Consider the following 72,089-nt stretch of genomic DNA (forward strand, 5'->3'; position numbering starts at 1 on the left):
CAGTTGGGTTTGCCAGACAATCTGGTCCAGGATCTTAAATAGGATAAACTTAGAGAAACAGAACTTTCAGGAACAGACGGGCCACATGACCTGTTGTATCTTGGGATGTACAATTAGATTTGGATAAGTCATTTTTTGGTGTCAGTATCACTTTAATAAACTGGACACAGTACAGAGACGTGCAACTACACTTGGAATGGGGATGGGACAGTGAAACTATGAGGAAAGACTGTCAAGGTTGGGGTTGTTTCTCTGGAGAAGTGACACTTGTGAAGGACATGATGAGACGTAAGTACATTAGAGGATAATATAGACGGGATCTTTTATCCCATAGAGAAGAACAAAGACCTACATGTGTTTATGGTGAATAGATAGTTCTCTATAGGTATTTCTGTACGAGGGCTCGTATGAAGGGGTTGCATTTCATGGACTTTCCTCTTTTTTTCAACCCAAATGAATTAAAACCAGGCAGGTCAGAAATATCACAGGCAAACTGGACAATAAGCACTTCATGAACCCCAGCTGTGCCAGGAATGGGTTAGGAGTACATTAACCCCAGCCATGCCACTGGATTCACTGCAGAAAATGTATTATTAGCACATTAACCCCAGCTACACCAGAAAGATAACTGGCAAAATTGGCATTAACCCCTATGTGTGCCAGTAAGATCACTGCAAGAAATGGATTGTAAACACATTAACCCGTGACATGCCAGTAGAAACAATTCAGAAAATGGATAGATTAAAAGTGTTACCCCTTGTCCAATCAGAGGGTTTTGTGAGTGGAGAGCCGGTGGCTGGAGGGAGAGTTCGCTGCCCAGTAAAACAGAAGAGAAGAAACATAAATCCCACTCGCCCAAGAGACACTAAAAGCCGGTGGAGAGCGGGAGAGACTCAAAGTTTCTTTGAATATTTATTACAGGAATCTCATACCGTTCAAACTATTGTTTTTAACTCTTTGGGGGTAGAACCCTTGTTGTATTGCTCATCTGATTCACATCTGCGCAGGGTGTAAGTTTATTTTAAGTTCTCAGAGGAACTACTTTATGTTCTCGTCCGACTGACAGACTAGAGAATATCAATAACACAGTTGGGCCAATACAGTAGGGAAGATAAATGCTTTATAGTCTCTGTATATCCAATAATCCTCCCCGTGTTAATTAAATCCAATCCCTCTGCTGAGTAAGTTCAATACCCCAAGGAGTTGCCAAGGTGCAAAGCTCTGTTTTATGTTCTTGTTCTTCTTACTGTTCCTGAGATACTTTGTTTCCCATGGTTGGTCAGACAAGAACAGGGTCGGACTGGCCTGCCGGGGTCCCGGGAAAAAACCCGGTGGTCCGCAGCCTTGGTGGCCCCTATGCCCTTTACTTAGTGTAACGACCTGCGACAGCACAAGATCTTCTCTTCACATGAGTTCCCCAGGCTCAGGCATCATCAGCTTCACATTGACACTCCCTGTCCTATCTGACCACTGGCACTGGCACATTATACCTACCTAACCGGCTTCACCGGCTTCACTGATTCTGAAACCTCCAATTGTGACCCCCTTGTTGCATTATCACAGCCGGTGGCACAGGTACTGACTTTTAGTCTAACTAAACAAAAATTTTAAAAAAATAATAATAATTCTACAAATGTTCTTTGTGTCACTGTTACTAGGGTGGGAATGAGCCAACAAACAGTTGCAAGGGGATGTTATGCCTTTAAATTAAATTTTATTACATAATAGAATGGACAATTCTTAGCAAAGTTTCAATTGGTCTTCATTTTTTATTTCGTATAGTTTTCAAATGATTTGTCTTCTGACTCACATTAATGCCTGGTTGCTAAGGTAATTCGGACCCTAGCAACCAGATCAGTGCTGAAATTCCAAACTTGAGAGCTGAACATGCTAAGAAATTTAAAAAAACCACAAATAATTAAAAATGAAGACCAATTGCAAATTGTCTTAGAATATCCCTCTCTGAGTCATACTAACATTTGAATGGGATTCTGTCATGATTTTTATGATGTTGTTTTTATTTCTAAATGACACAGTTTACACTGCAAATAATTGACTGTACAATATAAAATATCATTCCTGAAGCAGCAAGTGTATTTAGTTGTAATATTGGTGTGTAGGTGCATCTCAGCTCATTTTGCCTGGTCATGTGATTTCAGAAAGAGTCAGCACTTTAGGATGGAACTGCTTTCTGGCAGGCTGTTGTTTCTCCTACTCAATGTAACTGAATGTGTCTCAGTGGGACCTGGATTTTACTATTGAGTGTTGTTCTTAGATCTACCAGGCAGCTGTTATCTTGTGTTAGGGAGCTGCTATCTGGTTACCTTCCCATTGTTCTGTTGTTAGGCTGCTGGGGGGAAAAAGGGAGGGGGGGGGTGATATCACTCTAACTTGCAGTACAGCAGTAAAGAGTGACTGAAGTTTATAAAAGCACAAGTCACATGACTGGGGCAGCTGGGAAACTGACAATATGTCTAGCCCCATGTCTGATTTCAAAATGAAATCAGTCAAGTCTCAGTAAAGATCAGTTTGATCTTTTATAAAATGAATTTCAGTGCAGAATTCTGCTGGAGCAATTATATTAACATACAGTTATGCACCAATCACGAATTGCTTTAGGCTGTGCATGTGACTGTCAGAGAGGCCTTGCACCCCATGTTGTAATGGCCCCCCATAGTGTAATTTCAGTAAGAATCATGTGATTATATCTTTTCAGTATTGAAGAATAGGTTGATTTAACACATTTCCTTGATTTTACACTGTCCCAGATTTTACTCAATTTTTTCCTGGTCCCCCGAAAGACATGGCAGGCTGTTGTTTCTCCTACTCAATGTAACTGAATGTGTCTCAGTGGGACCTGGATTTTACTATTGAGTGTTGTTCTTAGATCTACCAGGCAGCTGTTATCTTGTGTTAGGGAGCTGCTATCTGGTTACCTTCCCATTGTTCTGTTGTAAGGCTGCTGGGGGGGAAGGGAGGGGTGATATCAGTCCAACTTGCAGTACAGCAGTAAAGAGAGACTGAAGTAGTTTACTGTATGGTGACATAACTAATAACTTTGCCAAGTCTTCTACACTGTTGCACAAACTTCTTATTTAAGAGTGATGGTTCTGTGCACTTATCAATCTGCGAAATCAATGCAAAATAATGTTTTGTGTTTTGTTGCTTAGAGTTTATTTTGCTATAATTTATTTATGAACAAAATTTGATAAAAGGTTGACTTGTTTATACAGGATTCTGTTATGCTTTTGTATTTTAGACAAATCATTTAATATCCTTTAATATTGTTACGACATTCCAGTTTTTTTTAAATAAAAATGTTAATTTTGATATTTTTGAGCAATAATTTGTACAGGGGGGGATGGGCCCGGGGGGTGCGGGCCCTTGAGTTAAGGTTTGTAGGTGGGCCCCAGGCACCCCAGTCTGACACTGGACAGGAACGTTCTGGTGGGTGAATCCAATCTCCCCTAGTTCTGGTCTGATCCGCTGTCCTTCCTGCTCATTGGCTGTTTCTTCCCCAAGGTGGGAGTTGCAGTTTGGTCCTGATCAGGAAACTAAGTTAAGTTTTCCTACTGAATTATCATTTATTGTTGTAATGTAAATAGTGAAACTAATGTGCAGAGGTGCTAAGTCCATGTGTGAGTCTATAGAAGACTGTGTAGGCTCCTCTTTGGCCTGTAACACGAAGAAGCAGGAGGAGACTGAAGTGGCCAGAGCGTTGGGAAGGTTGCTGCTGGGAGGGCTAGCGAGTGGATAGTGATGACCAGTAAAAGATAGAGAGGGCTAGTGAGCACAGACAGGAGTAATAGTGCGGCTTAGAGCCCCGAGGTGATTGTGCACCAGAGAGAGGGAAGGGAGGGTTGAGGAGTAGGTGAGAGAAGGGCCTATGTGAGAAGCTTGGGCCGTGTATGTGAGTAACTGATTTTGTATGAGGACGAGCCCTGTGGGCAACCAGAGCCTCAGTCTATACTGTAAGTTAAACCCTGAACAATCTGCGACACAACTTGTTTGAGTTCATCAGTTGTGCAGGAATGGGACCATATATAATCACTATAATAACTCTTAGTAGGATGTGTCAGATTTATGCTCCTATAGTCCTCCAGGGATATAAGATTCTCAGCCACGATGAGTAAGTCCCTCTTGGATTTAAATAAATACTCAAATCGAGCCTGGCCCCGAAGTTCCCCCTGGGCCTGACTTGAACCAATCAGGAAAATTAACCAGACAGCTTTATTTAAGGTATACGTTAATACAGAATATTACAATACAGAGTATTAAATAATAGCTCACACGTCCTGAAAGCTCATGAGGACGTTGGGGGACAATTAGCAATACAACAGATGACTATTTAACCATTTCTTCTTCCATGGGCTGATCCAGAGGCATCCAATCATCAGTCTTGTTTTAGCAGAACTGTGTCACTATTTCCATCTTAGGGACAGACTCACAGTCTCAGTACAAAAGCCAAATAAGGTGCAACTACTGTGTCAGCTCAGTGTCCAGAATGGGATCTATTCTGTCGTTTCTGACACTATATGTGTCTTACTTGGCCTTGCACTATACTTGTGACATGAGACAACAGATGGATTCCTTGTTCTGTGCAAACATTCTACATTCTAATAACAGAATGGCCTTTAACCTTGAGCTTCTTCTACAACAACAGCAATTCTGTACTAGTGTTGTGTTCTATAATCTTTGTTCTTTGATAATAACCACTTATGGCTTAAATCTAAAATCCTGATATCTACAGGATGTACAGAGGGATATTCTGAGACAATTTGCAATTGGTTTTCATTTTTTATTATTTGTGGTTTTTGACTTATTTTGCTTTTTATTCAGCAGCTCTCCAGTTTTTTTATTTTAGCAGTCTAGTTGCTAGGGTCCAAATTCCCCTAGCAACCATGCACTGATTTGGATAAGAGACTGGAATATGAATAGGAGAGGCCTGAATAGAAGTCTTGTAGTAATAACAATAAATGTGTGACCTTACAGAGCATTTGTTTTGTAGACGGATCAGTGACCCCTTTTTTGACAGAGTCAGAAGGCAAATAATTCCAACTATAATGAAGAAAAAAATAGACCAATTGAAATGTTGCATAGGATTAGCTACTCTCTATAGTCTGATAATTCCGGAAAGGTGAGGTTTGTGGCAACAGTAACAATATTGCTGCACATAATGATACAATTGTATCCCAGTCACATCCCTCAGCCAACAGGGAATTCAAGGAAAAGTCTTAAAGTGATACCGACACCAGAAATCAAACCTTTTATTACATCTATCCTAACATTGAATCAGTATCACTTTAATATCCTGGAACCACCTCATTCTAATAAACTGACTGTGGCTTATGTTTTGTATCTGCCCCCCCCAAACCAACCCCATAGTCAGTAGCTGTGAGTCCTGGCAGTTTATCTGCAGCTCCACCTCGTGCTCCATCTTCACTGGGTTCTACAAGTGTCTCCTCCTGATCTTCTGCTCACACTTATCTGTCACTTTATTTACATACAGGAATCTCATTCGAATCACAAATAAAAACCCTCCATTCTCTGCAGGCGACATACACTGAAGGGACTGGTCAGATACTCAGCTCTGTGACCCCATCACTGCTGGATAATAATAATTAACCTTAATGGCTGGATGGGAGGAGAACAATACAAATTGTATTTTACACCACTTCCTATACAGACATGTGACTTTGCTGCAGTTTCACTTTGGGGAGGATCAAGGGGTACAGTTGGGGGGCACATTCCTTCTATGTATTATTTGTCCAGCTCAGAGGTGAATATCCAAACAATCCTCCTTGATTTTTTTTTTCTTTCAAATTTTCTTTTTTTACATCACATAACATAGGTGTTCTCTAGTGGTAGATGAGCCCCATTTAATTACTGACAATTACTGAGCAACACAGCGTGGAAAGGATTTCCTGGGAAATATCAATGTAAATACCTTTGTAAATACAACAGACTTGTTCCCTCTATACTGAATAGTGTGAAGTAAGACTTGTCTGCTGCTCCACTTACTTTAGTGTCAGTGTGAGGCCAGATATGTGTCTGCTCCGCTATACAAGACCTTTATCAATGTCTGGGGTGTTTCACATGACCGGCGGTTACTCCTCCTGCGCCTCAAGGTCCCCAGTTATTCTGCATTAACCAGTGATACCAGGTAAGTATTTAGTCCTTCCGCCAGTTCTACGGGTCACTTCTCCTCTGCACCTTGTGCCTAATCCCCCGCGTGTCTCCAGGCCCGGATTTGCGGCAAGGCCGCATAGGCCCGGGCCTAGGGCAGCAAAGAAATAGGGGCGGCATATCGTCCAGCCGCCGTTCAACTGCACCAGCTGCGCGCTGGGAAGGCGGGCGATAGGACCGCGCAGCCGCCTGGTCGGACCGCGCAGCCTAGGGGCGCGCAAAAGTTAAATCCGGCGCTGCGTGTCTCTCATCACTACTACAAGTCGCACAGGAGAATTGTCACTTACATGACATCTGGGGAAATACACACACGGCTACACAACTTTGTGCATCTTTATACACTTTAATACCTACTACTCATTACATAAAATGACAGAGCCCAGTAAACTGGCAGATCTTATTGAGGATCTTTCTGAACAGTCTGCAATGACTTCAAAAAAAAAGTCTAGAGGCTTAAGAATGAAGAAACTGGAGGCTGCTCTATCCCCTTCTCCTCCTCACTTGACAAAAATGATGAAATGACAGTAGTTCCACTTGGGGTGACTTCCAAAATACGACAATGGATCTGTGGGACAGATTAGCCAAGAGAGGAAACAGCACCAAAACCCTAAAAAAGGCTTATGAACGAGTCGCCCGTAATGACCGTAACCTTCTGCTGAGGGAGAGGGTTAGAGATAAACGCGATAGAATAAATTAACACAGGAGATCTAATACAACTGATAGAGAAAAAGTTTATTTTGTGACTAATTACAGTAACGAGGCATCAGACATAAAACGGATAATTATGAAATATTGGCATGTTGTTTGCTCAGATCCATTATTAAAAATCAATAAACCATGGTTTACGTATAGGAAAAGCAAATCTATTGCCATATAATATTATAATTATTATAATTATGCTACCCAAAAAACGAGAACAGAGAAGACCCAATTGGTTATCTCATGTAGGTAATTATAAATGTGGAGGGTCTGTAAGGCTTGTAATTATATTCATGTATCAAAAGGCTTTAGGAGGTGGAGAATATGAGTGTAAATCCTATATAAAGTGTAAAACTGATAAAGTGATTTATTTGGCAACATGTGACTGTCAATATGTAGGTAGAACAATGCGGAGAATGAAGGACAGAATGTTGGAGCAAATAGAATGTATAGGGAGAAAGGATGTTTCATAAACTGAACTTATTGTAAATGTACATAATGGTAATTATAGGTGTATATACTCCCAACGCAGAGAACATGTCAGATTAGATAGGAGAAAAGGGGATTGGGAGAAACGAATTAATAAAAGAGAAACAGGGTGGATGTTTAATTTAGAAACAGAGAAACCAATTGGTTTAAATAAAGATTGGGGGAATCAAATATTATATTGAATAGAGAAATGTATGATTCTTATAATAAAAGAAATGTAATAATAATAAACATCTGGTTACAGCTTTATATAAATACCCATAATGTGTAATCCATTAATCCCCAAAAGAGAAATAAGATTTTTGTGATGGTTTTAATAACCTTAATAGATTTAGGTAGGAAGACAACATGAGAAGAGATATCTTTTTATGTGTGTAATATACCTTTAAGAATCACATAGTGGGCTTTGTCTGTAATTAAGGTTTACTATAAAACCTGTAACACTCTGAGGAGGTGCATTAGGGCACGAAACGCGTCAGGGGTGAGCAACATGCACTGGACCTAAACTGACAAATTTAAATGGATTAAATAAAGTTTCATATTTTATATTTTGGAAATCGTGTCAGAGAAATCCGTATTTATGATGTAGGAAGTAGTTCCACTGTCAGAAACCCGCATTACAGGACACGTGACGTCTGGAACCAATCAGAGATCCCCCCACACTGATGTCAATCTTGTTCCAAGTTACAGCCGCTCTTTGATTCATATACTGATATAGTACAACCCAGAATTCCTTAACTACAGCATTAGTTCATGTTATACAAGAGACATCACAGTTACATAGTTACACAGTTACATAGTTACATAGTTATATAGTTACATAGTTACATAGTTAAATTGGGTTGATAAAAGCCAAAGTCCATCAAGTCCAACCCCTCCAAAGTAAAACCCAGCCCCATACACACACCCCTCCCTACTGTCACATAAATGATATATCCCCATATCTATACTAACTATAGAGTTTAGTATCACAATAGCCTTTGTATTATGTCTGTCCAAGAAATCATCCAAGTCCCTCTTATAGTCATTAACTGAATCATCACCCGGCAGTGCATTCCCCAACCTCACTGTCCTGACTGTGATGAACCCCCTACTCTGTTCCTTTAAATGAAACTTCTTTTCCTCTAGTCTGAAGGGGAGGCCTCTGGTACGTGATTCTCTTTATGGGTAAAAAGGTCCCCTGCTATTTGTCTATAATGTCCTCTAATGTACTTGTAAAGTCTAATCATGTCCCCTCACAAGCGCCTTTTTTCCCCCAGAGAAAACAACCCCAACCTTGTCAGTCTCCCCTCATAATTTAACTCTTCCCTCCCTCTAACCAGTTTAGTTGCACTTAGTCTCTGCACTCTCTCCAGCTCATTTATATCCCTCTTAAGGACTGGAGTCCAAAACTGCCCCCATACTCCAGATGAGGCCTCACCAGGGACCTATAAAGAGACACAATTATGTTGTCCACTAATGTTTGTTGCCCTGTTCCCTCCCTTTTATTTGTGCAAATTTTCATAATCAGGACTGGAGCAATGGGGATTGGCACACAGCAATAAAAAAAACTGTTGTATCCCCTGCGTGTCCCCAGTGTATCTGAACCAATGTGCGAGTGATTGGGTAACATGCCACCCCCTAAAATCCTACTGACCTAGGCCTGGGCCAAAGTGGCCTCTCCACAAATGTGGGCCTGTCAGGTCGTACAAGCCCTGCAGCAGTTTCCCCTCCATCACATCAGCCAGAGGTAAAAGTGTCAGGTTCTTCTGTCCCTACGGACACTGTGTAATCAGCAGTTCTCACAATTCCTGGGTTGGTTACAGTCTCATGTCAATATTGATAAGGACTTGCTGTACAGCCACAAATTACCACTCAATCCAAAGCCAGAACTAAGGTCTCAGCTAAGTCACAGTTCAGCACATTCATTGATATTTATGGTTATTATATCAATTCCAAGCCATGCCATTCAGTTTGACCTCAGCACCAAAAGTTTTCACAAAGGTCCTGGGGCACTGATAGCCAAGATCTGCCATCTTGGGGTACGCATTTTCCCTACTTAGATGACATACTGATCTTTTTGGAGACAGCAGATACTGCCTGCCAGGCCACCCAGCTCTGCATTCACCATCTAACGAGGCAAGGCTGGATCATCAACTACCAAAAGAACATTCTGTCCCCCAGCCAGATCCTTCCCTTTTTAGACATGTTAGTAGACTCCAAACTATAGTGTCTTTTCCTTCCACCAGAAAAGGTCATCAAAATTCAGACTCTAATCCTGACCTTTCTGTCCAGCACAGCGACGGCATTTACCATCCCACAACTGTTGGGACTAATGGCATCTATAATCGATGCAGTCCCATTCACAAAATTCCACATGATATACAAAGGGAATTCCTACACCAATCGAAAAGGGACCACCAGGATCTCTCTCAACCAATATCCCTTCACAGTTCAGTATGCAACAGCCTGCACTGGTGGTCTCTCTACACCAGCCTCTCCAAGGGCAAACTGTAGCAACTGCCACCCCCACTAGTTATCTCCATGGACACAAATCTGAAAAGGTGGGGGCAGCTTGGCAACATCACAGTTGCCAGGGTCTGTGGAACTCACTGAAGCAGAAGCTCCATAACAATATTATGGAAATAAGGGCCATTCTCAATGCCTTGCTGTACTGGACTCATCCTATCACTCAGCCCATGTTCAGATTCAATTGGACAACAGTACCACAGTTGCCTATTTGAACAAGCAAGGGGGCACAAGAAGCACAGCGGCGATGTCAGAGATATCCAAGATAATCCACTGGGCTGAAGAGAACTTGGTTCACTTTACAGCAATTCACATTCCAGGATTGCAAAATTGGCAGGTGGACTATATCCGGGAGAGTGGAAGCTGAAGGACACAATATTTCAGAAGGTGACAATTCTGGTAGGACCAGCATGGCCAGCGAGGACGTGGTTTGCAGACATAATATCGATGCTAGCAGATCAACAATTCAGTTACCCGACCAACCAGATCTCCTAACTCAAGTTCCCTCCTGGTACCCAGATGTTCACAAGCTGCATTTGATGGCATTTTTTTTAATCCCGTATCAGAGAACAAAAAGGCTTCCCAGCACAGGTAATCTCTACACTTCTATCAGCAAAATGACCATCCACCGCCACAACCTACCATAGGGTTTGGCAAGTCTTCCTTGCACGGTGTGAAGCAGTAGCATGGCCGTTCACCATAGATCCTACATTTTTTACAAGCTGGATTTGACATGCAGCTCAGCATCACATTGCTTAAGGTTCAAGCATCATTACTTCCAGAAATAAGACTTTTTTTTCCAAGGTCTGTACAGAATCAGACCACCAACCAAAATGCCTGTTCCAGGATGGGACCTCAATTTAGTTTTGAATTCCTTACAAAGTTCACCATTTGAGCCTTTAGAATCTGCAGATTTAAAATTCTTGACACTGAAGAGAGTTTTCCTATTGACTATAGCCTCAGCAAGGAGGGTCTCAGAGATGGCCTCTCTCTCATGTAAGTCTCCTTGGCTAAAAATCCATCCGGACAAAGCAGTTCTTTGCATCATTCCAAATTTTCTACCTATAATGGTCTCTAATTTCCACATCAATCAGGACATTGTAATTCCTGTCCTACATTCTCAAGAATTCGACCAACCAGGGGAGACCACATCAGTTCTGGACCCGGACAGAACTTTAAAGACTTATATTGGAAAGACAAAATCCCTTAGACAGACAGATACCCTTTTTGTCCTGTTCGGGGGTAACAGAGTGGGATTCCCCACTTCCAAGCATTTATATTGCCAGATGGATTGTCAATACAATTTCAGAAACCTGCACCGGAGCTGGAAAGCTTCTGCTGATTAATGCTCATTCCAAGGAAGCTCAGCACCTCTTGGGCTTTTTAACAAGACACTTCCTTGGTCTTTCCCACACACTTTTTCAAAATTCTATAAGTTTGATCTTTTCCATTCCAGTCAATCAGATTTTGGCAGGAAGGTGCTACACACAGCAGTAGCGCATAGTTAGTTTCCTCAGATGTTTTGTTACCAAGCTATTTCTTACCTTCCAGTTCTAGTTAATCCATTTTTCTCCCTACCCTTTTTTTGGATGACTTTGGGACATCCCCATACGTCCTGCACTGACAGGTAGGGCCGTACGCATATAAGGAGATTTTCTAACCGGGTAAATGTATTTTGCATAGGCCTATACTGTCAGTGTAGCATTCCGCTCTTGGGAGTGGGTGCCGGTTGCTGCTGTGCCTGAGACAGATAGGGAGTTATTTTCTCGATGTGTCTCCATTCACAGACTTTGTAAATAACGGAGGATAGAGGAGACACAAGAAGAGCAGGAGCCTTCAAAAATCAGATAATGTTTGTCCTGCCTCCAGAGAGGGAACTTAACCCCAGACATCCTGCACTGACATTACTGGCCTATGTAAAAGAGTTTTACCAGGTAAGCAAATCTCTTTATGTTGCACTCCTGGTCAGTATATTGGTACAATCCAAATTATTCTTCCTGTCAGGAGTTTAACCTCTTGCAGATCAGAGATTTTTGGCGAATATTCATATATTTAACTGTGTTACGCGTATAACCCTAATTTGGTTACTGTCTCTTATAAATAGCATTTAACCCTTGGCAATCCAGGGCCCTGAGTCCATTTTGCGTATGAAAAGTACTGAGAACTGGGATTTACAGCGCATTGCCTCTGCCTAGGGAACAATGAGGAGCTGATAATTTATTTTTTATATGAACACATTTATATGAGAACAGCCTATTCCAATGACGGACAAATGGTTATGTGTCAGAGTGTAAGAATAATAAAGTCTAATAACAAATGTCCCTATCTGATCATAAAAACCAAATGCCCAAGGCAGGAAAGGTGAAGGGAGGGGTGATGTTCCCCATTTATTATTTCTCTTATTAATGACACCCAGTGATGAGAGTCCACTTTGTAAGTTACTGACAGAATTCAGAGTGTCAGCAGATACGAGATGAGGCCCCTTTGTACTGAAGTGTTTTCTTCATTTACTGATTCCTCCCTGTGTCTGATTTTAACAGATAAAGAACTGCTGAGGGACAGTTGTAAGCGGGAAACTATTTCTGTAATAATATCTGTAGTTAAGAACATCCACTAATCTTTCAACATTTTGGGAGGGTTCAAGTTATATAACGTATGTATGTGTAGTACTCCCATTTCAATCTATAAAAGCTTGTGAAAAGGGGAGTGTCTTTGGCAAAACGCTCCTGGGACACTTTGGTGTAACATGATCATTTTCCCAAGGTAAAACCATTAAAAATTCTTTGTTAAACTCAATCATTCCATTTGAAATAGCCTTATCTCGATGTTTTGCCTTCCATATAACGAGGTCATAGCAATAAAATTATGAACATATTTGGTGACCCCGACGTGATAATTTTCTGGATGCCCAAAATTTTCCAGTCGCATTTCTTCGATGAGAGATCCAGTTATCTACAGGATAAACTGATGGTAGAGAACCAGCGGTCTATCGTTGAGGTATGAAGTTAATCCCGTAGCGGAAGACTCATTGAGTGAGTACATGTTTTTTCAACCTGTTCTATTTTGCTCATTGTTTTGTTAAGTGTTTTGTCAATTAGTTCAAATGCCACTCATGATAGGAATACGCTTTTTCCTTACTATTTTTGTCATGTATGTCGTTCCTTATCATGAAGCATTAGACTAATCTGTCATAGAAACTACACATGCATGTTGGTTGATGAATGAAAAAGAATCCCTTTGTCTTGAGCTGGATGAATGAGGTTGAGACTGGATACAATAACCGGCATCAGCCTAGTGCGTGAATAAGATTTAGCATAACTATAATCTGTATGAAAGTGTCCATGAGGGAATTCACGGCTCTTTCACAGAGTCTGTTTGTGTTCTAGGATTTTCCCTACGTTTCCTGTTTAGGAGGCGACTCCACAGACTAGGGAATGGAAATCTAGGATCTTCCAGAGGGAATTCTTGTAGTGTATGAAGTGTCCATCACTTTCCTGTCTGTTTGAATCGGCAGATGACAAACGAGAGCCCTAGAAACATCTAGGTGTCCACCATCTGCAACTTCAAATAAGTTCTCTTCCCTTACACTCAGTTGTAAGTTCCACACAGTAAATACCCACTACAGACACACTTCCCACTATCTATACTAGGAAGCTTTGTCATTCTTCAAATTAGTAGTGCTGAAGAATCTGAAAGCTACAGCTGTAACTATCTTCTGCCTTACTTCTCTAGGAGGTTTCATTTTGGGTGTCTATTATCTGATATTAATTATTCCCAATTTTAAAATCCCAAACCCTTCTTAATTACAGAGAAAAGTATAACATCATTTTTACCTGCAGGCGACTCGAGGAGTTTATATGTCTGTTTGTCTCCACTGTTTGTTTTTATAAACAAAACAAATGTTAATAACTCGCTGCTCAGCTTTTTTGCTTCCTTACATTGTTATATAGGTGTCTTTCTACAGGTCTGTTAGAGCATATATTGAATGTAATACTTGTGTGTATGTTAGAAAGAAAAGGACTTGACTTGACTTGACGGAAATATGAATTTGATGTGTGTGTAATGAATACATTTGCTATATTGTTTTTTGGTTCTCTTTAATGTTTATATGTTTTAATAGGTACCTCTTGTAATATAATATTTGTTCTATGTGTCTGTCACTGTTATACTAATATTGTCATTTTGTCTTTGACTATCATGTCACTATTCTTATCTTATCCTAACATTGTCTTCTTTGTTATTTAGTTCTCTTGTGTATTTCTGTTTATGAATGGGTTACTCATGAATAAGGTTAATACACTCCAATTGTCTTTATAGTGTTAACAGAAATATTAGTGTTGTCTCTTTAAATATTAGTTTTTGTCTCAAACTAACTTTACTTCTATTTTTTTATCTTTATGGGTCAGATTGATAACTCTTTTTAAGTGTATTATGTTTTACTTGTGATCTGAAACAAAACCACTTTCCATATCTAACAATCCTCCTAGATATACTAGTTGAGTGCCCAAAACATTTACGTTTCAAAGCCTTTGTTAAGTGTCACAGTGGAGGGGACAAGACTGCGTTTTCCTGGCCAGAATGTGATTGTTTTCTCTTCTCTCACAACTTGAAAGTGACAGATAAAGGATTTTATCTGCCGTAAGCGTAAACTACATTTCCCACAATTCTTGGTTGCACAATATTTCAGATGCTTAACTTCTCTCACTGACTCAGGATCTTTTAACTACAGTTAGTATTTTCTGGATCTGGATCTTTTCACCAACATGAAGGTAATATCTCATATATTATTATTGTACTGCATTTGCAGTACAAGAGGGGAGTATAATTGGTGTTAGTATTTTTTCTAATTAAATAACCTTCAGTTCATAAAAATGCAGCTTATGTGCTTGTGCCGCTGCTACAGAGAAAAATTCTCCCGTAATAATCGCACTTGTGTATCTTGTATCACACGTCTGCAAGTGTAAGAAAATGCAGAAGTGACTTAATGGATTTATTGTTCATTTCATCTGATAACCAGTAATTTCACTACCAAATGTGTAGAAATAAATGATGCTACTAAAATGGGTCTATGTCATTCTCATTTGGCCTAAATATATAAAAATGTTATCAAATGTTTTTCCTAGTTATGATTAATAAAAAAAAATGTTTTGTTATAAGAAGGAAACAGTACAGGTTGTATTTGACAGTTTACACAATTAGATTTTCAATTCTGTTAGAAATGTGCAAATGACAGTGATATTAAGTGGAGTTGTGTCTTTGTATCATCCCACTTCCAACAACACAATTAGTGGCAGCATTTGGTTGGATTTACTCCCAGCTGTCCTGTCAATTCTCTGTAACAATCCTATCAGCTGTTGTGGACTTTCTCCATTTGAATTAACCACAAGAAAACAAACGTCCTTCACTCATATCATAAATGTACAACCACTTCTCATTACTGACAGTTCATACAGTAGTTTCATTAGAGTTCTTTAGCTAGTACACTAGATAAGTCAGTATTACCAGAACACCAGATATTGTCACATTATCTCTGTTTCCAGGTGATCTGAGCAAAATTCCATCAGTAGATGTTGAGATTATTCACTATATTCCAATCCATTCCAAATAGAACAGCTATCATTGATCCCACCACTCATTGAAGGAAACTCTACATACATACAAAGAGCCATTCATATCTGTGATCTGATCTAATATCAGATCTATGGACTGATTATGAACTCTTAAGAACTGTACAGAGACTGCTGCATTAACTGAATACAAGTGAATATTTCTTCATATGTCTATCCACAGCCATGATGTCTCTCTGATTGGACTTTCCTCTATAACGAACTGATGGACTGATATTGAAATGGGTTAATTTTAAGTTTTAGATTCATACAGTATTGAATGTGATATAGTTAAATTGTGTGACATTGACAAGAAAAATGGGAATGTGATAATGTAACATTTTCTCTGTATGTTTAGTTATAGATTAGTTATGAAAACAACAAGGGTACAATTATATTTTTTTAAAAAAGGTTTTATAAGGAAAGTTTCCTGTAATTACTTAATTGTATTATTGCCCCAGGTCCTCAGCTCTATATGTATCTGGTTGTGTGTAAACGGCACTGACATAAACAAAATGATAGACCCCATAATAATAGAACTTTGTCATGTGCTAATATTAGTATTGAATAGAGTCGAGATGCCAAGACTAGTCCCACCCATAATATTAATATCTATAAATCTATCACTGTCATAAACATAGAGGTTGTCCAAATAAATAGAGTAACTGACCAACAGAGTGTGACTTTAGATTAGTATGTGTTCTGATAGGAGAAAGAAGGTTGTACTCATATTGTTTCTGAAATGTTTGTTGAATGTCATATAGTCAAAGTTTTAGAGCTGCAACAATAAGTGTAATTTTTATAGAACAGTTCAGTTATTCCAAATGATTAGGTAAAATTTTATAGCTGGTTAAAACAATTCCATTGGAAGTTTCATTAAAGGGATCCTGTCATCGGAAAACATGATTTTTCAAAACACATCAGTTAATAGTGCTGCTCCAGCAGAATTCTGCACTGAAATCCATTTCTCAAAAGAGCAAACAGATTTTTTTATATTCAATTTTGAAATCTGACATGGGACTAGACATTTTGTCAATTTCCCAGCTGCCCCTGGTCATGTGACGTGTGCCTGCACTTTAGGAGATAAAATGCTTTCTGGCAGGCTGTTGTTTTTCCTTCTCAATGTAACTGAATGTGTCTCAGTGGGACATGGGTTTTTACTATTGAGTGTTGTTCTTAGATCTACCAGGCAGCTGTTATCTTGTGTTAGGGAACTGTTATCTGGTTACCTTCCCATTGTTCTGTTGTTTGGCTGCTGGGGGGAAAGGGAGGGGTTTGATATCACTCCAACTTGCAGTACAGCAGCAAAGAGTGATTGAAGTTTATCAGAGCACAAGTCACATGACTTGGGGCAGCTGGGAAATTGACAAAATGTCTAGCCCCATGTCAGATTTCAAAATAGAATATAAAAAAATCTGTTTGATCTTTTGAGAAATGGATTTCAGTGCAGAATTCTGCTGGAGCAGCACTATTAACCGATTCATTTTGAAAAATGTTTTTTTTCCCCATGACAGTATCCCTTTAAGTCTATCCACGTCATCTTAGCATTAATACTTGGTCTATATTTCTCTGTTAGAATTCTGCTTTGTGCTATAATTATGGGGAGGTTTGAAGAAAAAAAAGAATAATTTTTGCTTTAAAGATGCAATATGCTCAGTATTATTCAATTCATTTTTGCTTAGCTATGTTTTTATCCATATGCAATGTTTTCTTTCAAATGTATAATATGTTTTTGCATATATATATATATATTTTCTTTAAGCCTTATATAACATGATAGCATATAGATATCCACATTCAAATATTTTTGTGAGGTTTCCTGTTGCCAACTATATCTCAGCCAAGTTATTTCCTCAAAACAGGATTTACTTTTAGACCCTTTAGCCTCCTGTTTTTCTTCTCTGATCTCAGTTTGAAGTTTTCACTTCTGTGACTGGTGCTGCCATGATGTTTAACTGTAACTCACAAGACCTCTGTTTTCATTATGACAAACCCTCCCTTGTTCTCAGGGTCCCTCTCAGTAACCCTTTAAATGCTAATGATAGGGTAATATGAAACGCATTTTTGCGTTTCAAGAGAGGATATGATCATTTATTTTTTATATGAGCACATTTATATGAGAAAAGCCTATTCCAATGATGGACAAATGGTTATGTGTCAGAGTGTAAGAATAATAAAGTCTAATAACAAATGCCCCTATCATTCTGACTCAGCAATAACCAAATGCCCAAGGCAGGAAAGGTGAAGGGAGGGGTGATGTCCCCCCATTTATTATTTCTCTTATTAATGACACCCAGTGATGAGAGTCCACTTTGTAAGTTACTGACAGAATTCAGAGTGTCAGCAGATACGAGATGAGGCCCCTTTGTACACAAGTGTTTTCTTAATTGCTGAGTTCCTTCATGTTTCTGCTTTTAACAGATAAAGAACTGCAAGGCTGAGGGACTGTTGTAAGCAGGAAAACTCAATAAACCTCATTCCATTTGAAATAGCCTTATCTCGATGTTTTGCCTTCCATATAATGAGGTCATAGCAATAAAATTATCAACAGAGCACAACTCAGGAGGGTTTCCACTAGGAAAAATAAAACACAGTTTGCAGTGAAACAAATATAAACTTTATGTAAAACTGTATTTAGTAACTGTAAATGCCTCTCTCAATGCCATGTCCCATACTCTACGCTGGGTGGATAAATGCAGAATCCCTCCGGTCAGTTCAATGTCCCCTCCCCAAGAGCTCTTATGTCCACAGGTAGCCCTACCTACCCCAAGGTACCTTTCCCTTTGAAAGTAGTAGCCGCTCTCACGTGGCAGGTACACGAGCAAGACCTGTCCTCACCCTGGGGAACACACAGTGGCCAAAGTATCCACAGACAGGAGATAGAAACTGGCTCTCCCTGATGCTCAAAATGCTTTTTCAACGCAGAGCAAAATGCAGCCTTTCCTTTTTCTTCTTTCTGGAAAATCCTTTCAAGCAGCACTGTCACTCTCCACAGACCTGGATCTCTCTGGCTGCTTCAGTAGGGATCCCTTGTCTCTGTCAGAAACCCTGTATATTTGGCTCCAAAAAGATCTGTGGTTACCTGTTCCCTCAGGTAATATGTTCTGGGGTTTGTGTGAACTATATGTAACAACTCAGAACAGCCTGCGAGGAACATTTGTCAGATATGTACAGTCATTTTGTGGAAAGGGGTAACCAAAGCAAATGTATATATATGTGAGTAACATACAGGAACAGTCCAATAGACAAAAAGTGTGAGACATTAATGGTAACAAATGATCACAACATGGTTCAGTCCAGGTTCCCAGGAGGGACACAACACTGAAGTATTATAAAAAGTGATAGTATTTTGTTTTTTGGTCATCTCAATATGTAAAAAATGAATTGTCTCATTGTCCATAAATAGTGTAAATCAGACAGTAGAATCCAAGGTTTCTAACTGTTTAACATGAAATGTAAAGATTCCAGATTAAAAACACATCATTGATATAATGTAAATATCTCACCAGATTGTCTCCTCACTGTGACATAAGAAAAGTCTGCTCATAACATGTAGTAATTCACATAAACCGGGGCCATTTTCATCTCAATGTTCTGAAGATAAAATTGACTCAAATAAAAAATACTTACGTTACACATATTTCCAAAAATTCCAATAAAATGTCCTCCTGGTGTGGGGGGGGATTATTCTCTTTATCACAAGAGAGAGAGAGGTGAATATTACTGCTGGACCCCAATCCACTGGTGTTGGTTCTTCAGCGCAGGTCAGTGTCTGTGCAGTCCCATAAGGGAACAGTATGTGGGGCCCAAAGTGCCCTCTGTCCAATAGCATGCATGGGGGAAGGGCTAATGGGAATATTCCAGTCATGGGGGTGATTTAGTTATGGAACCAGCAATACAGAAAGGACCAAAGAGAACACTGGAAAATCTAATCAGATTTTATTATGAATCACAATAAAGACATGCAAACACTTTATTTTATGGATTAAAACAATATTTAAAGCTTTTGCAGGAAATACAAGCCCCTGTCACAGTCACAAGATAAATGAAAAGTCACCCAATTAAAAAAGCCAAGTTATTTATCTACACACATAGTGGTGAGATGGGCTGAACCCCCCATTCACAGTTATAAAGTTGGGGTTCGGTAAATCTTTCCTTTTAACAGCTTGGATTTCCCCTGTTGTCTATAAACTGAATCTGGGAGCAGGGAAGGGTTTATTTGTCCAATGTTAGAGGTTGGAGACTGTTCAGCTCCCTGAGCAATAACCCATTATCTGAGTGTCTGATACATCTTGTATGCAGTACAGGTCTAGCAAGAGGCAGCTCCATCTGTTATATCTCACCTCAAACATAACCACAACATGAGGCTGATAAGCTTGGCCATCTTGTCCCCTCACAGAGATGGTTAGTAAGGGATAGTACCCCAGTACCCCACCAGGTATGGAAGCATCAAGGACCACAGGTTTATAATATCCCTATATATTGTTTATAGAATGTGCTCCAGTGCAGTACTGATGTAAGATCAGGAGACAGGGAAAATACACTAAACAGCGTTTATTCAGTATTTCTGTGTATCATGAATAGTGGTAATTCTATCATAGGGTTTAATAGGGTTAATTCACTGTTAACAGGGGGGCCACAACATATTGGTACTGGGCAGGGATTTATTTAAGAATTCTCACCCAGGCACCACCATGATTAAGACAGAATGCAGCATGGAGGGGCTCAGTGAATGTGGCAGTGAAGGTGTGTAAGTGTCTGATTGGCTCACTCAGCGCATAAAAGGACAGACGTCCGGCCTCATAGTCCAGTGAGATCCTGATTCTTCTGCAGGGAGGGATGTGGGGAAAATGTGTCCAGTTACTGTCATGTATCACTGAATAGGTATCATCATCCCATCTGTACAAACACCAGGACTTGTTATTATTCCCAATACAGGTTCGGGCCCCTCTCCTCTCTATACTGGGATAGGCCACCCCTACCTTCCACTCCCCTGATTCACTGACCTCCACTTCCCAGTAATGTCGCCCTGAGGGGAAACTCCTGCTGCTTAAAGTCTGAGGCACCAACTGAAATCTCTCTGGGGTTTTTGGATAACGCTGGGCTGTGAGTGAGAAAAAAGCAGATTTCCTGTCCTCCGATACAGATACATAATTCCCAGCCGTGTTTATATCCAGTAACAGGTCTGTAGCCTCCTGCCCATAGATCCTTCCCTTTACTCCAGTCACAATGGCAGCTAAGCCTGTGAGTAATGTCTCTGAGATCAGATCCACATCCAGATCCCCTATAGCAGGGACCTTTATATCATGTCTCTTTCTGCCCCCCTCATTATCTGCAGCTCCATGTGATTCCCGTTCCTGTAGGACAGTGAGTGGATCTGCCATGTTGCACAGCTCCTCAATGTGACGGATCTTCCTGGACAGCTCGTCCTTCTTTATTTCCATCTGGTGGATCAGATCAGTGAGTGTGAGTGAGAGCTTCTCTTTCTGGCTGGAGATGTCACTCAGGAGTCGCTTCTCTAGGGTTTCCAGCTGTTCCCTGATGTCTCTAAACAGGGCAGTGACTCTCTCTGTCTCACCGGCTGCTTTTTCTGCCACTTCTCTCCTGCGCTCCTGCAGTCTCTGGGCTTCTCTCTCAGTCTCCTCTCTCTCTGGCCTCAGTTTCTCCAGGACTTTCCTCAGTGTCTCTTTCTTCTTCTCAGAGGCCTCACTCAGCAGCTCCACCCTGTGGCCCCTGTGCTCTCCGACCAGACAGCAGGACACACAGACACAGACAGACTCCTCCCAGCAGTAATATTTCAGGGGTTCATCGTGGACTAAGCACTTCTTGTCCACCAGGTGCATTGTGGGTTCTATTAGGACGTGTTTTGATGACTTTCTATGCATCCTCAGGTGCTTATTACACAGAGAAGCTTCACAGTGCAGACAAGTTTTAACAGCAGGTACATGGGAGTCACAGTAGGTGCAGGGAATCCCAGTCTCCCCCGGCTCCGGCTGAGCAGAAAGGAATGGCTCTGCTATGTTCCCCAGAGTTCTGTTCCTGGGCAGGGCAGGGCGCTCCTTAAACTCCTGTCTGCATTCAGGGCAGGAATAAGCCCCAGATCCCTCCTGGGTGCCCAGCACCCTCCCAATACAGCCCCGGCAAAAGTTATGGTCACACGGCAGGGATACAGGATCAGTATAAATGCTCAGGCAGATGGAGCAGCTCAGCTCTTCTCTTAGATCAGCAGCCGACGCCATTACTGAGAGCAGGAACAGCAACTGAACAAGAAAGGAAGGAACTAAATCAATACATTTTATCTGTACAAACTGTGACAGTATAAGGGGCATATCTGCAACATATTAACTGGGAAAGGATTTTCACAGGATTAAACACAGAACAAAAATTGTTTGTCTTTATAATAAATCTACATGCCAGTATATTCCCTTTGTAAGCAAAACCTTTGTGGTTCAATAGAAGTGTTGGTGTTGAGGTTGGTAAGAAAAGACCTGCTTTTAGGGCTTTAAAGTTAGCTGGGAGACCTGAAACATTTATCAGGTACAAGGAGGCAGTGGCATAACTACTCACCAGTGTGCCCTGGTACAGCATGGGCACCTGGGCCCTCCTGTTAGGCCCTCTCCCTATGAATCGTGCAAGCTGTAAAATCTCCCCCTGCCCAGCCTCCGGCGATAACCGTTATTGCGGCTCCAGTGGGTCCCAAGGGGGTGTGGACCAGGGTGCGATTGCACCTTCTGCACCCCTGGTAGTTACGCCACTGCAAGGAGGCCAAAAAAAGCTATAATAAAATAGAGATGGAAAGGAGTAAAATTCATCCAAAATCATTTTTCATAGTAAAAAATTCAGCAAGAAGTAGTGAGACCTTTAGTATCAGAGGGAGATAAAAATTGAGATTTTGACCTAGAAATTGTTTGTCTATCTACACAATTGAGGAAGCAACTAATAAAGGTTTCTATTTTAAGAGATCATATTCTAATAATATAACTATTGATGAGGTGTAATTCAGGAGGAAATTCAAAAGAGACTACAACATGTTTTGCTGAGGATAGTAAATTGTAAATTGCAGAACTATAAGTATACATATTGTGGGGGTTCACTCGCTGGTAGGCTGCAAAAGAGGCGACTTCACACACCAGGAACGGTTTAAGGGCTTCCTGCCCGCGTTTATTTTCCAGCGGCTGCAGAAGTTTCCCCTCGCAGGGGGAAGGTAACCGAAACACAGCAGTTTAACAGAAATGTCCAGCCTCCTGGCTAACACAAAATAAATGCTTTGTTTTCTCTCCTGAAGCTGAGCAATACCAGCAGTTTGTCTCACACACATTCAGCACTGCTGCTCAGCATCAGGTGTACTAAATAGGCCTAGGGCCTCTTGAAAACCTGGCCTACGGATTTGGGAATCCGCCCCACCCTACTCTTGCGGGTTCCCAGTAAGACCAGTCCCGGATCAACAATTACAAAAAAACCTTGCAGAGAGACATAGTGTTTCTCTGCTAAGAGCACTACTGGTCTCACCTCAGTAACAATATCTGAGAATCCGTGGCCCAACATACATACCATCAATCACTTTTCCCCAGGAAACTGGGGACCTTTTTGTCACCATACCACATATCCCCCCCCTCTGCTCAGGCCCGTAGGGCTGAGCAAAGTATGCCACTAATGCATGTACCCTGGAGAGAGCATCTGCATTCCCTTGCATCTTTCCAGGTCTATGTTCTACTGAGAATTTGAAATTTTGAAGGGACAAGAACCATCTGGTGACCCTGGCGTTCTTTTCCCTATTTTGGGCCATCCATTTAAGTGGGGCATGGTCAGTGACAAGTTTGAACTGCCTCCCTAACAGATAGTATCTCAAGCTCTCCAGTGCCCACTTGATGGCCAGGCACTCTCTCTCTACAATGGCATACCTGCATTCAGCGGGGGTTAGCTTCCTGCTTAGGTATGCTACTGGGTGTTCTTCCCCATTCACTACTTGTGACAGAACAGCCCCTAACCCAACTTCAGAAGCATCAGTCTGTACAAGAAACTCTTTCTTGAAGTCAGGAGCTATCAGCACAGGGTATCTGCACAGGGATGCCTTCAAGTTTAGAAAGGCTTCCTCTGCCTCTGGGGTCCATGTAACTGTTCCAGCTTTACTCCCTTTTGTGAGGTCAGTAAGCGGGGCTGCTAGGGTGGCAAAATTGGGGACAAACCTCCTGTAATATCCCACTATCCCAAGAAAGGCCCTCACTTGCTTCTTGGATTTGGGCCGGGGCCACTCCTGAATTCCCTCAATTTTGGACACCTGTGGCTTGACTACCCCTCTTCCAATAACATACCCCAAATAGCGGGCCTCTTCTAACCCCATTGCACACTTTTTGGGATTTGCGGTCAGACCCGCCTTCCAGATAGAGTCAAGGACCGCTTGTACCCGGGGCAAATGACTTTCCCAGTCTGGGCTAAAGATAACCACATCGTCCAGGTAAGCTGAAGCATAACCTTGATGTGGTTTGAGAATGCGGTCCATCATTCTCTGGAACGTTGCTGGGGCCCCATGTAAGCCAAACGGTAGGCGTTTATATTGCCACTGCCCCTCAGGAGTGGAAAACGCAGTCTTCTCTTTGGCCCCTTCAGTGAGGGGTACCTGCCAATACCCCTTGGTAAGATCTAGGGTGGTAATGTAGCGGGCCTGCCCTAGCCTTTCTATCAGTTCGTCGACCCGGGGCATTGGATATGCATCAAACTTGCTGACCTCATTTAACTTTCTGAAGTCATTGCAAAATCGGATGCTACCATCCGGTTTTGGGACAAGGACAATGGGGCTGGACCATTCACTATGGGACTCCTCAATAACATCCAGCTCCAACATCCTTCTAATCTCCTCTGTCACTGCCTGGCGTCGTGCCTCGGGTATCCTGTAAGGTTTAACATTGACTTTAACCCCAGGTCCAGTTATAATGTCATGTTTAATAATATCAGTAAGCCCAGGCTGGTCTGAGAATATTTGTCTATTCCGGATCAGAAACTCTTTCATCTCCTGCTTCTGACTGTTAGTGAGGGTCTCAGCCACTTTTACCTCAGGCACCTGTGGGATCTTTACCTCTACAACTGCAGGACAGGCGGACAGCGATTCCCTATCCTTCCAGGGCTTAATTAAGTTAACATGGTAGAGCTGCTCTTTTTTCCGCTTGTTTGGTTGGGACACCTTATAATTAACGTCCCCTACGCGTTCTATAATCTCGTAGGGGCCTTGCCATTTGGCCAGGAACTTACTTTCCACCGTAGGAACCAGGACTAACACCCTGTCCCCAGGATGGAAAGTTCGGACACGAGCCGATCTATTATATATGCGGCTTTGAGCTTGCTGGGCCTGAAGCATATGTTCTCTCACAAGGGGCATTACTTTTGCAAGACGGTCCTGCATGTCTGCAACATGCTCTATGACACTTTTGTGTGGGGTGGCTTCAGACTCCCATGTCTCCTTTGCCACGTCCAACAGCCCTCGTGGGTGGCGGCCATACAACAACTCAAAGGGTGAAAACCCTGTAGAGGCCTGTGGGACTTCTCTAATGGCAAACATGAGATATGGAAGTAAACAATCCCAATTCCTCCCATCTTTATCCACCACTTTTTTTAACATCCCCTTAAGGGTCTTGTTGAACCTTTCCACCAACCCGTCAGTTTGGGGATGATAGACAGATGTGCGTAACTGTTTGATTTGGAGAAACCTGCACAATTCCTTCATCACCCTAGACATGAAGGGAGTCCCCTGATCTGTAAGGATCTCTTTTGGAATTCCTGTGCGGGTGAACATGTGGAACAGCTCTCGAGCTATGGTCTTTGAAGAGGTGTTCCTTAAGGGGACAGCCTCTGGATACCGAGTGGCGTAGTCCATGACTACCAAAATATACTGATGCCCCCTAGCAGATTTTATTAGTGGCCCTACCAAGTCCATGGCAATACGATCAAATGGAATTTCGATTACGGGTAAGGGAACTAATGGGCTGCGAAAATGGGGCATTGGGGCCGATTTCTGACACTCGGGGCATGATTCACAATAGTTCTTTACATCTGCATGTACCCCCGGCCAAAAGAACCTCTGTAGCATTCGGTCTTTGGTTTTCTCATACGCTAGGTGGCCACCTAGTGGATGAGAATGGGCCAGATTGAGAACTGTTCTCCTATATGGCTGTGGGACCACTAGCTGTTCCACAATCTCTCCCCGAACCTTATCCACATGGTAAAGCAAGTCATTTTGTACAGCAAGGTGGGGAAATACACATTCTACCCCAGGATTTTCGGGGTTCCCATTTTTAACCTTGACATTTTCCCAAGCTTTAGTGAGTGTCGGGTCCCTTAGCTGGGCAGTTCCAAAGTTATCCCGGGAGACCTCTAGCTCAGGCATGCTAGGTTCCTCAATGGTCTCCGCAGTTACCTCAGATTCACCAGCTAATACAGCTAAGGGAAACAACTCACTATCTTCCAACCCATCCTCGGTACCACTTACAATAACACCTGACATGGGTGGTTCTGTTTTCTCTCCCCCAGATACTCTATTGTCCTTAACAGTTTCTATAGAAGTATCCAGTTCAATAGGGTGGGGTCTCACCTCACCATGCTCAAAACTTTTCTCAGTCTCTGGAGCTTGCTCCTGGCACAGTTCACGAAATAAGGGAAAGTCTCTGCCCAAAATTACACTGTGCAAGAGTATGGGAGACACTGCCACTTCATGGCACACAGTGCCTGCGGGGGTCACAAAAGTCACTAAGGCTGTGGGGTATTTCTTACAGTCCCCATGTACACACACCACTCCTACTTGACGCTGTGTTAAAGGACAGTCCTTCAGGAGCTGTGTGTTTACCAGTGTGACTAAGCTACCTGTGTCTAATAGTGCATTCACAGTGCGCTTACCAATCTGGACGACACAAGTTGGTACATCAGGATCCGCAACGAGACCTGGTCGAGCGAACAGAGACAACTTCCCCTCCGTTCCACACTCCATGGGTTCTGGATCAGCTGGGCAGTTGGCGGCAATATGTCCCCACTCTCTGCACCTCCAGCACTGGGGAGCTCCTCGGGTCTGGCGGGGGCTGTCTCCACGGGGTCTTCCTCTTGTTGAGTCTAGACCTGGATTACCGGGGTCCTCTGGGCTGAGCTTTTCCACTGTAGCCGACTTCTTGGATCGGTCCACTGCAGGAGTCCTCTTCGAGGTGGGCACCGCCCGCGTAGTGAAGTCCTCAGCGGCAAGGTATCGCTCCACCAGTTCCACCAACTGGTCTGCTGTATTTGGGTCGCCTTGGCTTACCCACCGGCGTAATTCAGGTGGAAGCGCTCTCAGGTATCGGTCCATTGTGACCCTTTCCACTATCTGAGGCGCGGAAAGCAAGTCCGCCTGTAGCCAGCGTTTCACAAGGTTAATGAGATCATACATCTGGGAGCGGGGTGATCCCTTAACCTTAAATTCCCAACTGTGGACCCGCTGTGCCCTCACAGAGGTGGTTACTCCCAGTCTCCGCAGGATTTCAGACTTCAGCTTGTCATAGTCCCTTGCATCCTCGGAGGACAGGTCATAAAAAGCTTTCTGGGAATCCCCCACTAGTAGTGGTGCAACAATCATCGCCCATTGCTCCCTCGACCAGGCTTGCTGCTCCGCCGTCCTCTCAAAGGTACAGAGGAAGGCCTCCACATCATCCTGCCCAGTCATTCTCCGCAGGAGGTGGCTGCCTGGGATGGAGCGTGGCACTCCGGGGACTAGGGCAGCATCCCCAGAGACCCTGGCTGTCAGTTGTTTTACCACCTCAACTTGCAGCTGCCGATCTTTCTCTGCAGCCTGCGCCAGTGCAGTGATCTGGGCCTCCAACAGACGATTTGCCTCCTGCTGGGTGGCGTTACACTGCTGCTGTAGCAACTGGCTCTCCTGGTGGGCCTTCTGTAAAGTTGCAGTGCACTGCAGCAAAGCCTTGAGGACATCCTCCATTTCACAACTTTTAAGTGCACTGTCTCTTTAAATCCCACTTATAAGCTATACAGTCCGCACAATACCCACAGGAGACTTACTGTGGTTTGGCAACATCCGCGTGTGGCAATCGCTGCCCGCATCCGAAACACCAATTGTGGGGGTTCACTCGCTGGTAGGCTGCAAAAGAGGCGACTTCACACACCAGGAACGGTTTAAGGGCTTCCTGCCCGCGTTTATTTTCCAGCGGCTGCAGAAGTTTCCCCTCGCAGGGGGAAGGTAACCGAAACACAGCAGTTTAACAGAAATGTCCAGCCTCCTGGCTAACACAAAATAAATGCTTTGTTTTCTCTCCTGAAGCTGAGCAATACCAGCAGTTTGTCTCACACACATTCAGCACTGCTGCTCAGCATCAGGTGTACTAAATAGGCCTAGGGCCTCTTGAAAACCTGGCCTACGGATTTGGGAATCCGCCCCACCCTACTCTTGCGGGTTCCCAGTAAGACCAGTCCCGGATCAACAATTACAAAAACCTTGCAGAGAGACATAGTGTTTCTCTGCTAAGAGCACTACTGGTCTCACCTCAGTAACAATATCTGAGAATCCGTGGCCCAACATACATTCCATCAATCACTTTTCCCCAGGAAACTGGGGACCTTTTTGTCACCATACCACAATATAAATTGGAAAACTGGCCAGCAAACTAGTAAATGAGGGTCATTATTAATTAGTGCAAGGTTATGTGAGTTATACACTAATTGGCAGTGTGTTGGTGGTTTCTTTAACCTTTTAAATGCCACAGAATGTATAATCTACTGTGACTTTTGTGGTACGTTGTTTTGCCAATGGAAATTTTGTTGGCTATATATGCATTTGGGGGTCTCTGTGTGCGACATAGTTTGGTAAATCTATGCATATTGGGCATCAAACTGTTTAGTAGACCCCTGGCATTCATATTTAAGATGATTTATGCTGGTAGGCTAGAAATTTTAAATTTATTATTTATTTTAAAAACCGTTATGTTTAGCATAAATTTGCAGTTTGGTAGTTTGCAGTAGAAAGATGTAATTACCTGCTTTATATTTATCAGAATGTGTACTTTCAGAAAATATATGGTTTTCTATGGTCTCCATATTGTTAGTGGGTCTTATGGCACATAAAAAAACATATTGGGTGTTTATATCGTAGTAGCCAGAGCGTCATTCGTGAAAATTCATATATACTATTTGGATTTGGGGGTCTCTGTATGCCACATAAATTTGGTAAATCTATGCATATTGGGCATCAAACTGTTTAGTAGACCCCTGGCATTCATATTTAAGATGCCTTATGCTGGAAGAATATGAAATGTGGGGTATATGGGGTAAGATGCAAGCTTTGTGCTGATTTTCAGAAAATTCATAAAAACCATTATGTTTAGCATAGATTTGCAGTTTGGTAGTTTGCAGTAGAAAGATGTAATTGCCTGCTTTATATTTAGAAAATATATGGTTTTCTATGTTCTCCATAATGTTAGGGGTCTCATGGCACATAAAACACATACCGGCTGGTTGTATTATAGTAGCCAGATTGTCATATATTCACATGTACTAATTTCATTTGGGGGTCTCTGGATGCCACATAGTTTCGTAAATCTTTTCATATCAGGTATCATATCAACTTAGGAATGTTAATTCTGATTTTTTAAAATAAAACATGTCTTTCAGACTAAAAATAATCCAGTAGTTGAGAATGTTATTGCTTATAAAGAAACATTTGCTAAAGTAAAGCCTTGGAAAGAAGAGAATGTTTTTACAATTCTTATATGAATGCCAAATTTAATAACCTGAACAACAAATCTTATAGCTAATGTTAAACATTATGAAATGTCGGTCCAAGAAAACTCAATTAATAAAACTCAGAGGTGAGAATGGAATGATCACTAATGATCCTTTAAAAGTAGTGGAGATATTTAAGAATTATTTTCAATCTCTTCATTCCCCCCCAGTTCCTTCTCACAGATTTCACATACACAGTTAGAAACCCTAAATAAACAAATTACTATAGAGAGATTGTAGATACAATTAAATCTTCATTTTATAAGTCCTTAAATAGAACAATTGTTATGCAATCTGTTGGTAAAAGTAGTTCATTGCCATCTGAGTTGATATCTAATTTGAGATTAATTCCGTAAAAAAATAGGTATCCCACTAATCCGGCTTCTTACAGACCTATTTCTCTTTTAAATCAAGATATAAAAAAATTATCAAAAATGTTAGCAGATAGATTGGCTTCAAGTATGCCTTATCTAGTCTCAGTGGAACGAAATGGTTTTATTAAAAGTAGTTCTGGTACTAAAAATATTAGAAAGCTCATCCAAGTTATTGCCTGTGTTAAAAAGTAAAAATCTCCATGTTCTATTTTTAAAATTGGCACAGAAAAAGCTTTTGATAACATCCTCTGGGTACATCTATTTAACTGTTTGAAGGTATTAGGTTTTCAAGGCCCCTTTTTTAATTGTATAAGATTCCTTTACTCTTCACCCACCTCACAAAAAGTAGCTGCAGGAGAGAAATCTTTGCCTTTTAGTATTGTTAGGGGTACAAGGCAGGGTTGTCCCTCTCTCCCCCCTTTTGTTTAATTTGTCATTGTCACTTATTAAAGGGGTTTACCTCAATAGATCCCAAATTAAAATTATGGTTTTTTCAGATGATTTATTACTGGTAGTGAAAGACCCAAAAACAAAATCTTTAATATTTTGGTCTCTTATGGAAAGGTTTCTGGTTATAAAACAATTTTGAAAAAGCAGAACTTTTGAATATTTCTGTGTCTGTTTCTAATTCTATATTAAGAATATTTAACTTGAAGAAGCCCAATGATTTTTTAGTGTATTTAGGTTCAAAAATACCAGTTGATTTGACCAAGTTATATCACTTACATTTTTTACCTGCTATTAAATTTGTTATTTCTCAATGCAAAATATGGAAAGGGGAGGAACGTTTCCTTCAAGATGCTTATATTTCCTAAATCAATTTATCCCTTAATTAACCTCCCATTATTGTTTAGTCATTCTGATGTTAAGGCTTTAAATTCAGCTCTGTCTTCCTTTTTATGGTGCTCTAGTAAACCAAAGATCACTTTGACTAAATTACAATTCCGTCCAAAAGGCGGCTTAAATGTACCAAATTTCTGAAAATTTAGTATAGCCTCATTGTTATGGAATGGATATATGGGGGGATTAGATATACTAATCCAGAATTTGAATCTTGGCATCCTTCATTTGGTCATATATTATCGATTCTTCATAAAAAGTTGCGTAATATTCCCAGCTATTTCAAAAGTAATCTAATTTTCAGAGATTCTATTTATGTTTGGAGATTTCTTTTTAAGAGCCATGGTTTGGATCATCGCTTTACACCTTTTACCCCATTTCAAAATTTAAATGATTTTGTATATCCATTTCCTTCCCCTTTGCATGGGATTAAAAACAATAGTCCAACCTTGCTAAGAGATGCTCAAACCCAGATAAAGGAAAGCTTCTTTCTTGGGAGGAGTTACAAAGTAAATTTAACCATTCTAACAAGGAGAGAGTTCTATATTTTCAAATTAAAGAACATTTGTGGCTACATTTTAATGCTAGCTCATTAGTTCTTGTGAAACATGATTTGACTCAATTGATTAATAATCTTATAAAACTCCCTCTTTGTCAACTTTATATCCAGTAATGTTCTGGATTTTCTTCTAAAGATGGACGATCCTTTACAGTTTTCTGCTAGATGTTGGTCAAAGTTGCTGGACTACCCTATTAAATCAGTCCAGTTTCTTAAATCTTTTAAAGCTGGCCATAGACGCAAAGATACAATTGTACGAATCATCTATTTGTCCGATTTTCGGACCATGTGTGGAGAGTGTCAACATTTTTCGTCCCACGGAGATTGGTCGTTCAGTTGATCGGACAGGTTAAAAGATTTCTGTTGGCTGCCGATAATATCTCTGCATGTATTGCCGATCTGACGATTTTCAGTGAGAGACTGTCACCAGCTTTTGTCTGACATAAACTTTCATACGATTACTGTCAGGGGCAGAACATTGGCTGATCTGTTCTTTTACAACTTTATTTAAAAGGAAGGTTAGTGGCAGGTCAGGAGATTCAAGGTCGAGGATTCGAATGATTGGATCTTTGCATCTATGGCAAGCTTATGAGCTATAATACTAGACCCGGAGCCAAGAACTGGAGATTGCAACATTTAAAGTTAATCCACAAGGGTTATGGTTGCTGCTATAAAAGAGCGGATGATCTTAATAACAATGCTCATTGCCCAAAATGTGAGGCTGAGAATATGTAGCAAGCATTCTTCCTTTGTTCCCCAAGCCTCTCCAAAAAACGAATGCCCTGTGTTGGTTGGAGGGGTCGGCAACTCTCCCAAAGTATTATAACCAGGAAAATAAAAGGAGATTTACTTACCTGGTAAAGCTCTTTTGCATAGGCCCGTACTGTCAGTGCAGGATGTATGGGGTTAAGTTCTCCTCTCTGGAGGCAGGACAAACAATGAATGAATTTTTAGGCTCCTCCTCTTCCTGTGTCTCCCTCTATCCTCAGTTGTTTGTATAGTCTGTGAGGAGACACATAGGGGCAAATTCACTAAGCGCAGAACGCTAGCGTTAATTCGCTAGCGTTTGGCATTTTCGTTACTGCGCAAATTCACTAACGAACGCTGGCGTAGTTTCGCTAGTGTTACTTCGCACCCTTACGCCAGGCGAATTTTCGCTAGCAACGTAACTACGCAAATTCACTAACTTGCGCAGTGTACTGAACGCTACCTTTTACGCTAGACTTCCTTCGCCACCTCAGACCTGGCGAAGCGCAATAGAGTAGATAGGGATTGTTTCAAAAAAAGTTAAAAAATTTTCTAAGTCCCAAAAAACGCTGGCGTGTTTTCTACATTAGGATGATAGGCTGAAAAAGAGCGAAAAAAATTTTGGGGCTCCCCTCCTTCCCCCCTACATTTCCTGACTCATGACAACTTACCTAGACAGTGGGCACATGTGTAGGGAAAAATAAAAATTTTATTTGATGATTTGAAGGTTTTCTTGGCATTTGTAGCGCTGATACGTATTCCTCCATTGAAATTTGAATTTCGCGCCGTATGCAAATTAGCCTTCACTAGCGTAACTTCGCTTTACATAGCGAATCAACGCTAGCGCAACTTCGCAACCTTACGCTACCCCTGAGCGCAACTTCGGATTTTAGTGAATTTGCGGAGCGCTGGCGAAACTACGCCTGGCGAAGTGCAGCGAAGTTGCGCCTGGCGCAACTTCGCATCTTAGTGAATTTGCCCCATAGAGTAGATAGAACTAACTCCCTAGCTAACTAAGGATCGACAGCAACCGGCATCCACACAAAAGGGCGGGATACTGCACTGACAGTACGGGCCTATGCAAAAGAGCTTTACAAGGTAAGTAAATCTCCGGCCCTACCTGTCAGTGCAGGACATATGGGGATGTCCCAAAGTTGTCCAAAATAGGGTAGGAAAACCCCTGTCCTTCTTTGCCACCAGAAAAAGGTTTTAGTAAAAACCTTGAAAATGTTGATGATGGGGAACTGGAGAAATCACACCCTTTTCCTGCAGGTCTTGAATAATTATTATTGTTGAAGCTTTGGAAGGGTCTGTTGGTAAACTTGATGGAACAAATTTGTTCTTTAGTGGATACTTGTTGAAGTAGGTTTTGTGGCCTACCATTAAAGTTTGGAGGACCCAAGAATTGGAAATTGAGTTTGACCAAACCTGGGCAAACCTTTAAAGCCTGCCCCCACTTGGAAAGTGTCTATTATGTGAGAGTCGGGAATCCTGGCTCTTGGGTGCGCCACCTTTAAAAACAGCTCTTTGCTGAGATTGCCAAGGTTTGGATTTCCTCTGAGAGGATTGATGTGAGTTGGAGTTCCACTGGTTAGATCTGCCTCTGGTACCTCTGAGTGTTATGGAAACCACCTTGGAACGCTATCTACGCAGGCCTGAGCTCACTAAACCTGTTAGTTGGTTCTACACCATCCTCCTACAGGGGAACTTTGACCCGATAGAGCATATTAGAAGTAAGTGGGCCCAGGACATGCCTGGGTTGGACGAGGGTTCCTGAAAAGAAATACTTGAACAGATACCTGAAATAAACATGTCAATAAAAGACAGATACATCCACACAAAATTTTTGAATAGGGTTTATTACACACCGCACAGGCTGGCTCGAATTTTCCAAGGCTATCCTGATCAATGTTTGAAATGCGGGGTAGAACAAGGCAATTATTTACATGTGTTTTGGGAATGCCCAAAGATACAGTGTTTCTGGACCTCAGTGCTTGCTTTTATTGACACCTCTCTGGGACTACCTAATATCCGGACGCCGGAAGTTTGTTTACTGGGGCAGATTGGGGACCTAAGACTCCCCTCGGGTGACAGGCTATGCCTCCATCAACTTCTCCATTACGCTAAAAAGGCTATACTCCTGACCTGGAAGGCCATGGAACCGCCCACTCTGGGATTCTGGAAAAAACTGATTGATGACACTCTTCCTAAACAGAAACTGGTTTATATAGCCCAGGGTTGTCCCGAAAAATTTGGGAAAATCTGGGGTCGCTGGTTAGATGACGCAGCACCGGACTTGGACAACCGAACCTCTCTAAACAAAAGTTATGAAAACTGTTCAATAAAGAAAATCTTTAAAAAAAAAAAGATCTGCCTCTGGTATTGGATTTGGAGTAAGAGTTCCAAGATTTGTGGTGATAATTGCGTTTATGTGTATCTTTGTGTGGTCTCTTACCCTGAGGAAGAAAGGAGCCCTTTCCTCCTGTCACTTCTGAGATTATTTGTTTGAGTTGAGAGCCAAAAAGCTGTACACCTTCAAACTTAAGAGATACCAAACTATTTTTGGAAGCTGCGTCTCCAGTCCACTGTCTCAACCATAGTGCTCTGTGAGCTGTAATGGAAGCTGCTGCTGCACTTGAGGCCAGTTTTGTAATCTCTAGTGAAGATTCACTGAGAAAAGACAATGTGAGGTTGAGTTTTTCTAATATGATAGAAGTCTCCGGGTTTGTATTACAGGGAGAGTTTCTTAATTCCTGACACCAGAACCTCGCTGTATGCGCCACGCTAAGTGAAGCGGAAGCTGGGCGTAAAACGGCTGCTGAGTGAGTGAAGTCTCGCCTAAGGGCTGATTCCATCTTTTTATCCATGGGATCGCAAAAAGAACCTGCATCCTCGGATGGAAGTATAGTGTTTCTGGATAACCTCACTTTGGGAGATTTATCCCAGATCTGTTTAAACTCGTCAGCGACTGGGTACCTGGACAGGAATTTTTGTGGGATGGTGTTGCGTTTGTCAGGATCAGACCATTCTTCTGAAACAATTTTAGAAATTGACTGACTAGTTGGAAAATATCTGGATTTCTTTGGAGTATTTCCTAAAACCTTATCCACTTTGGAGATAGGAAGCTGTTTTTCCTTGATCTCCAGTGTGTCTTGTAAGTACTTGATAAGTACTCTGGTTGTTTAGGAACAGAGGTTTCATCTGATAAGGAATTATCTGATAGAGATGCATCACTCTCCTGGGAGTCAGAGTGAGAAGCAGAATTCAGAATTCAGAATTTGAAGTAGAGGCTTTGGATAATGAAGGCCGTTTAACTTTGGGTCTGACCGTTGGAGTGGTGTGGCCTGTTACCACCTGTTGAACAGACGATTGAATATGTGCCTGTAACCATCCCATAAACTGTGAAAATTGAGGGTCGGCTTGTGTGCCTGCTGATGTGCCAGGTAGAGGTTGTGGTGACACTTTAGGACTGGTAGGGCCTGGTGAAAATTGTGGTGGAGTGGCGGGTCTTTGTGTCAAAAACCTGTGGATGTTCCCTTTCTATATCAGAATCCTCAGAAAGTACAGTCCTCTTTACCTTGTGTAAATGAGGTGGGGAGGAAGGAATTGCCCTCTACTTATGAGGTCTCCTTTTAGATTGTCTGGTGTGCCTTCTAGGGGACATGTTAGGCTGGGCAGAGAGGTCCTCTAAGAGGTCAGCTAAATCCTTGGCATGTGCCATGATAAACTGTAGCTGTGCTGCTTGTCTATAGTACTTAGCCTTAGACTTGTACTTAGTTGGCAAGTAGAGCGTGCGCTGCTGTGTTAGTGACGTCACCATGCGTGCCGAGTGATATTACTTGGCGCCAACTGCAAGCAGAGCTGATGCGGCGGAAGTGAAGAGTCGTGGAAGTCGTGCACCGCGCGAACCGCTAAGCTGGGATAGTTAAAGGAGAAGGAAAGCTACGGAGGCATTTTATTGCCAATAGATGAGCTGCAATAGTGCAAGCTAGAATGCTATATTTATTCTGTAGAATGTTTTACCATACCTGAGTAAGAAGCTCTAGAAACTCTCTGTTTGTTTAGGATAGGAGCTGCAGTATTAATGTGGTGTGACATCACTTCCTGCCTGAGTCTCTCCCTGCTCTGGGCTCAGATTACAGTAGAGAAGGGAGGGGGTGGGGAAGAGGAGCAAACTGAGCATGCTCTTGCCCAGGGCAATGAGGATTAAGATGAAGGCAGGAAGTCTGATACAGAAGCCCATGAGTACACAATAGAAGAAAATAAATGCTGTGTTTCTTTTGACAGAGGACTCAGAGCAGCATTACTTTGGGGGTTTACTGGTATATTTAGATGGACCTTTCTGATAAGGCTTACTTAGTTTTAACCTTTCCTTCTCCTTTAAGGTGAGAACCTTTCACCCTGCCTGCAAGTAAGACTGGATCCGGGGGTGGGAACCACCAGTCATCCAGAATGTCTCTCTCGTGCCTGTACCCGCTGCAAAGTATTGTGCACGGAGGAGCGCACGCCATATGGGGGCTCACATGGTTGGCACTTAAGGGAGGAATGCTAACCAGCATTAGAAAAGGGAGCGCAGTTTCCCCAGTGGGTAGGGCTCACCTCTAGCAAGTTGCCTCCTTGGAGATGGGTCCGCATTGGGTTACACGGAGCTCACATAGGGCTCACATGAGGATCTGTTCCCATAATGATTGGGCCTCAATTATGCCTGGGGAGCTCACTCCACACTGGGGGCTCACCCTGGATAAGAGCTCACCATAGAAGAAGAACTGATGATGTAGAATAAAAGTACTAAATAAAAAATAAATGAGAGGAGGTATAAGGAATGTCTGCCTCCGAGCAGGACAAACAAAAAACTGAGGATAGAGGGAGACACAGGAAGAGGAGGAGCCTAAAAATTCATTCATTGTTTGTCCTGCCTCCAGAGAGGAGAACTTAACCCCATACGTCCTGCACAGACAGGTAGGGCCAAATGCATAAAGGAAGATGTAGCGGGGAGATCCCCTACAGTTATTAGTCACTCAATGTAACAATTCATTGTCAGACATACAGATTCACACATAACTAGCTGATTTAAACCTAATCTGATTTACATATTAATTACATATACCCTAAAGCAATTAAGGATAATGACCAAAGTACATGATTGCTGAATTCACATATTTACAGTAAAGTGAGCAGATTAGACGTATTGTCCAGAATAGAATATAGTAGAACCCCGAGTTTACATCCCCAGATTTAATGTTTTGCCACATTTGTCTTTTTTTACAGTCCCACCATTCCTAATGCATTCCTATGGGTGCAATTCCCTCGTTTTACATTTTGTTTTCCTGGATTTTACATTGTTTTATTTAGCCCTGTCCTTTGCTAATTGCTGCATTTTTTTAATTAAAAAACCCGCTTACTTTGTGATTTAAGGCTCCTAAAACTTTCCCTCAGAGTCGATATCAGAGTCGATATCCAGCCCGTGATCTGGAGCAGGAAGAGGAAGCCCGCGAGAGCAGCAGCAGCAGCAATGAGAGGGAGGGGAGGGAAATGTGACTCTCCAGGCAAAAGTGGAGAAGGAAGGCAATGGAAAGGTGACCCTACAGGCAAAAGTGGTGAGCTCTAGTGGAGAAGGAAGGCAATGGAAAGGTGACCCTACAGGCAAAAGTGGTGAGCTCTAGAGGAGAAGGAAAGCAAAGGAAAGATGACCCTACAGGCAAAAGTAATGAGCTCTAGTGGAGAAGGAAGGCAATGGAAAGGTGACCCTACACGCAAAAGTGGCAAGCTGTGAGCAGGGAAGGAAGGCAATGGAAAGGTGACCCTACAGGCAAAAGTGGTGAGCTCTAGTGGAGAAGGAAGGCAATGGAAAGGTGACCCTACAGGCAAAAGTGGTGAGCCCTAGTGGAAAAGGAAGGCAATGGAAAGGTGACCCTACAGGCAAAAGTGGTGAGCTCTAGAGGAGAAGGAAAGCAAAGGAAAGATGACCCTACAGGCAAAAGTAATGAGCTCTAGTGGAGAAGGAAGGCAATGGAAAGGTGACCCTACACGCAAAAGTGGCAAGCTGTGAGCAGGGAAGGAAGGCAATGGAAAGGTGACCCTACAGGCAAAAGTGGTGAGCTCTAGTGGAGAAGGAAGGCATTGAAAAGGTGACCCTACAAGCAAAAGTGGCAAGCTGTGAGCAGGGAAGGAAGAAAGCTGTGAGTTGCGGTGGAGCAGGAGGAGGCTTGTAGGAGCTGTACTGTGAAAAAGCCGAAGACTGAGAAGCAGCACAAGTGATGAGCATTGTTAGAGCAGTACTTGTGTTTTAAATCAAATTCTGACTTCTGACCTTATTTCCTATGTGTACTTCATATTTACAGTTCTTTAACACATTTCCCTGATTTTAAGTTTTCCCGGATTTTACATCGTTTTTCCCTGGTCCCCTGAAAGACGTAAAATGGGGTTTCTACTGAAGTTCATTTGTGACAAGTTCATGATGTGATCAAGTCCATATTAGTGAATTCACTCTGATTCAGTACATTAGTAGCTAAAAAGTCCATGTAAAAAAACTTGTCAATAACACACACAATAAGAACCACAATGAGTACTGTCTCAATACTCTCTTACCCCTATCCACAAGCTGTCCCTGGGTAGTAAGATGTTCATTGAAGAAATCGATAAAATAAATAGTGAAAATGAGTATACACTAAGGGGCAGATTTATCAAAGGTCAAGACAAATTTTCAAATTAAAAAAATTTGAATTTCAAGCTATTTTTGTGTACCTCGACTAGGGAATAGTCCAAATTCGATTCAAATTTGAAAAAAATTCAAAAATTTGAATATCAAAATTTATCATGTACTGTCTCTTTAAAAATTCAACTGCAACCATTTGCCATCTAAAACCTGTTGAATTGCTCTTTTAGCCTATGGGGGACCTCCAAGAACTTATTTGGAGTCAATTGGTGGAATTTGAAAAACTGAAGGGTTTTTTTTGGGCAAAACTTTGATTTGAATACGATCGAATGCGCTTTTACTTTGATTCATATGATTCAAATTCTGGCAAATACGGACCTATTAGATCGAAAACTGACCTATTCGGCCAAAAAAACCTCAAATTAATATTGGTTGGTCTTTTTTAATTTGAATGCCGAAGTTTTTCAAATTTGAAATTTAACCCTTCATAAATATGCCCCTAAGTGGATATAATGTAACAAGAGCAAGGAAACATATCCTACCTCCCAACATTTTGGAAGTAAAAAGAGGGACAAAAAAATTTTTCCCGCACGTAGCGCAGCAATTTTTTTGATCACACCCCTTTCTGTGGCCACACCCCCTAATTACCATGTTTGTTTTACAAAATTTGTCAGGTTATGAAAGTTTGAAAATATTTCTCCTTATCTAAACTGTGTTTTTGTGTCTCAAAATTGTTACAAAGTATCTTATTTGCACCTGTTAGCTGTTCTGGGCTCTCTGCTAAAAGCCAATTAAGTGAGAAACTTTGTTTCTTTTTCTGGCTGTTCAGTGCAGAGAAAAGAGGGACTTTCCAGTACAAATGAGGGACTGCGGGTTGAGCTGTCAAAAGAGGGACTGTCCCTCCGAAAAAGGGACAGTTGGGAGGTGTGACATAGTCATTAAAAAAAAAAAATGAAAAAATAGATACACTCCTGTCCTTACAAGTACAATTCATATTGAACTGCTCATTTAATCCCTGAGGTTGTTTTGTTTGTCGCTGCCATATCCAGAAACACTTTCTTTAGAACAACTTTCTTTTTGTTTCCATTTCATTTCTCCCATACACTTTTTCCAGAATTTTTCATCTTAACTGGGTTATCCCATGTCCCTGTTGGTGAAAATGTTGTGCCAATGTGGTTTCTTTTTTTCTTTTTCTCCTTATAATTGTGTATAACAGATCTCTGTCCAGTCAGTCTTACTTTCATGTTTCTACTTGTTTGTCCTATATAAGCCAGCGCACAAAGAAATTGAATGCAGTAAATGATATTATTGCTGTCACATGTATGAAAACCCTTTCTCTTATGTTTTGTTCCCTTCAATAGATGTTGGACTCCGTTACTTGTATGATACCGTTACACTGGCTACAGTTCCAACAAGGGAAAGTGCCATTAACCTCATTTAATGTAATATTTTTCTATGTTTGTTCTTTTTGTTTTGGTTTTATACAATCGCCCACACTTGTCCCTCTTTTATATGCAAAGAGTGGAGGTTGGTGAAACAATCTGACACATTTGGGATCAGCTTTTAAAATACCCCAATACTTCAATATTATTTTATGGGCAACTGTAGCATTAGTGTCATAAGTGGTAATGAATGGAATTCTAGTTTGTATAGTAGCCTTCTTGTCTCTTTTTGTAAAGTGGACTGTCTAGAAGTATCATGTAGCTCCTTAATAATGTTTAATAGATTTTCTTTCTTATAGACTGTCACCAGGCACGTTTCAGGGGCTGCTGCCGCCTGAGGCAGCAGCCCCAATGCCGCCCCTCCTCCTGCTCCGCTCTTCTAACTACCAGCGTCGGAGCGGGTGGAGGAGGGGCCGCATCGCTAGTGCAGTGAGCGCTATTGCGCTCGCTGCGCTAGAAGAGCCGAATTTCCGTTTTAAAAAAAGAGGCGGCTTTTTGCCGCCCCTGGTAACTGGCCGCTCCGTGCCGCCTGAGGCAAGATTCTCACCTTGCCTCATGGCCGGAGCGGCCCTGACTGTCACTGATACAGGCCTATAATAGTTAATGAAACAGGCGAATGTATCATGAAAAAACATTTCTTCACCTAAATCAGAGACATCCCAGGCCTCTCTTCACTAAGGTCTGGAATCAGCCATTTGTAACAGGGTCACAGCCTATGTTGACCTTCTCCAATTTACTTAGGAGGACTTATTGTGGTTGGAAGTTATCCCATGTGTTTCCCCTTGACTCCAGGACCAGGAATTGTATGAGAGGAATTCACAAAAGTGGAGAGAGCTCATTTTTGGAGTAAAAGTGGTGGTAAAGTGGTTTAAAATACTTTTTCCATATTCACAAACAGAAATCCACCTAAATTCCGACTCAACCGACATTTTCATAGGGAGACAACAACCCACCAAATCTCCTTCATTTCCATATCGGTCAAAGTTGACCAATCACAAGAGGACTTTCCAATCCAGGTCAAAGACTGCCTGTCAACAACATAGCCCTTTGACTAGACTCTATGACAATTTGACATTGCCGCTATCCCGTAATACCATAGGGAGAGGAAAAAAACGGCAAAGTCTTCTTCATTTCCATATCGGTCAAAGTTGACCAATAACAAGAGAACTTTCCAATTCATGTTAAAGACTGCCTGCCAACAACATAGCCCTTTGCCTAGACTCTATGACAATTTGACATCGCCGCTATCCCGTAATACCATAGGGAGAGAACAACCCACCAAGTCTCCTTCATTTCCATATCAGTCAAAGTTGACCAATCACAAGAGAACTTTCCAAATCAAGGTCAAAGACTGCCTGTCAACAACTTAGCCCTTTGCATAGACTCTATGGCAATTTGACATTGCCGCTATCACGTAATACCATAGTGAGAGAACAACCCACCAAGTCTCCTTCATTTCAATATCAGTCAAATTTAACCAATCACAAGAGGACTTTCCAATCCAGGTCAACAACATAGCCCTTTGCCTAGGCTCTATGGCAATTTGACATTGCCGCTATCCCGTAATACCATAGGGAGAGACCAACCCACCAAGTCTCTCCTTCATTTCCATATCAGTCAAAGTTGACCAATCACAAGAGGACTTTCCAAATCAAGGTCAAAGACTGCCTGTCAACAACATAACCTATTACCTAGACTCTATGGCAATTTGACATTGCCGCTATCCCGTAATACCATAGGGAGAGGACAACCCACCTAGTCTCTCCTTCATTTCCATATCAGTCAAAGTTGACCAATCACAAAAGGAATTTCGAATCCAGGTCAACAACATAGCCCTTTGCCTAAACTCTATGGCAATTTGACATTGTCGCTACCCCGTAATACCATAGGGAGAAAACAATCAACCAAGTCTCCTTCATTTCCATATCAGTCAAAGTTGACCAAGCACAAGATGAATTTCCAATCCAGGTCAACAACATAGCCCTTTGCCTAGACTCTATGGCAATTTGACATTGCCGCTACCCCGTAATACCATAGGGAGAGGACAACCCACCTAGTCTCTCCTTTATTTCCATATCAGTCAAAGTTGACCAATCACAAGAGGACTTTCCAATCCAGGTCAACAACATAGCCCTTTGCCTAGACTCTATGGCAATTTGACATTGCCGCTACCCCGTAATACCATAGGGAGAGGACAACCCACCTAGTCTCTCCTTTATTTCCATATCAGTCAAAGTTGACCAATCACAAGAGGACTTTCCAATCCAGGTCAACAACATAGCCCTTTGCCTAGACTCTATGGCAATTTGACATTGCCGCTACCCCGTAATACCATAGGGAGAGGACAACCCACCTAGTCTCTCCTTTATTTCCATATCAGTCAAAGTTGACCAATCACAAAAGAAATTTCAAATCCAGGTCAACAACATAGCCCTTTGCCTAGACTCTATGGCAATTTGACATTGCCGCTACCCCGTAATACCATAGGGAGAGAACAACCCACCAAGTCTCTCCTTCATTTCCATATCAGTCAAAGTTGACCAATCACAAGAGGACTTTCCAAATCAAGGTCAAAGACTGCCTGTCAACAACATAGCCCGTTACCTAGGCTCTATGGCAATTTGACATTGCCGCTATCCCGTAATACCATAGGGAGAGAACAACCCACCAAGTCTCCTTCATTTCCATATCAGTCAAAGTTTTTTGTTTTTTTTTTTGTTTTTTATTTATTAAAAATTATACAAAATTAAAAATACATTTCACACAAAATTTTCATAGTCTTTGAACAAAACATGGAAAAAGCAAAAAGGACATTAAGAAAAAATCCATGATTTCCATTTTTTTGTTTTCCAAATTCCTTCAGCATCATAACCAAGTTTCCTCTTGTCACTAATTACATAAAGGAAAAGTCTTGCCCAAATCAAACCTATACAATCATTCACATTAATTTCACATTGTTTAAATACATATAGATTTCTAGAATCCCACAAAGTTTCTTTCACACAATTCACTAAGAACCATAACACTCTAGCTTTATCATGATTCAGTCCACACAAACCAAACATAACCATTTCATACGTCAGACATTCAACATCTGTTAAACCTTTTATCAGATTTTTCAAACGACTCCACACTTCTTTTGCGTATCCGCACTCCCAAAATATGTGTGGTATATGCTCTGCTCCACAGGTCTCTCTGGGACATTGTTCGTTATTTATAATGTTCCTCCTTCTTTGAAACACTCTAGTTGGAAGACAGGATTTTACACACATCCACGCCAAATCTTTCTGTCTATTTGTCAATTCTTTTTTAAAAACGTTTTTCCATACAGTCTTGCTTTCATCAAAAGTCAATCCATCCACTCCTTCCATCTCTTCTTTAGCATCCAGTAAACTCAAAACCCTGTTTCTTTCACACCAAGACTCTGCACTTAAACTTTCCAAACCATTCCGTCTTATACATCTTCCCACTCTCACATAAAACCAAGGTGCTTCAAAACATACAGGCTTCCTCAGATCAACAGTACATAAACCATATCTTCTCAAAACACTCCCCCCAACATATCTCACCATACACCCAGCAAAACTTTCTTTCTTACTCAAGTTCACACACATACTTACATACTTGACAGCCAAAAACAGTTCCACATTAACCATCCCTTTTCCTCCATTCAATTTCTTCTTCATCACTTTCTCTCTTTTTAATCTTTCCATTTTGGAATTTCCACAGGAATCAAAAAATGGACCGAATAATTCTACGTAAAACTTTATCTGTAGGTGGAAAGACCATATTAATATATAACAAAATAGGCATAATAACCGCTTTTATAATCAAAATTTTTCCTTCCAAAGTTAAAGACCTTAGAGTCCAAAAATAAAATTTTTGTTTAATTCGCTCATCTACCCTCTGCCAACTTTCATATCCTCTCATATCTAAATCAAAAAGGACTCCAAGCACTTTTATCCCACCTCTACATACCTTCCAACCACTCAAATCAATTTCTGCCCATGCTCCAAAACTTTTACATACACTTTTATCCAGATTTACTTTAAAACCGCTTACCATACAGAAACATTCTATTAACAACCTTGTTCTTCTCAAAGCAGCCTGCGACTTACACACCAAAGTTACGTCATCCATGTACGCAATCACACGCAAATCTCTTCCACCACTTCCTGGCACTTCAATCCCACGCAAAACTTTATCCCTCATAATCACACGCAACAAGGGTTCAATTGTACAAATAAACAACACTGGGGACAAAGGACATCCCTGTCTTACACCCGATTCAACCCCAAAACCCTCAGTCAAAAAACCATTAACTTGAACCATACTTACCAAATCTCTATACAAACATTTAATCCATGCCAAAAACCTCTCAGACAACCCCATTCTTTCCAAAACTTTAAACATAAAATCATGCACAACCCTATCAATTGCCTTTTCAAAATCCACAATTGCCACAGCTTGATTCCTTTCCCTCACATACCATACCGTATCTCTCAAACAACACAAACATTCTCCAAGCTGTCTCCCTGGCACTCCACATACCTGTTCCTCACCTATCATCTTACCAATCACTCCTCTTAGTCTATTTGTTATCACCCTAGCAATAATCTTATAATCAGTATTTAATAACGTGATAGGTCTCCAATTCTTTAAATTCTTTTTATCACCCTTTTTATGCAATAACACTATCAAACCTTCTCTCATACTTTCAGATAACCTTCCATCCTCTAGTACCGTCTTACATATTTCAAACACATACCTACTAATCATATCCCAAAATTCACAATAATACTCAACAGGCAAACCATCCTTCCCCGGCACCTTCTTTTTTTTCATACTTTTCATACTTTCCTCAATTTCTTCTTTTCCCAAATCCTCACACAAATTTTCCTTATCTTCGATAGATAAATCATCTTCAATCACTGACAAACACTCATTCTCCAAACTTTTATCTTGTTTTTTCCCTCTATATAAATCTTGATAAAAAACTTTTACTGTTTTTAATACTTCAGTATTCCCATGTACTTCATCACCACTATCACTCAGCAAACATGTCATACCCACCCTTTTTCCATAAACCTTTTTAAAGAAAAAATCTGTACACTTTTCATCCAAATCTTTCACCACCATTCTAGCTTGCACAATTATTTTCTTTCCCTTAGCATCAAAATATTTTTTAACACATTCTTTGGCCTCTTGAATCTCATATTTTACATCCTCACTTCAAACACGTAATTCTTCCAAATACTGTAACCTTTTTTGCCACTTCTCAAAATCTTCTCTCTCACACCTCACTCTTTCACCCCCTTTTTTACAAAGAAATGTTTTGTTTCTCTTTTTACCCACTCCACCATTCACACACATTATAAAAATCCCCACGCCTTTTTTCCCATTTCCCAAACCACACTTTATATTCATTCTTTATATTTTCATCCTCCAGCAAAGAAATATTTAACTTCCATACGCCCCTTCCAAATTCTTTCTCACCATCTATATGTATACACACTTTCACACATCCATGATCTGTGAAGGACATTTTCTCCACTTCAAAACTTATAATCTCTATTGACCTAGAAAAAACCCAAAAATCAATTCTTGACAAAACGTCACCATTTTCAGAAAAAAAGGTAAATTTGTTCGATTCATTTCCTGCAATTTTATATGCATCTTTTAACCCAAAAAGACCCACCATTTCTGATAAGATTTTACTGGACTTATCCATCCCCCCACCATCTCCCCCCAAGAATTTCCTATCACCATCACGTAACACACAATTAAAGTCCCCAACCAAAATAAGGTTCTCTTGTCCTCCTAAAAAAAATCTTAAACGTTCAAATACAACAATTCTTTCTTTTCTCTTGGCAGGTGCATAAACATTAATTAGCTTAAACAAAAAATCCCCATACTCAAAGTAAACCAGCAATGCCCTGCCTTGGACAATATGAATTATTTTTTTCATAACAAAGTTATTATTTCTAAACAAAATCCCCACACCCCCATTTCTTTCATTACATGTTGACCATACGCAAGGACCTAGATCCCACTTAGCACAGACAGGTTCTTCAGAAATAGCACATTCCTGTAAACAAATTATACTTAAATTGTTTAAAGCCAAAAAATAAAAAATAGCAGCCCTTCTGTTTGCAGGTCTAATGCTTCTTACATTAATTGAGCCTATTTTCAAAGGCATTTAGATTGAAAAAAAGGGGGGAAAAGCATTTCATATAAACAACATTCATTTTTTCTTTTGCACACCCATGGCTTTTGTTTTAGGCCCAACACCACCAAGTTTTTTTGTAGCAGATTCAACACCTCTCATATCTCCATCCCTCTGCCATTCCTCTTTCCTGGATTTTTTTGAGGAATCTCCTTCGGACTTTTGAAAAACCAAAGTCTTTGTTAGTTCTGCCACTTTGCCTTTGTCCAGGTATGAAGATACAGGAGCAGAAGAATCAGAGTCAATAGTAGCTGACGACTCATCCGCCACACCATCTTCAGAGCCCGACAAGCTTCCAATAAGGCTACTCCCAGCAGCAGAATCAGGGCCTTTCCTCTTAAAGGAGGACTTGTCCACTTCCATTTCCACTAGGCCCGGATCTATACCCATTGGGCCAGGAACCACATCCTCAGGCAGAATATCCCCTTCACCTTCTCCACATAACATGTCAGGGACTGGATCCGCCACCTCCACTACCTCCTCCACCTGATCCTGTAGCTGTTCCTCCTCTGCTGCTGGAATCACTTCTACAGGACCCAAAACAGGTTGTTCAACATTCCCACGAAGGGCATCAGCATATGTCCTGGTTGTGGGACACTGTCTCGCAAGATGGTCACATGAGCCACAAAAGTGACACTTCCTTGCAGCAACACAATCCAAAGTCTTATGACCAGGCTTAAAACAATTGCGACATACCTGGCCCACTTCACATTCCTCTTTTGTATGACCGAAACTAAAACAGTAACGGCAAAAGGTAGGTTGTCCTGGATAAAAGAGGAACCCTCGATTACTTCCAATAGAGAAAGATTGAGGGGGATGGCAAAGTCCACCTGTTCCATTTTTGTCCCTCTCAAATTCCACCCAGAAGCGTCTGTCACCATTGAAAGTCCCAAACACATTTTTTTTCTTTTCAGCAGGGGAAACATGGCTGCAATATCTGTGTAAAAAGGCTTGAATTTCATCATCCCGGACAAAAGGGTTAAACATATGAACAGTTAAGGGGACCCTTTGTCTTGATTTGCTGACAACAAAGGTGATCCCCTCCAAGTCTGGATGGTTTCTTTGCTCCATACTCCTCTGGTCTGCAAAATTCCATAGTATAAAATGATACGTCGAAAAAACCCTGCGGGAAAGCCTGGACACAGAAAATCGAAGCATGCTCGATAATCAAAATTCCTTCCACCACCGTCTTCTGGACATGTCTCAAACCCCAAGTCGATTTTTTCTCCACGGGAACATACAGCCTCACTGTATTCTTTGCATCTGGCGCCAGCTTCGTAGCCATGGTTGCCGGCATGAAGAATCGCCTTCTCTCGAAAGATGAATGCCCAACACCCAATAGCAGCATGCCCCACAACGGGAAGAGAGAAAGGCCGAACGCTGGGGTTTCTTTGGTATTTGGAGGGACTGCCTATACCCAATAGCAGCAGAAGACCAACCAATCAGGAAGAACCTTCAGGCCGAGTAGTAGGGGGCCGCACCAATGCCTTCAAAAGGCTGAGAAGCAATATTTTTTTTTTTTCTTTCATTAACTTTATTTACAGAAAAAACAAACAAAAAGAAACATAAAGAAACACATTTTTTTTTTCACAAAACTAACATATTCCAAGATGTAGGTCTCCATAGAAATTCAGCATTAGTCTTCCCTAAATGTTTTACATCTCTTAGAAAATACAAATACATTTTTGCTAGACATAATCCAATACATTGCTCTGGAGTTATGTTATCACGTTTAAGCAAAAGTATATTACGAACTTTCCACAGTGATTCCTTCATGCAGTTTACAGTATACCATGCACGTAGTTTTTTATCCTTATTATTGCATTCTAAGGTACCAAAAAATGCATCATTCATATCAAAGTTTTTTACATCAAAAACATTATACAATAAAACAAACAATTTTCCCCATACAAACTTAGCATAAACACAATCCCAAAAAACATGTTGAACAGTTTCTTCATATCTACACTTTTCTCTAGGACACACTTTGGTTGTATCCGAGCGCCTCATATACTGAAAAGACCTAGTGGGTAAACAATTATGCACAATTGACCATGCTAAGTCTTTTTGATGATTTTCCATTTGCTTTTCTGACACATTTCTCCAAATCCTTTTGCTTTGTTCAACAGAAGAATTGTCCACAATAATAACATCCTCTTTAGATTGGATCCATTTCGTTAATTTCTTTTGGTCAGATAAAAAGTCCTTAGGGGCATCACTTAAAACATATTTTTTAAAGATTTTTTCCAATAAAATGTATTGGGAGGAAACATTCATTAAAACTGGAATTGTCAAAGGGAAAGTACATAATTTATATTTTCTAAAGAAAGCTCCAGCACAATAAGATATAAAACAAGATTGAATTTCAAATTTTTTAAGATTTCGATAAATAAAACAAAAGAATTTAACATACAGGAATCTTTCAAAATCAGGAAAATTTTTTCCACCATTTTCTTTTGCTCTAATAACCTTTATTCGACTTAACTTTTCCATCTTAGAATTCCATAGGAAAATGAAACATAATCTAATTATTCTCTTCATATTTAGAGTAGAAGGTGGAAAAATCATTGCAATATACAACATCATTGGCAACAATACTGACTTAACAATTAAGGTTTTCCCTTCCATTGTCAGCCCTCTAAGTGACCAATACTGTAATTTTTTCTGCATTTTTCCTAGTAAAATATCCCAATTAGGTTGACCATCATTTTCTGCACCAAAAAGAATTCCTAAAATTTTTATTCCTTTGTCTTGTATTGTCACTTCACAATTAACATTTTCCCAATTACCTATCCCCAAACACTCACATTTATTTACATTTAGCTTAAACCCAGATGCTTGACAATAACATTTTGTTAACAAAAGAGCTCTTTGAATTGCGGCCGGCTTTTCACAGAAAATGGTTACATCGTCCATGTATGACACAACTTTAATTTGAACACCGTTACCACCCGGTACCGGAACTCCTTTCACCATTTTATCTTTTCTCAAAGCACATAACAATGGTTCTAATGCACATATAAATAAGATAGGGGACAATGGACATCCCTGTTTAACACCACTCAAAAGGGGAATTTCACGTGTCCTATTACCATTTATTTGAATTTCACACACAGTTTGACGATAAAGTGCATGGATTTGATTTAACATAACATCAGGTAACCCCATTTTCTTTAACACTGCAAGTAAAAACTGATGGGAAACACGATCATACGCCTTTTCGAAATCTAAGGATAAAATTGCTAAATTTTGCTTACGGTCATTAGAATACCATATTATATCCCGGATAAGGGACAAATTATCCCAAATACACCTTCCGGGCACCCCACATACCTGATTATAATGAATTACTTTTTCAATTACCAACTTAAACCTGTTTGTTAATAATTTAGCAAAAAACTTATAATCAGAATTTAATAAAGAAATTGGGCGCCAATTTTTAATATCAGAAGTATCACCTTTTTTATGAATTAGAACCACAACACTTTTTCTCCAAGATGATGGTAAAACCTTCGCATAAAAACATTCACTAAAAAGACCCAGCAAATCCTCCTTTAACATTCCCCAAAATTTCATATAAAATTCACTTGCAATACCATCCAAACCTGGGGTTTTTCCCCTAGTAGCATTTTAATGACCTCTAAGATCTCCTTTTCAGTAAAAACCTTTGACAAAGTGTCACAATCAGAATCATCTAGAACACTTTCAATATTACTTATACAATCATTGAAAAACACCGGATCTACAACTTTTTCATTAAATAACTCTGAGTAAAAATCGGTGGCCACCTTAAGTATACCATCCATGGAGGTTTGACCATTTAAACATTCAATTTTTTTCTCCCAGAATGCAATTTTTTGAAAAAAAATTGTGTGCATTTCTCATTTTCTTCCAGAGACTTAATTCGGCTATTAAAGATAATTTCCTTCCCCTTATGATCAAGATATTTGGTAATTTCCTTTTTAACCATGACAATATCATTTGAAACATCAATCCCAACTTCTTTTAATTTGTATAGAGTTTGGAGACGAGCATTCAAAACAGAATAATACCTTCTCCTTTCCTTAGCTTTTTCTTTACCACAGGAGATAAAAAAATCTTTAATTTTTAACTTTATTTTCTCCCACCAACACATAAAGCTTTCTTGTGGTGATTTTTGTTTTCTCCACTGAGAATATTTATTTTTAAAATTCTCAATAACCACAGGGTCATCTAGTAAAGACACATTCATTTTCCAGTAATTTTTATTAACCTTTTGTGTTCCCAAGCATGACACCTTAACCAATAATAAATAATGATCAGAAAAAATATTTTGTACCAAAGTAGCACTAAAAGGATCCAAATTCTGCGACACAAAGGCAAAATCGATCCTTGAACTTACATTCCCATTTGTCCAAGTGTAACCAGGTTGATTTTTATTGCACTTTGCCCACACATCAGTAAAACCTAGATCAGATACCATGTTTTTTAAATAATTAGCTGATTTATCCATTGTTATGTTCACAGCCCCCCCAGCCCTCTTCTCCCCGGGGAGAACACAATTAAAATCACCCAATACAAACATTGGCTCAGAACCAGGTAAGAACAAATTCAAAGTAGCAAAAAGATCAGATCTTAATTCCTTTTCAGGTGATGCATACACATTCACAATTTGAAAACTTATACCATTAAAGGATACTTTTACCAAAACCACTCTCCCAGGTATAATATCATGAACTGCTTGAATTTTAAAATCATGACCTTTAAAAAGAATAACCACACCTGAAGCTTTACCATCGTTACCACCTGACCAAACCGATGGACCTAAACTCCATTCAGTTTTTAATAAATCATAGTTTGGCATAAAATTTAAATGACACTCTTGCAGACATAAAAAATGGAAATCAATTGTTTGTACGTAATCGAGAAAAGCAGCCCTCCTCTGAGGACTCTTTATGCTCCTGACATTTAAGGAGCCAGTTTTAAAGATAAGGGTCATAAAAGGAAAACATTTTAGCCATTATCATGAAACTCAGACCCATCTGGTGGTTTAACCCCTGAACACTGCACACCAGATGACTCAGCTGAAACCTCCATCTCATCAGCAGATGATACGCCCTCCCCAGAGGAAGGAAACTGATTAATATCCTGTGTTGGGTTTTTAGCTTTTTTCTTTTCCTTTTTGGTTTGTCTACTTTTCTTGGCCTTAGGAACACCAGTTTCGGCCTCTGGAGGAAACTTAGACCTAGGCTTTTGTTTCACACTTTCCTCCTCAAACCTAGGACCTTCAGTGGTAGCAACAGAAACCCTTGCACTGCTGCGCTGAACCCTCACCTCCTCCACCTCAGGTTCTGCAGGTGAAACAGTGACCTCATTAGCATTTACCTGCCTGGCTGCTTTTGTCCTATTTGCATAAGACATTGGACAAACACGGTATACATGCCCACTTTTACCACACAATGTACAAAAAATTTCTGATACACAACCAGCTGTAACATGATCTTTAGACCCACAATGACGACATATTTCTATGTTACAATCTTCTTGAACATGCCCATAACATCGACATTTCCTACAAAATTTTGGTTGATCTCTGTAAAAAAGATAACCCTTATTAGGGCCAATCATGAAATTTGCAGGTGGGTGTGATTGGCCTCCAGGGCCGGTCTCGTCAGCTTTTAAGACGACCACAAATTTTCGACGAGCATTCCACACCCCCAACTCATTTGTAGCCTTGCCAATATATTTCACTGACTCGCAGAATCTCAGCAGAAAAAGAGAAACGTCTTCATTTGGCACATGTGGGTTGTACATGTGTACAAACAAAAGCTTAGTATCTTGGGTGTATAACAAAGAAACTTTGATACCTTCCAGAAGAGGGTCATCTTTATGCTGAGAATAAACATGATGGAAATTCTGGCAGACGACTTGGCTTACGAAGGTAACGTCATAGACACCCGCCTTTGGAAAATCCTGGATGCACAAAATATCCTCTTTCTTTAGACCACAAAGGCCAAAAAGAATCTTTTCTCCAATGAAGCGTAGACCTTTTTCTCCACGAAATTTCTCCTCCACTGCCAACTTAACAGTATCTTTCATCCGCACCTCAGGGAAGGTCGGAACACGAACATCGGCATGGCTAGCCATAACGATCGTAGGAAGCAATCAGATCACAACCGACATGGGTCAATTATCTGAACCCAGCAAACTTCCTTGATCTTGGAATGCCAGTCTCATGATAAGATCTGACAGTCCAACACATAGCCATGGGTTGACCTGTGCCTAGTAAGCCTCAACTTCCCTATCCCGTAATGCCATAGGGAGAGAAAAAATGGCAAAGTCTTCTTCATTTCCATATCGGTCAAAGTTGACCAATCACAAGAGGACTTTCCAATCCATGTTAAAGACTGCCTGTCAAACAACATAGCCTTTTGCCTACTATGGATTCCTCCTTGCCATACAAAGAATAGGAAGACCCACAGCCTTCTATGACAAGAGCTGTCAGTCCCATATCCCTTTGCCTAGGCTCTATGGCAAATTAGCCATTGCCTAAGAACTCCCATGATAAAATCTAACATTCCAACACATAACCATGTGTTGACCTGTGCCTAGTAAGCCTCAACTTCCCTATCCCGTAATACCATAGGGAGAGAAAAAACGGCAAAGTCTTCTTCATTTCCATATTGGTCAAAATTGACCAATCACAAGAGGACTTTCCAATCCAGGTCAAGGACTGCCTGCCAACAACATAACACTTTGCCTAGACTCTATGACAATTTGACATTGCCGCTATCCCGTAATACCATAGGGAGAGGGAAAAAAAGCAAAGTCTTCTTCATTTCCATATCGGTCAAAGTTGACCAATCACAAGAGGACTTTCCAATACATGTTAAAGACTGCCTGTCAACAACATAGCCCTTTACCTAGACTCTATGACAATTTTACATTGCCGCTATCCCGTAATACCATAGGGAGAGAAAAAACGGCAAAGTCTTCTTCATTTCGATATTGGTCAAAGTTGACCAATCACAAGAGGACTTTCCAATCCATGTTAAAGACTGCCTGTCAAACAACATAGCCTTTTGCCTACTATAGATTCCTCCTTGCCATACAAAGAATAGGAAGACCCACAGCCTTCTATGACAAGAGCTGTCAGTCCCATATCCCTTTGCCTACGCTCTATGGCAAATTAGCCATTGCCTAAGCACTCCCATGATAAAATCTAACATTCCAACACATAGCCATGTGTTGACCTGTGCCTAGTAAGCCTCAACTTCCCTATCCCGTATAACCATAGGGAGAGAAAAAACGGCAAAGTCTTCTTCATTTCCATATCGGTCAACGTTGACCAATCACAAGAGGACTTTCCAATCCATGTTAAAGACTGCCTGTCAAACAACATAGCCTTTTGCCTACTATAGATTCCTCCTTGCCATACAAAGAATAGGAAGACCCACAGCCTTCTATGACAAGAGCTGTCAGTCCCATATCCCTTTGCCTAGGCTCTATGGCAAATTAGCCATTGCCTAAGCACTCCCATGATAAAATCTAACATTCCAACACATCACCATTTGTTGGCCTGTGCCTAGTAAGCCTCAACTTCCCTATCCCGTATTACCATAGGGAGAGAAAAAACGGCAAAGTCTTCTTCATTTCCATATCGGTCAAAGTTGACCAATCACAAGAGGACTTTCCAATCCAGGTCAAGGACTGCCTGCCAACAACATAACCCTTTGCCTAGACTCTATGACAATTTGACATTGCCGCTATCCCGTAATACCACAGCGAGAGAAAAAACGGCAAAGTCTTCTTCATTTCCATTTCGGTCAAAGTTGACCAATCACAAGAGGACTTTCCAATTCATGTTAAAGACTGCCTGTCAACAACATAACCCTTTGCCTAGACTCTATGACAATTTGACATTGCCGCTATCCCGTAATACCATAGGGAGAGAAAAAACGGCAAAGTCTTCTTCTTTTCCATATCAGTCAAAGTTGACCAATCACAAGTGGACTTTCCAATCCATGTTAAAGACTGCCTGTCAAACAACATAGCCGTTTGCCTACTATAGATTCCTCCTTGCCATACAAAGAATAGGAAGACCCACAGCCTTCTATGACAAGAGCTGTCAGTCCCATATCCCTTTGCCTAGGCTCTATGGCAAATTAGCCATTGCCTAAGCACTCCCATGATAAAATCTAACATTCCAATACATGGACATGTGTTGACCTGTGCCTAGTAAGCCTCAACTTCCCTATCCTGTACTACCATAGGGAGAGAAAAAATGGCAAAGTCTTCTTCATTTCCATATCGGTCAAAGTTGACCAATCACAAGAGGACTTTCCAATACATGTTAAAGACTGCCTGTCAAACAACATAGCCTTTTGCTTACTATAGATTCCTCCTTGCCATACAAAGAATAGGAAGACCCACAGCCTTCTATGACAAGAGCTGTCAGTCGCATATCCCTTTGCCTAGGCTCTATGGCAAATTAGCCATTGCCTAAGTACTCCCATGATAAAATCTAACATTCCAACACATAGACATGTGTTGACCTGTGCCTAGTAAGCCTCAACTTCCCTATCCCGTATTACCATAGGGAGAGAAAAACCGGCAAAGTCTTCTTCATTTCCATATCGGTCAAAGTTGACCAATCAAAAAAGGACTTTCCAATCCAGGTCAACAACACAGCCCTTTGCCTAGGCTCTATGGCAAATTGACATTGCCGCTATCCCGTAATACCATAGGGAGAGAACAACCCACCTAGTCTCTCCTTCATTTCCATATCAGTCAAAGTTGACCAATCACAAGAGGACTTTCCAATCCAGGTCAACAACATAGCCCTTTGCCTAGACTCTATGGCAATTTGACATTGCCGCTATCCCGTAATACCATAGGGAGAGAACAACCAACCAAGTCTCTCCTTCATTTCCATATCAGTCAAAGTTGACCAATCACAAGAGGACTATCTAAATCAAGGTCAAAGTCTGCCTGTCAACAACATAGCCCATTACCTAGACTCTATGGCTATTTGACGTTGCCGCTATCCCGTAATACCATAGGAGAGAACAACCCACCAAGTCTACTTCATTTCCATATCAGTCAAAGTTGACCAATCACAAGAGGACTTTCCAAATCAAGGTCAAAGACTGCCTGTCAACAACATAACCCTTTGCCTAGACTCTATGACAATTTGACATTGCCGCTATCCCGTAATACCATAGGGAGAGAAAAAACGGCAAAGTCTTCTTCTTTTCCATATCAGTCAAAGTTGACCAATCACAAGTGGACTTTCCAATCCATGTTAAAGACTGCCTGTCAAACAACATAGCCTTTTGCCTACTATAGATTCCTCCTTGCCATACAAAGAATAGGAAGACCCACAGCCTTCTATGACAAGAGCTGTCAGTCCCATATCCCTTTGCCTAGGCTCTATGGCAAATTAGCCATTGCCTAAGCACTCCCATGATAAAATCTAACATTCCAATACATGGACATGTGTTGACCTGTGCCTAGTAAGCCTCAACTTCCCTATCCTGTACTACCATAGGGAGAGAAAAAATGGCAAAGTCTTCTTCATTTCCATATCGGTCAAAGTTGACCAATCACAAGAGGACTTTCCAATACATGTTAAAGACTGCCTGTCAAACAACATAGCCTTTTGCTTACTATAGATTCCTCCTTGCCATACAAAGAATAGGAAGACCCACAGCCTTCTATGACAAGAGCTGTCAGTCGCATATCCCTTTGCCTAGGCTCTATGGCAAATTAGCCATTGCCTAAGTACTCCCATGATAAAATCTAACATTCCAACACATAGACATGTGTTGACCTGTGCCTAGTAAGCCTCAACTTCCCTATCCCGTATTACCATAGGGAGAGAAAAACCGGCAAAGTCTTCTTCATTTCCATATCGGTCAAAGTTGACCAATCAAAAAAGGACTTTCCAATCCAGGTCAACAACACAGCCCTTTGCTTAGGCTCTATGGCAAATTGACATTGCCGCTATCCCGTAATACCATAGGGAGAGAACAACCCACCTAGTCTCTCCTTCATTTCCATATCAGTCAAAGTTGACCAATCACAAGAGGACTTTCCAATCCAGGTCAACAACATAGCCCTTTGCCTAGACTCTATGGCAATTTGACATTGCCGCTATCCCGTAATACCATAGGGAGAGAACAACCAACCAAGTCTCTCCTTCATTTCCATATCAGTCAAAGTTGACCAATCACAAGAGGACTATCTAAATCAAGGTCAAAGTCTGCCTGTCAACAACATAGCCCATTACCTAGACTCTATGGCTATTTGACGTTGCCGCTATCCCGTAATACCATAGGAGAGAACAACCCACCAAGTCTACTTCATTTCCATATCAGTCAAAGTTGACCAATCACAAGAGGACTTTCCAAATCAAGGTCAAAGACTGCCTGTCAACAACATAGCCCATTACCTAGACTCTATGGCAATTTGACATTGCCGCTATGCCGTAATGCCATAGGGAGAGAACAACCCACCTAGTCTCTCCTTCCTTTCCATATCAGTCAAAGTTGACCAATCACAAGAGGAATTTCCAATCCAGGTCAACAACATAGCCCTTTGCCTAGACTCTATGGCAATTTGACGTTGCCTCTATCCCGTAATACCATATGGAGAGAACAACCCACCAAGTCCCCTTCATTTCCATATCAGTCAAAGTTCACCAATAACAGGAGCACTTTCCAAATCATGTCAACAACATAGCCCTTTGCCTAGACTCTATGGCAATTTGACATTGCTGCTATCCTGTAATACCATAGGGAGAGAAAATCCCACCAAGTCTCTCCTTCTTTTCCATATCAGTCAAAGTTGACAAATCACAAGAGAAATTTCCAAATCCAGGTCAAAGACTGCCTGTCAACTACATAGCCCATTACCTAGACTCTATGGCAATTTGACATTGTCGCTATCCCATAATACCATAGGGAGAGAACAACCCACCAAGTCTCTCATTCATTTCCATATCAGGCAAAGTTGGCCAATCACAAGAGGACTGTCCAAATCAAGGTCAAAGTCTGCTTGTCAACAACATAGCCCATTACCTAGATCTATGGCAATTTGACATTGCTGCTATCCCGTAATACCATAGGGAGAGAACAACCCACCAAGTCTCTCCTTCATTTCCATATCAGTCAAAATTGACCAATCACAAGAGGACTTTCCAAATCAAGGTCAAAGACTGCCTGTCAACAACATAGCCTATTACCTAGACTCTATGGCAATTTGACATTGCCGCTATCCCGTAATACCATAGGGAGAGAACAACCCACCTAGTCTCTCCTTCTTTTCTATATCAGTCAAAGTTGACCAATCACAAGAGGACTTTCCAATCCAGGTCAACAACATAGCCCTTTGCCTAGACTCTATGGCAATTTGACATTGCCGCTATCCCGTAATACCATAGGGAGAGAACAACCCACCAAGTCTCTCCTTCATTTCCATATCAGTCAAAGTTGACCAATCACAAGAGGACTTTCCAATCAAGGCAATTTGACATGGCCGCTATCCCATAATACCATTGGTAGAGAACAACCCACCAAGTCTCTCCTTCATTTCCATATCAGTCACAGTTGACCAATCACAAGAGAACTTTCCAAATCAAGGTCAAAGACTGCCTGTCAACAACATAGCCCATTACCTAGACTCTATGGCAATTTGACATTGCCGCTATCCCGTAATACCATAGGGAGAGAACAACCCACCAAGTCTCCTTCTTTTCCATATCAGTCAAAGTTGACCAATCACAAGAGGGCTTTTCAATCCAGGTCAACAACATAGCCCTTTGCCTAGACTCTATGGCAATTTGACATTGCCGCTATCCCGTAATACCATAGGAGAGAACAACCCACCAAGTCTCCTCCATTTCCATATCAGTCAAAGTTGAGCAATCACAAGAGAAATTTCCAATCCAGATCAACAACATAGCCCTTTGCCTAGACTCTATGGCAATTTGACATTGCCGCTATCCCATAATACCATAGGGAGAGAACAACCCAACAAGTCTCACCTTCATTTCCTTATCAGTCAAAGTTGACCAATCACAAGAGGACTTTCAAATCCATGTCAACAACATAGCCCTTTGCCTAGACTCTGTGGCAATTTGACATTGCCGCTATCCCGTCATACCATAGGAAGAGAACAACCCACCAAGTCTTCTTCATTTCCATATCGGTCAAAGTTGACCAATCACAAGAGGACTTTCCAATCCAGGTCAAAGACTACCTGTCAACAACATAGCCCTTTGCCTATACTCTATGACAATTTGACATCGCCGCTAACCCGTAATACCATAGGGAGAGAAAAACCCACCAAGTCTTCTTCATTTCCATATCGGTCAAAGTTGACCAATCACAAAAGGACTTTCCAATCCAGGCCAAACACTGCCCGTCAACAACATAGCACTTTGCCTATACTCTATGACAATTTGACATCGCCGCTATCCAGTAATACCATAGGGAGAGAACAACCCACCAAATCTCCCTCATTTCCATATCAGTCTAAATTGACCAATCACAAGAGGACTTCCCAATCCATGTCAAAGACTGCCTGTCAAACAACATAGCCCTTTGCCTACTATAGATTCCTATCTGCCTTACAAAAGAATAGAAAGACCCACAGCTTTCTACGACAAGAGCTGTCAGTCAAATAGCCCTTTGCCTAGCCTCTATGGCAAATTAGCCATTGCCTAAGCGCTCCCATGATAAAAACTAACATTACAACACATGGCCATGTGTTGACCTGTGCCTAGTAAGCCTCGACCTCCCTATCCCGTAATACCATAGGGAGAGAAAAACCCACCAAGTCTTCTTCATTTCCATATCGGTCAAAGTTGACCAGTCACAAGAGGACTTTCCAATCCAGGTCAAAGACTGCCTGTCAACAACATAGCCCTTTGCCTAGGCTCTATGACAATTTGACATCGCTGCTATCCCGTACTACCAAAAGGAGAGAAAAACCCACCAAGTCTTCTTCATTTCCATATCGGTCAAAGTTGACCAATCACAAGTGGACTTTCCAATCCAGGTCAAAGACTGCCTGTCAACAACATAGCCCTTTGCCTAGACTCTATGACAATTTGACATCGCCGCTATCCCGTAATACCATTGGCAGAGAACAACCCACCAAATCTCCTTCATTTCCATATCGGTCAAAGTTGACCAATAACAAGAGGACTTTCCAAACCAGGTCAAAAACTGCCTATCAACAACATAGCCCTTTGCCTAGACTCTATGACAATTTGACATTGCCGCTATCCCGTAATACCATACGGAGAGAAAAACCCACAAGTCTTCTTATTTTCCATATCGGTCAAAATTGACCAATCACAAGAGGACTTTCCAATCCAGGTCAACAACATAGTCCTTTGCCTAGACTCTATGACAATTTGACATCGCCGCTATACTGTAATACCATAGGGAGAGAACAACCTACCAAATATATGTGTGTGTGTGTGTGTGTGTGCGTGCGTGCGTGCGTGTTCCTCTGCCCGTGATCCTATTCTCCCTGTGTGTGTCATCCTCTGCCTTCCCTATGCTCCCTGTGTGTGTCATATTCTGCCTGTCCTATGCTCCCTGTGTGTGCCATAATTTTCCTTCCCTGTGTGTGTCATACTCTGCCTTCCCTATGCTCCATGTGTGTGCTCTGCTCTGCCTAAGCCTAGTATTTGTTCTGGGGGTTTGTTAGAATTTGAAAATTATTGTTATTGGCCCCTATGGTGTTTAATCATGTGCTGGTGGTGCTGTGTTATCTACAGGGGAGGAGGAGGTATATGGATTTAAGGGTATTTCTTAATATGACTTAACTTTTTTGACATGAGAGTGATGAGTAATATTCCTGCAGTGAGCACCAACCATTTGCTTTTTTGGTGTGTTACCACCATTAATGTGGACATGGTCTTGTGGTAACATGGGTGTGGTTTAAAGTAGATGTAGTTTAAAAACAGGGAGTGGCCATCACTGGCTTTCATTATCGGCCCTCCACCATGTAGGCCAGAAAAATTTCAGTAATAATACAAAGAATGATGCGATCCGCATCGGAGCTCACCCAGTAGCGCTGTGTTTTCCCGGTCGCAGCCCATGCGAGACGCCGGCCACTTCCTGCCGGTATTCAGTGTAGAGCAAACAGTATTCTCGTCACTATCGGCGCTGATCCAGGACACGGCACACAGACAACGGCATCAATGCAAAAAGGTTGGCTTTATTTGAACACACACATGCGGTTGTGGATTACAGCGGTGGATACACAAGGCTGTCTGACTTACGCGTTTCTTGCCGGATCACCCGGCACTTCCTCTGAGGAAGTGCCGGGTGATCCGGCAAGAAACGCGTAAGTCAGACAGCCTTGTGTATCCACCGCTGTAATCCACAACCGCATGTGTGTGTTCAAATAAAGCCAACCTTTTTGCAGAAAAATTTCAGCCCTTGTTACCACAGAAGTTGAACAGCACTGGAAAATCTGATCTGTGGTAGAAAATGATAATTCAATACCAACCAAAGAGCAGAAGGCTCGCCAAAACTTTGAAACATATTGTACCCCTCTATCAGAAACAATATTGACCGGAAACCCATGCAACTTAAAAATGTTAGAAATTAAAAATTTGCCTAAGGTTTTGGCAGAAGGGAGGTGTGGGGGGGAAATGAAGTGGCTCATTTTGCTAAACCTATCCACCACCACCCAAAAACCAGTCTTCCCCTGAGAGGGAGGAAGATCGTCAATAAAATCCATCAAAAGATGGGACCATGGTCTGTCAGGAATTGGGAGTGGCCTTAACAACCCCAGTGCCAAGTTTTTTAGAGGATTTTGACCTCTCACAAATAGGACAAGAAATAACAAAATTTCGAACATCCTGCTTAAAGGAAGGCCACCAAACATTTTGAGACAAAAGGGACACAGTTTTAGTGATGCCAGGATGTCCTGCCAGGTTGGAATAATGGGCTTCACCCAAAACCTGTTCCCTCAAATCTTCAGGAACAAATAATCTACCAGAGTAAGTCTCTACAGGAGCAGTTGACTGAACAGAGGATAAGAGTGTGGCAAGGTCAGATCCCAGAGCAGCCACAATTAACTCACTGGGAATAATGGGAATGCACTCACTAGTTTCAGATAGATTGGAGTCAAAACTCCTCGAGAGTGCATCTGCCTTTGTATTTTTAGTACCAGGCATGAAAGTAAGAGAAAAATTAAATCGGGTGAAAAACAAAGCCCACCTAGCCTGCCAAGGATTCAGTCGTCTAGCAGATTCAATATATAGCAAATTTTTGTGGTCGGTAAAGACCATTATCACATGCTTAGCCCCCTCCAACAGATGACACCATTCCTCAAAGGCCCATTTAACAGCCAACAATTCTCTATTACCAATGTCATAATTAGCCTCTGCAGGCCAAACATTTTTAGAGAAAAAAGCACAGGGATGTACTTTGTTGGTTGTTAGATTCCTTTGAGAAAGGACTGCCCGAGCCCCAACTTCAGAGGCATCGACCTCCACAATGAATGGAAGCGAGGTGTCAGAATGACAAAGAATGGGGGCAGACACAAATTCTTTTTTAAGGGTTTCAAAGGCTTGGATCGCATCGGGAGGCCACATACTCGGATCTGCACCTTTCTTTGTTAAATCTGTGATAGGAGCTACAATCAGAGAGAAGTTTTTAATAAATTGTCAGTAATAGTTGGCGAAGCCTAAGAATCTTTGGGTTGCCCGTAAAGAAAGTGGCTGGGCCCAGTCTAGTACCGCTTTAACCTTCCCAGGATCCATTTCCAGACCCTTACCAGAGATATTAAACCCCAAAAATTGGACATACGAAACCTCAAAAATGCACTTTTCAAGTTTAGCATAAAGGTTGTTTTCCTTAGCCTGAGTAATACTTCCTGAACGTGTCTACCGTGATCACACAGATTAGAAGAAAAGATTAGAATGTCGTCTAGATAGACCACTATGAATATCCCCAGCAGGTCCCGGAAGATGCCATTGACAAACTCCAGGAACACTGCGGGGGAGTTAAAAAGACCGAATGGCACTACCAGGTATTCGTAGTGGCCGTCCCTGGTGTTAAAAGCCGTTTTCCACTCATCCCCTTCCCTGACACGGATGAGGTTATAAACATCTCTAAGATCAAGCTTGCAATAAATTCTGGCATTTTTAACCTGATCAAATAGTTCAGAAATCAGAGGAAGGGGGTAACCTTTTATGGTGATCTTTTTTAGACCTCTGTAGTCTATACAGGGACGAAGACCACCATCTTTTTTTCACAACAAAAAAGAAACCTGCCCCAGTAGGGGAACTAAAGGGTCTAATGAAACCTCTTTCTAGGTTTTCCTGGATATATTCTTTCATTGCCTGGCAAGGAGAGAGGGTAAGTTCGACCATGAGGGGGAGTAGACCCAGGAATAAGGTCGATTGGACAGTCATACTGTCTATGTGGGGGTAAGGTCTCTGTGGCCTTCTAAGAGAACACATCAGAAAAGCTTGCATAAGCTGCAGGTAACCCCTCAAGGGAAGAGACTGCCACCACCGGAGGAAGGCAAGAAACCTTACATTTAGAACCCCATTGGAAAATCTCCCCTGTTACCCAATCTACATGTGGGTTATGTGCTTGAAGCCAAGGTAACCCTAGAATTAGAGGGTAAGAAGCACCCTCAATAATGAAAAAGGCTAGTTCCTTATAGTGCAAGTTATTGGAACACATGAATAAAACTATAGTTTTCTTGGTTACCAAGCCTGAACCTAAGGGTTTTTTGTCCACCGCTAAAATTCTCATAGGAGGGCTTAGGAACATTACACCATACTGTGAAGGCGGCATCCAGAAAATTCCCCTCCGCCCCAAAATCCACAAAAGCGGAGACTTTGACAGAGCCGATAGGCCAGGTTAATTTAACCGGTATCATAATCCTAGAGGAAGAATGGGGAAAGGAAACTTCTGCACCCAAATGGAGCTCCCCTTCTCCATTTAGGCTTGGAAGTTTCCCAGCCTCTTAGGACATAGATTTAGAAAATTACCCTTTTCCCCACAGTAAATGCAAAGACCCAAATTTTGCCTGTGGGCCTTTTCCTCGGGAGTTAGATGGGATATGCCCAGTTGCATAGGTTATTCCTGAGGCAAAGGCACAGAGGGATTAGGAGGTTTGACATGAGTAACCACATTGGGAAGGAAATACTTAACATTGGTAACCCCTGAATGAAAAGAAGTTCCCCTCTCAACCCTTCTCTCCCTCTGTCTTCTATCTACTTGGATGGCAAGAGACATGAGGTCATCCAGGTTAGTGGATAGAGGGTAATTTACCAGGCTGTTTTTGACAGAGTCTGAAAGCCCTATCCGGAACTGGCTACGAAGAGCCATGGCGTTCCACCCAGTTCTACTGCCCATCTGTGGAACTCAGTGCAATACACCTCCACATCCCGCTTTCCCTGGCGCAGCTTAAGAATCGCGGAATCGGCGGAGGAAGCACGATCCGGGTCATTGTAGAGAATCGCCATGGACTTAAAGAAAGTTTCTAAGGAAAAGCGGGCAGGGTCAGTGGGAGGTAACCTCAGGGCCCAAATTTGGGGATCACCCTGTAACAGGGTCATCACAAACCTCACTTTTTCCTCGCCAGTGGAAAAAGATTGAGGAAAAAAACTGAGGTAAAGTTTACATGCCTCTTTAAATACAAAAAATTGGGTTCTGTCCCCATTGAATTTCTCAGGGAACACAATCTTGGGTTCATGGGTTTTAGGCAAATTACCCATCAAAGCAGGAGAACCCACAGGAGCGGCCACAGGAGGGGTGACTACTGAGGCTGGAGACTGAACAGAAGCATCCAGTCGACGAGTCAAATTGTGAAAACCTTGGATTAGGTAATCTTGCCTCTGCTCATGTTCTTCCAGGCACTGTAATAGTATGGTGAGTAGCGCTTCAGTGGTGGAAGGAGCATCGGCCACAGTGGCTAGAGCTTCTTTGTCCATGGCCCGTTATAATGTCACAGACACCAGAACAAATGCCAAGCACCCTGGTCTCGGCTTGTGCTGTAGTGTGAATGCCTTTGGCCTCGGGAGGAGCCCTCAGCTACTTGGATGCCACCAGGACTTAAACAAGAGTTGCAAGGCTATAGGTTCTGGATAGGCAGAGGGGCACAACAAGGTGTTAGACTGAATAGTAGTCAGAACAGGCTGGGTCGAGGCAGGCAGAAAGTGAGTGTAAACAAATCAGGCCGGGTCTGGGCAGGCAGAGTTCGAAGCATGGTCAGACAGGCAAGAGTCAAAACCGGGAGATCAATTAGATGGATTTAGCAGAAGAGATAGTTGGAATTCAGGCAATGGATCAGGATACAGAGATCAGAATTGTCAGGAACAGGCAGGGGTCACAACAGGTAGTCAGAATCAAGTTCAAAACCAGAATAGCAAAAGCTAACAGCACCATGAACAAAACCGATAACTGGCAATGAAAACCTGTATGATGGCCCTTTAAATATTTTCAAAGTTTGCGCCATTGCGCGCTGACGTCACCACGCCAGCGCGCATGCGCCAATAAAGACTGGAGACCGCCCTAACAATCGGTGCATACAGAAGAGGATGCGGCATGTGGCAGGCATCCCCGCCGAGGGGGCAGCAGGCGTCCCTGCCGACCCCCTCCCACTAGACCGCCAGGGTAGGTTGTTACAGTTTCTAATTGTTTAACATGAAATGTAAAGATTCCAGATTAAAAACACATCATTAATATAATGTAAATATCTCACCAGATTGTCTCCTCACTGTAACATAATAAAAGTCTGCTCAGAACATGTAGTAATTTACACAAGCCAGGGCCATAGGGGCCCCATTTACATCCCAATGTTATGAAGATAAAATTGACTCAAATAAAAAATACTTACGTTAGACACATTTCCAACAATTGCCATAAAAAGTCCTCCTGGTGGGGGGGATTATTCTCTGATTCATAAGAGAGAGGTGAATATTACTGCTGGACCCCAATCCACTGGTGTTGGTTCTTCAGCGCAGGTCAGTGTCTGTGCAGTCCCATAAGGGAACAGTATGTGGGGCCTAAAGTGCCCTCTGTCCAATAGCATGCATGGGGGAAGGGCTAATGGGAATCTCATCAGATTTTGTTATGAATCACAATAAAGACATACAAACACTTTATTATATGAATTAAAAACAAGATAAATGAAAAGTCACCCAATTGAAAAAGCCAAGTTATTAATCTAAACCACCCATACACAGTTACACAATTCGGGGTTCAGTAATTCTTTCCCTTTAGCAGCTTGGACTTTCCCTTGCATTTCCCTATATCCTATAAAGGGAATCTGGGAGCAGGGAAGGTTTTCTTTGTCCAGTGTTAGAGGTTGGAGACTGTTCAGCTCCCTGAGCACTAACCCATTATCTGAGGGTCTGGTACACGTTGTCTGTAGTACAGGTCTAGCAAGAGGCAGCTCCATCTGTTATATCTCACCTCAAACAAAGACAACATGAGGCTGATAAGCTTGGCCATCTTGTCCTCTCACAGAGATGGTTAGTAAGGGATAGTACCCCAGTACCCCACCAGGTATGGAAGCATAAAAAAGGACCACAGGATTATAATATCCTTATATGCTGTTTATAGAATGTGCTCCAGTGCTGCTAGCATGGCTAAATGCCCCAGGTGAGGAGCATCACTGGACAAGTGGGGCAGTTGGGTGATGAGCAGAAGTGATTTATAATATTTGTAGGGGCCCAGCCTGATCAGTGGATACATGGACATCCTTGCACAACTTCACTTTATGTTTGAAATATTTTATTTGGATTTTACAGTAAACCATAAAAATCAATATGATAACAAATAGTATGCAGAATAAGAGCATCAATACAATGACATATTATACAGAATGTATAACTTACAATGAAGTAATATGTAAAATAAAATAGAAACTAACAAGAACTAACTATCACTAACTAAGCCAGTGGGTGCATAGACATTCTTAAAAGAAGAAAGAAAAAGCCCATTGTCTTGGGAATGTCAGATAACCCCCACAATTGAAGAAACTGAGATAATTGACTTCTGGTATTGGAGTCACAGAACTCAAAGTAAGGAGACCATATAAGTCTAAATGATTCTTTGGAATTATTTCCTTTAGTTTTTACTAATAAAGCTTCCTGCAAACTAAGCTGGTTCATGTAAGCAATTGTGTCTGTCAATGAGGGAGACTCATTTTGTAGCCAACAGTTAAATAAAGCCTTTCTGGAGGCAGCCAAAAATAAAATTGACAATATTTTATTTTCTTGGGACTTCAATTCTATATTAAAAATTGAAGAGAGACTACTATCATCTAGAAGCAACAAAGCAAAACCTGGAGATAATTTAATTTTTATTTTCAGATTAATGTTTAGAAAACTGGTAACTTCCCTCCAAAATATACTGACAAGTCCATAGATAGTGAAAAAGGGACACATTATACTCATCCCACTTGGGACAGTATGATGCAGGACTAGAAAAGATACCTTTAGAAAAAAAATTCCCATAGCCTAAGTGAACTAGATTAAAATGTTGTATCCTCCAACTCTCTGCCAAAATTAATTTATTGTAATTACAAATAGACTTCCCCAAATCTCAAGGGGATATTTGACATTGTAGAAACTCAGCCCATTAGTTGGACACTTTAAGTAATGTGTGTGGGTCTGACCCATAATCATTCCATAATTTTTTAGATATAGAGTTAATAGAAATCAAGGAATCTCCAAAAGAAGGAATCTCCAAAAACTCTCCCAAATCTTCAGCTAGCCTATGATCTGCCAAAACAATGTTTCTATTATTACTTAACAAAGAAAGACCACATTGACAAGCTAAGTAATATTATCTATCAGATTCAAGAAGCCCATAGTCTTTTTTGAGTCTTGACCAAGATAACAGAGTCTCATTGGGTGGATCTAATAAATCTTTTACTAAGACTAATCATTTTTTCTTCAAAGAAAATAAAAAGGACTCAGACTTTTGAAAATCTGAGGGTTTAAGTAAGAGTTTAGCTGGCATTAAAGGAGTTTCTGTATAACTGTAGCTATTTCGAGAGAATAAGTGTTTCCACACAAAAATAGAGTGGGATTTTTCTTAAAATCGCTATGAATACTACCCCATTTACTATGTAAAACAGATATAATATCAAAGTGAGGTTCATGAAAAATTTCAATTTCAGGATTTGTAAACTTATTACCATGAGAGATCCACTCAGTGAGATATCTAGTAAGGGCTGATAAATTGAAAGCTCTGATATTCGGGAGATTTAAACCTCCAAGTTTAACTGGAGCTCATAACTTATGGAGAGTAATCTTTGCTTTTTTCCCATTCCAAATAAACTTGATAAGAGCAGAATCAAGTTTCTTGATATCAGAATGTTTTATAAGCAAAGGGAGATTAATTAATGTGTATATCAGCTTGGGGAATATCAAAGATTTAAAAAATATCACTCATCCCTTAAGATTAAGGGGAGCATTGGCCCATTTATCTTACATGGAGGAAACCTTATGACAAGCTGGAGTAATATTTAATGAATATAAATTATTTAAGTGTGAAGGAATTATTAATCCTAAATATTTTATCTGATTTTTGGGGTATTTCAGGTGAAATTTTTTAAGTAAAGAGTTTGAAAAAGAACCATATATGTTCATCATTTCAGATTTATCCACATTAACCTTATAACCAGAAAAAGACTGGAAATCTTGAAGTAAGTCAAAAACAATCTTGAATGAAGACTCTGGGTTTCTTAAAATCAGCAACAAATCATCTGCAAAGGCTAAAACCTTGAGTTGTTTATTATTGATGTTAATTCCCTTTATCAATTTAGACAAATCAATGAAACAAATTAATGGTTCTAGTGCAATATTAAATAAAAGGGGCGATAACGGACAGCCTTGTCTCGTACCCTTAAATATTTCAAAGGGTGAAGACTTAGCTCCCCCCAAGATTATTTGCATTTTGGTACTTTTAAAGAGGCATTCGATATATTGGTAAAATGGGCCAGTGATACCAAATTTTTGAAGGCACATAAACAGATGTTTCCATGTTATATTATCAAATGCCTTCTCAGCATCAATATTAAGAATAGAACTGGGAATTTTATGCTTTTTGGCAAAAAATAAAATATGGATCAAAGCCCTAATATTTTTAACTCCAGATCTGTTTTTAATAAAGCCATTTTGGGTTTCTGAAATTATGGAGGGAAGAATTAAAGAGAGCCTATCAGCAAGATCCTTAGATAGCATCTTGATATCATGATTTAATAAAGACATTGGTCTATAGAAAGAGGGAAGAGATAAGTCTTTGTCCTTTTTTGGGATAACTCTAAGATTTGAGAGTTCACTAGAGGGTAAATGTTTTCCAAAGAATAACATGTCATTAAATAAAATTTGTTAGAAAATGTGAGATCTTGTCTTTCATTATTTTATAAAAAGATGGAGTTAAGCCATCAGGGCCACCTGCTTTAGAAGTTTTCAAATTATTTATAATATTGGAGACTTCTTCAGTGGAAATTGGACTATTAAGACTTTCCATTTGTTAACTGGTTATCAGTATCCCTTATTTTTATAAGCTTAGCCCGCTTTTTTTCCGCCTTAGTGAGATTAAAAAGCAAAACAACTTCACTTTATTATTACCTGTCCTTCATGCCCACACATTATAAATAACTGGCCAATGTAAGAAGCTGCTCAGTACTGATGTAAGATATGGCAGCCAGAAGACAAGGAAAATGCACTAATCAGTATTTATTCAGTATTTCTGTGTATCCTGAATGGTGGTAATTCTATCATAGGGTTTAATTGGATTAATTCACTGGTAAGATTCAGGGCACACGCTCAAATTCAGGGAGATTAGTAGCCCAGGGATGGCACTTGGAACGCTTTGTTTTCCGAAGTCACCCGAAGTTTCCTCGTGAGGCAACTTCAGGCGATTTCGGAAAGCGATGATCAGGGATTTATTTAAGAATTCTCACCCAGGCACCATCATCATGAAGATAGACTGCAGCATGGAGGGGCTCAGTGAATGTGGCAGTGAAGGTGTGTAAGTGTCTGATTGGCTCACTCAGCTCATAAAAGGACAGACGTCCAGCCTCATAGTCCAGCCAGATCCTGATTCTGCTGCAGGAAGGGGCATGGGGTAAATGTGTGTCTTTTCTGTCATGTGCCACGGTATATCTGTTATTCTTATCCCATCTGTACAAACACCAGGACTTCTTATTATTACCAATGATGGACTGATCCCCTCCCCTCTCTATAGTGGGAAAGGCCACCCCTACCCCCCAGTCCTCTGATTCACTGACCTCCACTTCCCAGTAATGTCGCCCTGAGGGGAAACTCCTGCTGCTTAAAGCCTGAGGCACCAACTGAAATCTCTCTGGAGATTGTGGGTAATGTAGTTCTGTATGTGAGTAGGAAGCAGATTTCCTGTCCTCTGATACAGATACATTATTAGCAGCCGTATTTATATCCAGTAACAGGTCTGTAGCCTCCTGCCCATAGATCCTTCCCTTTACCCCAGTCACAATGGCAGCTAAGCCTGTGAGTAATGTCTCTGAGATCAGATCCACATCCAGATCCCCTACAGCAGGGACCTTTATATCATGTCTCTCTCTGCCCCCCTCATTATCTGCAGCTCCATGTGATTCCCGTTCCTGTAGGACAGTGAGTGGATCTGCCATGTTGCACAGCTCCTCAATGTGACGGATCTTCCTGGACAGCTCGTCCTTCTTTATTTCCAGCTGCTCCATCAGATCAGTGAGTGTGAATGAGAGCTTCTCTTTCTGGCTGGAGATGTCCCTCAGGAGTCTCTTCTCTAGGGCTTCCAGCTGTTCCCTGATGTCTCTAAACAGGGCAGTGACTCTCTCTGTCTCACCGGCTGCTTTTTCTGCCACTTCTCTCCTGCGCTCCTGCAGTCTCTGGGCTTCTCTCTCAGTCTCTTCTCTCTCTCTCTCTGGCCTCAGTTTCTCCAGAACTTTCCTCAGTTTCTCTTTCTTCTTCTCAGAGGCCTCACTCAGCAGCTCCACCCTGTGGCCCCTGTGCTCTCCGGGCAGACAGCAGGACTCACAGATACAGACAGACTCCTCCCAGCAGTAATATTTCAGGGGTTCATCATGGACTGAGCATTTCTTGTGCCCCATGTCCAATGTGGGTTCAATTAAGACGTGTTTCTCTGACTTGCTGTGCATCCTCAGGTGCTTATTACATACAGAAGCCTCACAGTGCAGACATGATTTAACAGCAGGTACATGGGAGTCACAGTAGGTGCAGGGAATCCCAGTGTCCCCCGGCTCCGGCTCAGCAGAAAGGAATCGCTCTGCTATGTTCCTCAGAGTTCTGTTCCTGGGCAGGGCAGGGCGCTCCTTAAACTCCTGTCTGCATTCAGGGCAGGAATAAGCCCCAGATGCCTCCTGGGTGTCCCATGTTGTCTCAATACAGCCCCGGCAGAAGTTATGGTCACACGGCAGGGATACAGGATCAGTATAAATGCTCAGGCAGATGGAGCAGCTCAGCTCGTCTCTCAGATCAGCAGCCGACGCCATTACTGAGAGCAGGAACAGCAACTGAACAAGAAACGAAACTGAAAGTTTCCTTTTATCAAAGACAAACAGCCCTTTGTACTCCTGGGAGTTAACCCTCTCAGTTCTGAATACAGTGTGTATCAGTAAAATCAGCAACTGCAAGAAACTCTAGACATTTACTAGAGTAATGGGGTTTGTAAATATGGTATAATGACAACTGATATTTCACTTATTTGAGTTAATAATAATAATATTTAGGGAATAGTGATCATAACATGGTCTCATTTGAGATTCTGTTGCACAAACAACTCTATAAGGGAGGAATTAATCACTAAATTTTATCTGTGCAAACTGTGCCAGTATAAGGGCATCTCTTTAACATATTAACTGGGAAAGGATTTTCACTGGGATAAACAGAACAAAAATAGGACATATTTATTATAAATCTACATGTCAGTATATTCCCCTTGTAAGCAAGGAACGGCAGTTTTACAAAGCCAAACCTTTGTGGTTGAAGTGTTATTGTTCAGGTGAGTAAAAAAAGACCTGCTTTCAAGTTAGCTGGGACACCTGAAACATTTATCAGGTACAAGGAGGCCAAAAAAATCTATAATAAAATGTATAATAAAATGTTTTATTCACTGAACTGTTATATACATGGTACATATACTGTTCAATACTGTGTAAAAACTTTAATAATCATAAAGTTGAAAAAAAAGCTATAATAAAATATAGATGGAAAGGGGCATTGCAGCAAGAAGTAAAAGTAATCCAAAATAATTTTGATTAGTAAAAAATGAACTATGAAGTATTGAGACTTTTAGTATCAGAGGGAGATCAGTTGGTTGATGAGAGCAGGGAAAACAGAGATTTTAACTTAAAAAATGTTTGTCTATCTACACAATTGAGGAAGCAACTAATGAAGGTTTCTCTTTTAAAAGACCATATTCTAATAATATAACTATTGATGGGGTGTATTTCAGGAGGAAATTCAAAAGAGACTACAACGTGTAAATGTAAATACCTATTTTTGCTGAGGAAAGTAAATTGTGCAGAAATATATGTATAAATATATATAAATTGGAAAACTGGGTAGCAAACTGGAAAATGAGGTTCATTATTGACTAGTGCAAGGTTATGTGAGTTATACACTAAATGGCAGTGTATTGGTGGTTTCTTTAATTGTGAAGGACTTGGTGATATTTGTGGATAACACAGTGTGTAACTCTAGGCAGTGTCATTAAAGTTCTGTCTTGCATAAAAAAGGATGAAAACATAATTTTGCTTCTTTATAAGTCACTGCCAAAGCCTCATCTTGAGTATGGGGGGCAGCAATGAATAAAGCAATACTGACACCCATTAAACCTCTTTTTTTATACCTCCTATTGTGTTATTTTTGTTATGAGCTCCAAAGTTTTATATATGACCAATATGAGCGGATCAACTACAGGTCCACAAAGCAGCCATGTTTGCTCTATTCTTCTGCACTGCCATGTGAATGCCCCCATCAAAAACAGGAACAA

At 41.2% G+C, this 72,089-nt stretch overlaps 2 protein-coding genes across 2 annotated transcripts in view; both read right to left on the reverse strand.

Annotated features, from left to right (window-relative positions):
- Positions 1-19,410: 19,410 nt before the first annotated feature.
- LOC108704419 (E3 ubiquitin-protein ligase TRIM7) lies at positions 19,411-37,269 on the reverse strand. The gene is made up of 2 exons (XM_018240965.2): positions 37,157-37,269; positions 19,411-21,748 (listed from the first exon to the last, which is right to left on the reverse strand). Exon 2 carries the CDS (start codon positions 21,725-21,727, stop codon positions 20,153-20,155), a length of 1,575 nt encoding a protein of 524 aa, XP_018096454.1. The 5' UTR covers positions 21,728-21,748; positions 37,157-37,269; the 3' UTR covers positions 19,411-20,152.
- Positions 37,270-66,107: 28,838 nt separating this feature from the next.
- Positions 66,108-72,089, reverse strand: part of LOC108704420 (E3 ubiquitin/ISG15 ligase TRIM25) — a 7,648-nt gene continuing 1,666 nt past the window's right edge. The window contains exon 1 of the mRNA XM_018240966.2: positions 66,108-72,089. This exon is cut by the window's right edge and continues 1,666 nt beyond it. Within this exon, the coding sequence (XP_018096455.1) occupies positions 69,004-70,587 (1,584 nt within the window). The 5' untranslated portion in view covers positions 70,588-72,089 and the 3' untranslated portion in view covers positions 66,108-69,003.

This window comes from Xenopus laevis, chromosome 4S (assembly GCF_017654675.1).
Source record: "Xenopus laevis strain J_2021 chromosome 4S, Xenopus_laevis_v10.1, whole genome shotgun sequence".
Lineage (NCBI taxonomy): Eukaryota > Metazoa > Chordata > Amphibia > Anura > Pipidae > Xenopus > Xenopus laevis.

Coding starts and splice junctions, on each gene's coding strand:
- LOC108704419 (XM_018240965.2), bottom strand. CDS start 21,727: ATGGCGTCGGCTGCTGATCTAAGAGAAGAGCTGAGCTGCTCCATCTGC.